This window comes from Macaca nemestrina, chromosome 15, assembly GCF_043159975.1.
Source record: "Macaca nemestrina isolate mMacNem1 chromosome 15, mMacNem.hap1, whole genome shotgun sequence".
In the NCBI taxonomy this organism is placed as follows: Eukaryota; Metazoa; Chordata; class Mammalia; order Primates; family Cercopithecidae; genus Macaca; species Macaca nemestrina.
Window position 1 is genome coordinate 108,312,213 of NC_092139.1, and position 70,872 is coordinate 108,383,084.

General features: G+C 48.9%; 1 protein-coding gene, 1 long non-coding RNA gene and 1 pseudogene across 2 annotated transcripts; 2 read left to right on the forward strand and 1 right to left on the reverse strand.

Annotated features, from left to right (window-relative positions):
* Positions 1 to 36,174: 36,174 nt before the first annotated feature.
* On the reverse strand, positions 36,175 to 37,186 carry LOC105464548 (glyceraldehyde-3-phosphate dehydrogenase pseudogene; annotated as a pseudogene).
* Positions 37,187 to 41,432: 4,246 nt separating this feature from the next.
* LOC105464399 (melanin concentrating hormone receptor 1) lies at positions 41,433 to 45,020 on the forward strand. The gene is made up of 2 exons (XM_011712244.3): positions 41,433 to 41,933; positions 43,138 to 45,020. Exons 1-2 carry the CDS (start codon positions 41,645 to 41,647, stop codon positions 44,115 to 44,117), a joined length of 1,269 nt encoding a protein of 422 aa, XP_011710546.2. The 5' UTR covers positions 41,433 to 41,644; the 3' UTR covers positions 44,118 to 45,020.
* An 11,946-nt stretch (positions 45,021 to 56,966) lies between these two features.
* On the forward strand, positions 56,967 to 61,368 carry LOC139358959 (uncharacterized). The gene is made up of 3 exons (XR_011614454.1): positions 56,967 to 57,254; positions 58,754 to 58,929; positions 60,454 to 61,368. It is a non-coding gene; the product is annotated as an uncharacterized lncRNA (long non-coding RNA).
* The last annotated feature ends 9,504 nt before the right edge of the window (positions 61,369 to 70,872 follow it).

The window sequence follows — 70,872 nt, forward strand, 5'->3', positions numbered from 1 at the left end:
TTTATTTATTTATGACTGAGTTTTCTTCTGTTGCCCAGGCTGGAGCGCAGTGGTGCAATCTTGGCTCACTGCAACGTCCGCCTCCCAGGTCCAAGTGATTCTCCTGCCTCAGCCTCCTGAGTAGCTGGGACTACAGGTATGCACCACCACACCTGGCTAATTTTTTTTGTATTTTTAGTAGATAACAGGATTTCACCATGTTGGCCAAACTGGTCTTGAACTCCTGACCTCCAGTGATCTGCCCACCTTGGCCTCCCAAAGTGTTGGGATTACAGGTATGAGCCACCGCGCCTGGCCTCATTTTATATTTGCATTGGCAGATACAGTGGCTGCACTGACCCTTTGGCTCAACCTGACTTTATAACGAATCCTTTCCACCCCTTCCCTCTAGAGCCTTTCCCACAAACTAATACTAAGCCAGATTCACTCTTGTATTTCTATAATTAATTTTTTTTTTTTTTTTTGAGACGGAGTCTCGCTTTTGTCGCTCAGGCTGGAGTGCAATGGCGGGATCTCGGCTCACTGCAACCTCCGCCTCTCCGATTCAAGCAATTCTCCTGCCTCTATAATTAATTATTTAACACAAATGTAAAACTTTAAGCCTAACTCTGCTAATCATGAGCAGCCAGTTGTCCTTTTGTCCATTTCCATCCTTCATTGCACCTTACTGAAAACATGTGCTGATTTCATTCTGTCACCTATCCACTGACCACCACTTCCGATTCTGCTGCCGCTGCTGAAAAGGGCAAAGTCAATGACAGGAACCTTCAGCAAACCACTAAAGACTGATTTTCCTCCTTCCAACCTGTTAATTCACACTCTGAGAAAAGTTACTCCCCCATCCTTTCCCTCTCTCTCTCTATTCGTGGAGAATCTCTCCAAAAGTATTTGCCAGGACTTGACCAACTCCATCTTCAGCACATCCTGTGCTTTCCTATTTCTTCTTAAATCTTTGTTCAAATTAGTCCTTTTGCCTAGAATGTCCTCTCTCATCTTCATCTATTCAAATCCCAGCTGACATCCCACTTCCTCCAGGAAGCCCTCCCGTATCCCATATTCCTCCAACATAGGTGGATCTTTTCTTTCTCCGACAATCTGTAGCTCCTATTATAACAAGCACAATGTGAAGCATTCCAAGTGCATTATCTTGTTTCAGATGAGGAAACTGAAGCTTAGAGAGGTTAAGTAACTTACTCAATATCACACAGCTTAAAACTAGCAAAGTTAGGATACAGATATTAAAATTAAGATCCTGGGGCCGGGCGCAGGGGCTCACGCCTGTAATCCCAGCACTTTGGGAGGCTGAGGCAGGTGGATCACTTGAAGTCAGGAGTTTGAGACCAGCCTGGCCAACACGGCGAAATCCCGTCTCTACTAAAAATACAAAAATTAGCTGGGTGTGGTGGTGCATGCCTGTAATCCAGCTACTCGGGAGGCTGAGGCAGGAGAATCGCTTGAACCTGGGAGATGGAGCCTGTTAGTAAGTCGAGATTGCACCACTGCACTCCAACCTGGGTGATGGAATAAGACTGTCTCAATAAATAAATAAATAAATAAATAAATAAATAAATAAATAAGATCCTGGGTGTAATTCAATAAACATTTGTTGGCTACATACAAGGAACTAGAGGAAATACTAAAAAGTGAAATAGATCAGCTCTGCCACAATCAAGAACAGGGTCCATGAAATGATGCTAACATGAACAATGCCGAAAGGACAGTAGAATGAGGTCTGGTCTAGGAAGGGAATGTTCCTGTCTCGTGGAGAACCCACTGAGGCCACACAAGAAAAAGCATAAGTTTGACAGGCAGTAATGAGGTGGGGCACTCCAACTTAGGAAACACTGTGAGTAATAACGCGGAGGAAGGAAAACAGAGGACATGTTTGAGCAAGGGAGTCGTCTGGTTTGTTTGAGAGATAAGGTTTGAAAGTTTGCTGAGGCCCTGTTGTAAAAAGAATGCCATGGTAAAAGAGGCATTACGTTCTGGAAAACAGAATCCAAACTGTCTTAAGATTCACCTGGTAGTTTGTCAGTTGGAATGGAAGGAGAGTGAAATGGGACTGTAAAGATAAATTAAACCACTACTGTTATCCAGCCAGGAGGAAATAAAGACTCACAAGAGGGGAACAATGGGCATGCATTTTTTTCCCCTCTACCCTGTAAACACTTTCCATATCTCTGTCCCCTAGACATTATAGCATCCTTGATAAGGAGCAATAATTAAAAAAAAAAAATGCCCATAACCTTTAAACTGCTAACAATTTCTTCAAATGTAGTAAGCACTCAGCAAATATCTTTGGAAGTGAATTGAACGTATATGTGGAGTTTTCAAATGTTAGTGCTCTGTGGCCAAGCACGGTGGCCCATACCTGTAATGCCAGCATTTTGAGATGGAGCCAGCATTACATACCTGTAATGCCAGCATTTTGGGAGGCCGAAGTGGGAGGATGGCTTGAACCCAGGAGTTCAAGACCAGCCTGGGCAACATAGCATGACCTCATCTCTATTATATTAAATTTTTTTTGAAATGCTAGGGCTCAGCCAGGTGCAGTGGCTCACACTTGTAATCTCAGCTCTTTGGGAGGCCAAGGTGGCAGATCACTTGAGGCCAGGAGTTGGAGACCAGCCTGGCCAACATGATGAAACCCTGTTTCTACTAAAAACACAAAAATTAGCCGAGCATGGTGGTGGGTGTCTGTAATCCCAGCTACTCGGGTAGATGAGGCAGGATACTCACTTGAACCCTGGAGGCAGAGGTTGCAGTGAGCTGAGATCGTGCCACTACACTCCAGCCTGGGTGACAGAGCGAGACTCCATCTCAAAAAAAAAAAAAAGAAAAAAAAGTTAGGGCTCTGTTTACATAGTTTTACTAGGTCATGCCTGGGATTGCAAACACCTACTGTATTACTTGATAACAAAACTGAGCTAGTTTTTATTCAGCACCTACTGTGTACATCATCATCTCATTGAATTCTTCCATGAACACTTCATAGAAGGTACTGGCCTTATGTCCATTTCACAGATAACGAAAACTGAGGGTCAAGCAGGTAGAGGGACCAACAGTCCAGTTTGCAGGAACTGAAGGGTCAAGATGCAGGACTTTTACTGACCAGGGGAAACTAGGAAATTTGGTCCCCCTACAAGAGACCTTGCCCTGCATCACACATGCCGAGCTTTAAACACAAGTCTGATTAACCCAAATCCCCATAGGATTTTATTCTGACTTTCTGATCACTGCAGCCAATATAAATGTCTTCTTTGGGTGCTTTTAGGATACAATCCAAACATAACCTCGAATCTGGCTCATGTAGTCGGGGCCTACTTGAGACTGAAGTACTTGACAGGCAGAGAATCTCAAAATGGATGGGTTTTCTTCAGCGAGGAAAGGAATCCAGGCTGGGGAATGTCATTCCTGGAGGACGTCCTCAGGAACGGTTCTATTATCAGTTGTTCTTTGGCGCCCCCTGGTGGTTGAGAGCTGTAACCCCGTTTTTGCCCCTGGAGTAGAGAAGAGGCCGCGCTGGTAAACAACCAAGAGGTGGAACTGAACTGGAAGTTCTTATTGCTTGTGGAACAAAAAGATTTTGCTTTAAAAACAAAAACTTGGCCGGGCGCGGTGGCTCACGCCTGTAATCCCATCACTTTGGGAGACCGAGACGGGCGGATCACGAGGTCAGGAGATCGAGACCATCCTGGCTAACACGGTGAAACCCCGTCTCTACTAAAAAATACAAAAAAGGCCGGGCGCGGTGGCTCAAGCCTGTAATCCCAGCACTTTGGGAGGCCGAGACGGGCGGATCACGAGGTCAGGAGATCGCGACCATCCTGGCTAACCGGGTGAAACCCCGTCTCTACTAAAAAAATACAAAAAACTAGCCGGGCGAGGTGGCAGACACCTGTAGTCCCAGCTACTCTGGAGGCTGAGGCAGGAGAATGGCGTAAACCCGGGAGGCGGAGCTTGCAGTGAGCTGAGATCTGGCCACTGCACTCCAGCCTGGGCGACAGAGTGAGACTCATCTCAAAATAAAAAAACAAAACTTACAAAGCCTTTTTTTTTTTTCCCTAAAATGAAAGCCTGCCATGATGTTATAGCCTAGGGTGAGGAGAATCAGACACAAAATTTAAGTGGATGCCAAAAAAACTTAGCAATTAAGAAAAATAATACAATATTTCAAAAAAATCAAAATTAGGCCAGGTGCGGTGGCTCACGCCTGTAAATCCCAGCACTTTGGGAGGATAAGGCGAGAGAATTGCTTGAACCTAGGAGTTCAAGACCAACCTGGACAACACAGTGAGATCTCATCCCTAAAAAAATAAAAAATAAATACAGAACAGGCAGGATCTGATCCTGCACCTGTCCTACGCTGCCTCACTCGCCTCACCCTAATTCTAATCCAGTGAGCACTGACACAGGAGCCGGGAAAGCCAGTCCTATCCCCAAATGCTCTGGGTGAGAACTCGAGGGTGGCAGCTCAAAACCTCACTATAGGGCCAGGCATGATGGCTCATGCCTGTAATCCCAGAGTCCTCTTCACACTCCAAGGAGGTCACATAGTCAAATTCTGACCAAAGTACCCCGTCTCCCAAACCAGGCCAATCAGGATGCCTCACCAGGACTTCTGTCAGAGTCAAACTCCTCCAACTTCCTAAGCGCTATAAAGACAAATGTAGGTGGCTGGGTACTGTGGCTCGCGCCTGTAATCCCAGCACTTTGAGAAGCTGAGGTGGGCGGATCGCCTGAAGTCAGGAGTTCGAGATCAGCCTTGCCAACATGGTGAAACCCCCTCTCTACTAAAAATACAAAAATTAGCTGGGTGTGGTGGCGAGTGCCCGTAATCCTAGCTACTCTGGAGGCTGAGGCATGAGAATCGCTTGAACTCGGGAGGTAGAGGTTGCAGTGAGCCGAGATCGGGCCAGTTGCACTCCACCCTGGGCAATAGAGTGAAACAGTCTCAAAAAAAAAAAAAAAAAAAAAAAAAGACAAATGTAGGCTTGGAGCTGCCGGTGGCCATCTAGCTGTCAGAAGGCAAGAACAGATTTGAAAACAAAGCCCAGGCCAAGCACGGTGGCTCATGCCTGTAATCCCAGCACTTTGAGAGACCGAGGCCGGCAGATAACCTGAGGCCAGGAGCTCGAGACCAGCCTGGCCGAGACCAGCCTGGCCAACATGGTGAAACCCCCCATCTCTACTAAAAATACAAAAATTAGCCAGGCATGGTAGCAGGCACCTGTGATCCCAGCTACTTGGAAGGCTGAGGCTGGAGAATTGCTCGAACCCGGGAGGCGGAGGTTGCAGTGGGCCGAGATCACACCACTGCACTCCAGCCTGGGCAACAAGAGTGAAACTCCCTCTCAAAAAAAAAAAAAAGAAAGAAAAGAAAAGAAAAAAGAAAGCCCAGTCTACAGCCGTACCACCCTGAACATGCCAGATCTCGTCTGAAAATGAAACCAAATAATAACAAGGAGCAATTAAGGGTATAGAAGAGACAGGGGCAGAGTCCCTGTGATATGATCCAAACCCCTGGATGGAGCCGTGCCTGAAGTCCTCAGCATATGGGGGCAAATCACAAAATTGGGTGGGGAGGTGATAAAGACTCCAGCAATTAGGTGGAACTCTGCGCTCTGAGTTGGTGGAACAAGTTATACTCGTTTCTCTCTTTACCAAAATGCTACCTGATTAGAACAGCGTTCTGAAGTTATTCTTTTTTTTTTTTTTCCTGTGGAGACGGAGTCTTGCTCTGTCACCCAGGCTGGAGTACAATGGTGTGATCTCAGCTCACCACAACCTCTGCCTCCTGGGTTCAAGCGATTCTCCTGCCTCAGCCTCCCGAGTAGCTGGGATTACAGGCATGCACCACCATGCTCGGCTAATTTTTGTATTTTTAGTAGAGACGGGGTTTCACCATGTTGATCCACCCGCCTCGGCCTTCCAAAGTGCTGGGATTACAGGTGTGAGCCACCGTGCCCGGCTGTGAAGTCATTTTTTTTACATGCCTGTTTGTGCTGCCGTCCTACCAACTCATTCTGAAGTGATTATTTTTTCTTGCCTGGACGGACAAGGAGACCCCACTGCACCTGAGTTTTGGAAAACTAGAGTGTGGCAAAAGCAGCAGCAGCTGCAGCAAAAACATTGATGAGAGTCAAACTGAATGATTATATTACACTAATGGTACCAGCTCCCCACAGGTGAATAAAATGTGCCTCATGATAGCAGTCATACAACAAATACCTTATAAGAAACTCACAGAGAAGAGGGGCAGAGCAACTCAGTGGAAAAGCAGGTGTAGTTTCAAAGCCTGGCTCTGCCCCGAGCCATGTGACCTTAGGAAACAGACTGTGTCCCTGAGTTTCAATCTTGTCATCTGTAAATTAGGAGTAACCATACTGATCACAAGTCAACACCTGCCCTTGCACTGCTGCGGGGCTCAGCAGTCTCTGACATGCAGTGAAAAAGTGGAAGTTCTAGCTGGGCGCAGTGGCTCATGCCTGTAATCCCAGCACTCTGGGAGATCGAGCTGGGCAGATCATGAGGTAAGGAGTTCGAGACCAGTCTGGCCAACATGGTGAAACGTCATCTCTACTAAAAATACAAAAATTAGCCAGGCATGTAGGCATGTGCCTGTAATCCTAGCTACTCAGGAGGCTGAGGCAGGAGAATCACTTGAACCCCAGGAGGTGGAGGTTGCAGTGAGCCGGGATCGCGCCATTGCACTCCAACCTGGGCAACAGAGCAAAACTCTGTCTCAAAAAAAAGTAGAAGTTCCTTTCCCGTCTATCTTGGGTCTTCACTGTCTACATGTGTCCCCTCACTCCCAGCTCCTTGGGGCCACGCTGTGCGTTGGTGTGGGTCAGTACCTGGACTCCTGGCCTGTCCCCTCAAGGTGTGCTGCTTCCTTCCCATAACACCAGGCCAGAGGTTCCTGCTTTCTTTTCTCATCTTGGGTGTCTATTTTCCCACACCGCACACTCTACAGAGTGTTGGGGTGAATACAGAGAATGACAACAGAGAACTTACAGCTGTGGCCTAAACCTCATGGTAATGAGATGGAGAAAATTGTGTTCACTGGAACTCCTTTCAGAGGAAGCACCGTTTATTTGTTCAGAAATTTAAAAAAAAAAAAAAAATTATTTGACCCAGTGCAGTGGCTCATACCTGTAAACCCAGCACTTTGGAAGCCCAAGGCGGGAGGATGGCTTGAGCCCAGGAGTTTGAGACCAGCCTGGGAAACATAACAAGACACCATCTCTACAAAAAACTTAAAAATTCGCTGAGCACGGTGGCGTGCACCTGTGGTCATAGGCACTTGGGTAGCTGAGGTCAGAGGATCGCCTGAGCCTGGGAAGCAGAGGCTGCAGTGAGCTGAGATTGCACCACTGCACTCCAGCCTGGATAACAGAGTGAGACCATGACTCAAAAAAAATAGAAAAAAAAAAAATCCTTGATAAACCCATGTTGGGGAGAAGTTGAGCGCCCTCCCCCCATTATTTAATAATAAATAAATAAATAAATAAGATACCTAGAGGAGGAAAAACTACAACCCAAGGCACAACCTATTGGCACTATTCAAACAGCACACATACAGATTTGTGGGGAGCAGGGGATCTCTCTTTAGGCCCAAGCTAGTGAACTGAAACAGTATGACAGCAAGTATCATTGAAGGCCAGGCCATTGTAACCACTTGATTCTACCTCCACTCAGCCAGTCTAGGCCAGAGTGCTTAGGAGCAGAGCAGGGATGTACCGATGTCCCCAGTTCTCCACTCCTCTTGACCAGTAGGAACCCAGTATGGATGAGATATAATGATTAGGTCCATAATGTTCAAACTCAGCTTGTGACTTTGAGCAAGTGAATTTTATTTTTTATTTTTTATTCTTTTGTGTGTGGGAGGCAGAGTCTCACTTCTCACTCTGTTGCCCAGGCTGGAGTGCAGTGGCACCATCTCCGATCATGGGAACCTCTGCTTCCAGGGTTCAAGTGATTCTCAAGCCTCAGCCTCCCGAATAGCTGGGATTACAGGTGTGCGCCACCATGCCTGGTTAATTTTTGTATTTTTAGTAGAGACAGAGTTTCACTGTGTTAGCCAGGCTGGTCTTGAACTCTTTTTTTTTTTTTTTTTTTTTTTTTTGAGACGGAGTCTCGCTCTGCCACCCAGGCTGGAGTGCAGTGGCCGGATCTCAGCTCACTGTAAGCTCCGCCTCCCGGGTTTACGCCATTCTCCTGCCTCAGCCTCCCGAGTAGCTGGGACTACAGGCGCCCGCCACCTCGCCCAGCTAAGTTTTTTTTTTTGTATTTTTTAGTAGAGACGGGGTTTCGCTGTGTTAGCCAGGATGGTCTCGATCTCCTGACCTCGTGATCCGCCCGTCTCGGCCTCCCAAAGTGCTGGGATTACAGGCTTGAGCCACCGCGCCCGGCCTGGTCTTGAACTCTTGACCTCAGGTGATCCACCCGTCTCAGCCTCCCAAAGTGCTGGGATTACAGGCATGAGCCACTGCGCCTGGTGCAAGTGACTTTAACAGCACTTTTGCAAAATGCGAGTGATAATGCATTCCGATGGTTATAGATGAAGGTTAAGTAATATAGCTGAGTTCAAACAGGCAGTAAATGGTAGAGCTGTGATTGGAACACAGACCATCTAGTGCCACAGTCCAGCCTTTTAGCTACAATGCCCTGCTTAGTTGTGGCTGGTCAGCTCTCTGTGGGTCCAGCAAGGGCTAACCTAAGAGAACACACCAGCAAAAGGGCTATGACAGCACAGTGTCTTAAAGGTGGCTCTACGCAAAGTCACAAATTAGTTACAGTAACTCATTGCTTTGTATTCCTCTCACCTGTTCTGTGAGATTCCACAATTTCTCCTGCCTTCAGTTGCATTGCTTGGTGTATGATACATAGTCAATCTTTTTATCCATATCTCAGGAACAAAATGTAACACAAATTCTACTTGTGGGTATCTTCCTGTATTTGGTTTTACAAAGCACTTGCATGTTGCTTTGTCAGGAAACAGCAGTTCTTTCTCCAAAGAGAAAAGTTGTTTCACTAATATTAACCTCATTCCCTATAGCTCAGTATCCTTGCCTTTCTCTCTACATAATCACTTTTTATCCAAATGCTGAGTCACTATATGCTTTTTTGAAGACATTTTAAATAGCACTCAATTCCGTACACGCAGCACCAACACTGCACCTAACTCAGTTGAAGTTAGGACAATATGAACAGCTATGTTTAATTTATCAAATTTGGAAGCAATGATGATTCCATTAAGATGAAAAAAAATCATGTTTTAGGATTAGTTAAATGTAGTAGCAAATGGTGGTACTGATTAAAATTCTTACAACTGCAAGTGACAAAAAAACAGACTAACTTAAGCAAAAGGGCTGCATTAAGCTAGGAAACTTCAAAAGTCCCTATATTATTCCAGCTTCAGGTATGGCTGGATTCAGGACTCCAGAATATAACCAGGACTCAGTTTCCTGCCATTTCTCTTTCTTTTCCGCATGGTTGGTGTCAGTGGCAGGTTTCACACGCTGGCAAGCTGGAGCCAGCAGCTCCAGCTCCAGCTCTAGGACCCCTGGAGTTGAGCCGAGCGAAAATAAGGAAGAGAGGCTTTGTCCCAGACATTTTAGCCTGAGTCTCAATGCCTCTTATTGGCTCCAACAGATCACATGCCCAGCCCTGAGCCAATCAATGTGGCCACATCCAGGACAGTTACTACTGCCCCCGTCCCCTGCCGAGGAGACCGGCTGGAAACCCGAGGGCTGTTGGGTCTTCCCCGGGAGATGGGGAGAGAGGATGCGGGGCAGCTGGCAACACGTACGTGCCTTACGGGTGGTCTGTGGGGACTTAGGAGGGCTTAGCACCCAGAGCATTAGCCCAGGGCCTGACCCCGGGTGGCCTCTCCTGGCCGCAGGCTGCTTGGCAGGGCTGGAGGGGAGGAGACCCACAGTTCCGGGCCTGAGTCACCTCCCTCCTGGCCGGGCTTAGGCGGCACTGACTCAGCGCCTGCGTGAGCTGGATGCTGCCTGGAAAGCTAATCAGCCTCCGAGGCGAGTCATGCCTCCTGTGACGTGGGCTTGTGCCGTGAGTGGGCGGGAATGAATGAAGAAGCGTGGGCTCACCATGGTTCCTAGAACGTTGATGAAGTGACGGGAGAGGGAGGCGGAAGTGAAGAGCAGCCCTTGGAAAAGGCTGCCAGCCCAGGCTGCGGTGCTGTCTGCAGGCCCGTGCAGCCTGGTCCGGGGTGGGCTCTCTGCACCCGGCCCGTGCAGCCTGTTCCCGGGGTGGGCACACAGCTGCCACCGCCCCAAACCCCAGCACCGGGGAGCGCCCCAGGTCTCTGCTGTGGTCTGCCCCGCGGCTAGCAGGCCCTCCTCCGGTTCTTCCCTGTGTTTCAAACCTAATTTCCATGAGGCAGGACGGGGTTGGTGGGGGCAGGCGGGAGGGCCGGGGATTGGAAGGTTGGCTAGCTCCACCTCCTGCCCTCCCCACCGCACCCTAAACTTAGTCTTGACAAATGGATCTCTGTGCCTTTAGGGGAGAGGAGAGGAGAAGAAATGGTAGTAGAGAAAGAAAGGCAAGGGGAGCTGTGCAGAACCACTCTAAAGCTGGAGCGTTCAATGCGGAGGACCTGCTCTGTGCCAGGCCCCCAACTGGGAGGTGTGGACAACGTTCCTGCCTTCCGGGTGCTCAGAGTCTAGTCTGGAGACAATAAGAAAAATGGTTAATCACCATGGAATGCGCTAGCGCCTTAGCCCGAAGCAGGGGTCTGGTTGTTGAGGTTTGTTGAAGGAAAATGCCTGTAAGGGCTGGGGGCTGGGCGCGGTGGCTCACGCCTGTAATCCCAGCACTTGGCAGGCCGAGGTGGGCGGATCATGAGGTCAGGAATTTGAGACCAGCCTGACCAACATGGTGAAACCCCGTCTCTCCTAAAAATACAAAAATTAGCCAGGGCATGGTGGCATGTGCCTGTAGTCCCAGCTACCCGGGAGGCTGAGGCAGGAGAATCGCTTGAACCCAGGAGGCGGAGGTTGCAGTGAGCTGAGATTGTACCACTGCACTCCAGCCTGGGTGACAGCGTGAAACTCTGTCTCAAAAAAAAAAAAAGGCCCGAAGGGTCAACATGTGCAGAAGTTACAGGGGCGCATAGCCCTTTCTAGAAACCTTAAGATGTTTAAGGGTAACACAGGGTATTGGGGGAAGCAGGAGAAGAGGCCTGACCCTGAAGTGTCCTCTGTGCTCAACAAAAACAGGAGTTCTTTTTTTTTTTTTTTTTTTTTTTTTGTTGTTGAGACAGAGTCTCGCTCTGCCGCCCAGGCTGGAGTGCAGTGGCCGGATCTCAGCTCACTGCAAGCTCCGCCTCCCGGGTTCACGCCATTCTCCTGCCTCAGCCTCCCGAGTAGCTGGGACTATAGGCGCCCGCCACCTCGCCCGGCTAGTTTTTTGTATTTTTAAAGTAGAGACGGGGTTTCACCATGTCAGCCAGGATGGTCTCGATCTCCTGACCTCGTGATCCGCCCGTCTCGGCCTCCCAAAGTGCTGGGATTACAGGCTTGAGCCACCGCGCCCGGCAAAAACAGGAGTTCTAAAAGAACCGGATTTTCCTTTCACCCCACCTCAGTCCTTTCTGCAAACATTTGCCCTGTGTCACAGGGCAAGCCAGCCCCTGTTCAGTTGCATGAAATCAAGACCCAGACGCTGCAGAACTGAAGTGGGACAGGACTGACCACCAGTTGGCAAAAGGCTGAAGAGGGTAGTCCAGAAAGGGGCTGTCTCTAAAGGCTAAAAATACAAGGGTGAGACCAACTGAAGTGTGGCAGTTTCCTTGACATTGGCATTTTGGTTTTGTTCTCCTTTTTTTAAGATAAGAGTTATATAGCTCAGTAACATCAGTATTTTGGAATTAGGATAGGAAGAAAGTCGCATCACAAGGGAGCCCCATGGAGAGGAATGAGCACAGAATTTGGAGTCAGAAGAGTGGAAGGCCTGGGCTTGGGGCCTGGCTGCACCGTGCCAGCTGGATGGTTCTGGGAAAACTGCCCAAATCTCTGCTCCGCAGTCCCCACATCTGTCAGTAGGGATCACATCTGCCTCACCGGATCAGCTGAGACAAGGCACGTGTGTAAAAGGCTGTACAAATGTTAGTTACTATAAGGTTGTCTCAAAAAAAATAAAACCCACAGCAAAGAGTATCCCAAGGCAGGCTCATTTTACTTCAGTTACCATTTGGCACCAAGCAGATCAGGGGACTTACTAGATGACACAGCAAGTCAGTGGCAGAGCCAAGGAGTGCACTCATCCAAGTTACTGATTCCGATGTTGTCAGCAAAACCAGCTGAAACCCATCTTCACACTGCAGTTCAGAGGGTGTCCTCAGGAAGCGCCTCTCTGCAAAGCATGTTCAAGGTGGTTCCCAGTGGCCTGCCAAATGGTCAGCAAGGTATAACTGGATGACGCTCCCAGGAAGCAGAGTGAAAAGAGACAAGGAGTAGGAAACTAATATCCAGAGTTGGCCATTTGTCCCAAGGACCAGAGTGGAGACTGCATTTCTAAGTGCTTCCTCTGTCCACAGCCCTCCTCCCCGATACCTTTTAAAAACAGATTTGCTGGCTGGGCACAGTGGCTCATGCCTGTAATCCCAGCACTTTGAGAGGCTGAGGCAGGTGAATTGCCTGAGCTCAGGAGTTCGAGACCAACCTGGGCAAAACCCTATCTTTACCAAAAAATACAAAAAGCTAGCCGGGCCTTATGGTGCATACCTGTGGTTCCAGCTATTGGGAAGGCTGAGGTGGGAGGATCACTTGAGCCTGGGAGGCGGAGGTTGGAATGAGCTGAGATCACACCACTGCACTCCAACCTGAGTGACAGACTGAGACCCCCATCTCACAAAAACAAAACACAGATTTGTTGGCTGGGCATAGTGGCACATGCCTGTAATCCCAGCACTTTGGGAGGCCGAAGTGGAAGGATCACTTGAGTCCAGGAGTTTGAGACCAGCCCAGGCAACACAGCAAGACTTTGTGTTCCCTTTAAAAAAAAAAAATTTAGCCGGGTTTGGTGGCATACACCTGTAGTCCTAGCTACTCTGGAGGCTGGGGTTCGAGGATCTCTTGCTCCCAGGGCTCGAGGCTGCAGTGAACTGATGATACCTCTGTACTCTGGCCTGGGCAACAGAGTGAGACCCTGTCTCAAAAAAACAAACAAACAAACAAACAAAAACCACATTTGTTGAAATATAATTCACATACAATAAAAATACATCGTTTTGCCGGGTGTGGTGGCTCACGCCTGTAATCCCAGCACTTTGGGAGGCCGAGGCGGGCGGATCACGAGGTCAGGAGATCGAGACCATCCTGGCTAACACAGTGAAACCCCATCTCTACTAAAAATGCAAAAAATTAGCCGGGCATGGTGGTGTGCGCCTGTAGTCCCAGCTACTCAGGAGGCTGAGGCAGGAGAATTGCTTGAACCAGGGAAGGGGAGCTTGCAGTGAGCCGAGATCGCGCCACTGCACTCCAGCCTGGGCAACAAAGCAAGACTCCATCTCAAAAAAACAAAAAAACAAAACAAACAAAAAATATATCATTTTAAAATGTACAATTCATGGTGATGTGCATCTGAAGTCCCAGCTACTTAGAAAGCTGAGATGAGAGGATCACTGTGAGTCAATGCAACCGCTTTGCTTTATAAATTACCCAGTCTCGGGTATTTCTTCATAACAGAGTGAGAATGGACTAATGCATCCTCCCACCTCGGCCTCCCGAAGTGTTGGGATTACAGGCATGAGCCACTGTACCCGGCTGTTTACACTCTCTTGATGGTGTCCTTTAAAGCACAAAAATTGGTGGGAAGCAGTGGCTGATGCCTATAATCCCAGCACTTTGGGAGGCCCAGATGGGAGGATTGCTTGAGGGTAGCTTGGGCAACATAGCGAGACCTCCATCTCTACAAAATTTTTAAAATTAGCTGGGTGTGGTCGTGCATGCCTGTAGTCCCAGGTACTCAGGAAGTCAAGACTGGAGGATCACTGCAGCCTTGAGTACGGGAGGTTGAGACTGCAGTGAGTTGTGATCGCACCACTGCACCCCAGTCTGACCAAAGAATGAGACCCTGTCTAAGAATGGCGTGAACCCGGGAGGCGGAGCTTGCAGTGAGCTAAGATCCGGCCACTGCACTCCAGCCTGGGAGACAGAGCGAGACTCCGTCTCAAAAAAAAAAAAAAAAAAAAAAAAAAGAATGAGACCCTGTCTGAAAAAAAAAAAAAAGGCCGGGCAGGGTGGCTCACGCCTGTAATCCCAGCACTTTGGGAGGCTGAGGTTGGTGGATCACGAGATCAGGAGATTAAGACCATCCTGGCTAACACAGTGAAACCCCACCTCTACAAAAAATACAAAAAATGAGCTGGGCGTGGTGGTGGGCGCCTGTAGTCCCAGCTACACGGGAGGATGAGGCAGGAGAATGGCGTGAACCCAGGAGGCGGAGCTTGCAGTGAGCCGAGATAGCACCACTGTATTCCAGCCTGGGCGAAAGAGTGAGACTCTGTCTCAAAAAAAAAAAAAAAAAAAAAAAAAAAGACAAAAAGCGGAAAAAAAAGCACAAAAGTTTTAAAATCATTATTAAGTCTAATTTATCTATTATTTTTTCTACTGTTGCTTGTGCTTTTGGTGTCAATCTAAGAAGTCTTTGCCATACCCAAGGTTTACTGCTGCATTTTCTTCTAAGAGTGTTATAGTTTAAGTTCTTACAGTTAGGTCTGTGATCCATTTTGAGTTAATTTTCTTTTTTTTTTTTTTTTTGAGATGGGGTTTTGCTCTTGTTGCCTAGGCTGGAGTGCAATGGCATGATCTCAGCTCACTGCAACCTCTGGCTCCTGAGTTCAAGTGATTCTCCTGTCTCAGCCTCCCGAATAGCTGGGATGACAGGGTGCATGCCACCACGCCTGGCTAATTTTGTATTTTTAGTAGAGATGGAGTTTCACTGTGTTGGCCAGACTGGTCTCAAACTCCTGACCTCACGTGATCCACCCGGCTTGGCCTCCCAATGTGCTGGGATTACAGGCATGCACCTCCATGCCCAGCTAATTTTGTAATTTTAGTAGAGACGGGCTTTTACCATGTTGGTCAGGCTGGTCTCGAACTCCCAACCTCAGGTGATCCACCTGCCTCGGCCTCCCAAAGTGCTGGGATTACAAGTGTGAGCTGTAGTGCCAGGGTGCTTTTTTTTGTTTTTTTTATGGCATGTGGATATCTGGCTCTTCCATATTCATTCCCCCAATGAATTGTCTTGGCATCTTTGTAAAAAAAAAAAAAAAAATCACATAGCTCCTTTTTAAAGAAAGTAGACCAGGCCAGGTACGGAGGCTCACGCCTGTAATCCCAGCACTTTGGGAGGCCGAGGCGGGTGGTTCACTTGAGGTTAGGAGTTCGAGACCAACCTGGCCAACATGGCGAAACCCTGTCTCTACTATATAAAAAATAGCCGGGCGTGGTGTCAGGTGCCTGTACTCCCTGCTATGTGGGAGGCTGAGGCAGGAGAATTACTTGAACCCCGGAGGTGGAGGTTGAAGTGAGCAGAGATCATGCCATTGCACTCTAACCTGGGCAGCAACAGTGAAACTCTGTCTCATAAATAAAAATAAATCAGTAAATAGACCATAAGCAGCTTGTGCAGCTCTTACAATTTCTGGCAAGTGAAACCAAGCCTTGGACACAGGCACTTCAGACCAGTGCCTATAGCCTGAGGTGACTGGTGCTTAATGTGGATTCCTAATACTTGATGGAGGGAAAAAAAAAATCTGATTCTGTCTCAGACATCACGGGAGCGTGGCGCCCACAGGGAAGGCGGATGACCTAGCTTGATCTGGTTCTTCCCACCTGCTACAGAAACCCTTAGCACCTCACTGGATCTGCAAGGCCTTTAGAATCAAGTAGCAGAGCTTTCTCTTCCTCAGGACTCCACTCAAAGCTGGTAGCTTTTTTTTTTTTGAGGCAGAGTCTCACTCTATTGCCCAGGCTGGAGCGCAGTGGCATGATCTCAGGTCATTGCAAGCTCCGCCTCCCGGGTTCACGCTATTCTCCTGCCTCAGCCTCCCGAGTAGCTGGGACTACAGGTACCCACCACCACGCCCAGCTAATCTTTTGTATTTTTAGTAGAGACGGGGTTTCACCATGTTAAACAGGATGGTCTCGATCTCCTGACCTCATGACCCGCCCACCTCAGCCTCCCAAAGTGCTGGGATTACAGGCATGAGCCACCGCGCCCGGCCAAAGCTGGTAGCTTTTAGGTCATCTAGTAAATGGGTTGGAACAGCAAATAGTATATAATGACTCCCAAATGCAAAGAGACACATGAAGTATCACTTCTCTCTCTCTCTTTTTAATTGTAAGAAATGGGATCTTACTATATGCCCAGGCTGGAGTACAGTGTGATTCACAGGCGTGATCATAGCACACTGAGGCCTTGAATTCCTGGGCTGGTGCCCAGGTGTGTGCCACTGCACCTGGCTAATCACACCTCTTTTGTGGTAGTGGGTATAAACTGTTCTTTACTGTTTTTTTTGGAGACAGAGTCTTGCTCTGTCATCCAAGCTGGAGTGCAGTGGCATGATCAGGACTCACTGCAGCCTCGACCTCCCAGGCTCAAACAGTCCTCCTTACCTCAGCCCTCTGAGTAACTGGGACCACAGGCATGCACCACCATTCCCAGCTAATTTTTTATTTTGTTTTTAGAGACAAGGTCTTACTATGTTGCCCAGGCTGGTCTTGAACTGCCAGGCTCAAGTGATCCTCTCGACTCAGCCTCCCAAAGATTTGGAATTACAGGCGTGAGCCACCACATCCCGCCTGTTCTTTTTTTTTTTTTGAGACGGAGTCTCACTCTGTAGCCCAGGCTGGAGTGCAGTGGCGTGATCTTGGCTCACTGCCATCTCCACCTCCAGGTTCACACCATTCTCCTGCCTCAGCCTCCCAAGTAGCTGGGACTATAGGTGCCGCCACCATGCCCGGCTAATTTTTTGTATTTTTTTAGTAGAGACGGGGTTTCACTAAGTTAGCCAGGATGGTCTTGATCTCTTGACCTCGTGATCCACCCACCTCGGCCTCCCAAAGTGCTGGGATTACAGACGTGAGCCACCGTGCCTGGCAAAAAAGTGTTCTTTACTTTGTAGAATAAAACAGGACGTGTTCAGAACACTGGACCCCAAAACCGTTACTGAGAAATTGGGCCTTTGTGTTTTCATGACATTTCTGTCACATTTAGGATACCTGTACTTTTCTGCTCCCCAGGCCCTAGGAGCATAATGTTGTCAGTGGAGTGGAATAGCATTGTGTCTTGTGTAACGAGGATGTGTCTAAAGTCTGAGATTTGGAGAATTGGCAGAAGAATTAATGGAGTCCCGAGGCAAGATGGTAAAGGTGTGTTGATGACCCTGATGCATGAAAGCAGGGTGTCTGACTTCTTCTTGAAATAGAAAAATAGAATTTGTCAGCTCAGTAACTGTATACCAGGTGTGGGAGACTGTGTTTATTTTCTCCAGCAATGAGAACATATCTGAAACAGCAGCTGCAGTTGGCGTTATCACATAATTAAGTTTATGGTAATTCACTGTCATTCTCTCAGAGACCCATCTGCCGTCTTCACTGGCCAAACTGAAGAATGAAGGGGAAATGTGATAAAATCACCACCCCAGAATCTTTCTAGGCCGTGATGATATTATTAATCTCTTCAGTTGCCCAGGAGTTTCAGTGTTGCTTTTGGTTTATGTGTTAGGCTGTTTTTATGTTGCTATTAAGGAATAACTGAGACTGGGTAATTTATAAAGAAAAGAGGTTTAATTGGCTCATGGTTCTGCAGGGTGTATGAGAAGTATGTTGCTGATATCTGCTTGGTTTCTGCTGAGGCCTCAGAAAGCTTGCAATCATGGCAGAAGGTGAAGGGGGAGCAGGCACATCACATGGCAAGAGTGGGAGCAAGAGAGAGGGAGGTCCCAGACTTTTTTTTTTTTTTTTTGGAGACAGAGTCACACTCTGTCGCCCAGGCTGGAGTGCAGTGATGCGATCTCGACTCACTGCAACCTCCGCCTCCTGGGTTCATGTGATTCTCCTGCCTTAGCCTCCCGAGTAGCTGGGACTACAGGTCTGTGTCATCACACCCAGCTAATTGTTTGTATTTTAATAGAGATGGGGTTGCACCATGTTGCCCAGGGTGGTCTTGAACTCTTGAGCTCAGGCAATATGCTGACCTCGTCTTCCCAAAATGCTAGTATTACAGGTGTGAGCCACCGCACCTAGCCAAGGTCCCAGACTGTTAAACAACCAGCTCTCATGTGAGGTTACTGAGTGAGAAGTCACTCATTATCAAGGGGATGCTGCTAAACCATTCACAAGGGATCTGCCGCCATGATCGAATCACCTCCCACCAGGCCCCACCTCCAAGATTGGGAATCACATTTCAGCATGAAATTTAGAGGGGCAGACTTCCAAACCATATCAGTTTATCCATTTGGTAAGGAGGGATTTCCATTTGACTTTTCTCATCATCATGTCTCTTACACTGCCAATCCAAGAACCAGTACAGTAATTGCTGCTAGTGGCTGGGGCGATCTATTCCGGGGATATAATTAGGGACATGGAAATAAATAGCTTTGGAGATCGATATGACCTATTGTGAAGTCATTCCTATCAAACAAACTCTATTTATTTTTATTTTATTTTATTTTTTGAGACAGGGTCTTGCTCTGTCACCCAGGCTGGAGTGCAATGGTGTGAGCACCACTCACTGCAGCCTTGGGGTCCCGGGCTCAAGTGATCCTCCCACTTCAGCCTCTGGAGTGGCTGGGACCACAGGCTCACAGCACCACTCATGGCTAATTAAAAACATTTTTTTTTTTTTTTTTTTTGTGGAGACAAGGTCTCGCTCTGTTGCCCAGGCTGGTCTCAAACTCCTGGGCTCAAGCGATCCTCCTGCCTCAGCCTCCCAAAGTGCTGGGATTACAGGTATGAGCGACTGCACCCAGCCCAAACTCCATGTATTATTTGATTTGCCTTTTTTTTGAGACAGAGTCTTGCTCTGTTGCCCAATCTGGAGTGCAGTGGCACAAGCTCTTCTCACTGCAGCCTCCACTTCCGAGGTTCAAGCAATTCTCCTGCCTCAGCCTCCCACGTAACTGGGATTACAGGTGCCTGCCACCACACTTGGCTAATTTTTGTATTTTTAGTAGAGATAGGGGGTTACACCATGTTGGCCAGGCTGGTCTTGAACTCCTGACTTCAAGTGATCAGCCCACCTTGGACTCCCAAAGTGCTGAGATTACAGGCATGAGCCACTGCACCTGGTCCAAACTCCATTTATTATTTGATCCATCATAAACACTACTCTGGAAGCCGGGCGCGGTGGCTCAAACCTGTAATCCCAGCACTTTGGGAGGCCGAGACGGGCGGATCACGAGGTCAGGAGATCGAGACCATCCTGGCTAACACAGTGAAACCCCGTCTCTACTAAAAAATACAAAAAACTAGCCGGGCGAGGTGGCGGGCGTCTGTAGTCCCAGCTACTTGGGAGGCTAAGGCAGGAGAATGGCGTGAACCCAGGAGGCGGAGCTTGCAGTGAGCTGAGATCCGGCCACTGCACTCCAGCCTGGGTGACAGAGTGAGACTCCGTCTCAAAAAAAAAAAAGAATTAAAAAGAAAAATAAAATAAAATAAAAAAATAAACACTACTCTGATTAGTAGATCCCAGTAGACTTCTGGATTCCCAGGAACTAATTGTTCGCCCAGATCTGTTGTCCAGTTATCACCCAAAGGTCTGGTATTGCCAGGCGTGGTGGCTCACGCCTGTAATCCCAGCACTTTGGGAGGCCGAGGCGGGCGGATCACTTGAGGTCAGCAGTTCGAGACCAGCCTGGCCAACATGGTGAAACCCCATCTCTACTAAAATACAAAAATTAGCCGGGCGTGGTAGCTCACACCTGTAATCCCAGCTACTCGGTAGGCTGAGGCAAGAGAATGGCTTGAACCTGGGAGGCGGAGGTTGCAGTAGGCCAAGATGGTGGTATTGTACTCCAGCCTGGGCGACAGAGCGAGACTCGATCTCAAAAAAAAAACAAAATTACCATACTATTCAGCCATCCCACTTCCAAGTATATATTTAAAGAAAATGAAACCAATATCTCAAAGAGACATCGGCACGCCCATGTTTATTGCAGCATTGTTTGCAATAGCCAAGTTATGTAATCAACGAAAGTGTCTATCAATGGATGAATGGATAAAGAAAATGTGGTATTTATACACAATGGAATGCTATTCAGCCTTAAAAAAAAAGAAAAAAGGGAAATCCTGTCATTTGCAACAACATGGATGAAACTGGAGGACATTATGCTAAGTGAAATAAATCAGGTTCTGAAAAACAAATACTGCCTGTTCTCACTTATATGTGGAAGCTAAAACAATCAAACTCATAGCAACAGAGAGCAGAAGCTGAGGGTGGGGGGAATGGGGAGATGTTAGCCAAAGAGTACAATGTTTCAGTTAGACAGGAAGAATAAATGATAAGCATTTGAGGTGATAGATATGTTAATTAGCTTGATTCAATCACTCCACATTATATATATATATAAAATATCACTTTGTACCGCATAAATATATACAATTATAATTCGTCAATATTCAATTAAAAACAAAAAAGGCGAGGCTGATCCTGAAGGGATTGCAGACTGTCAGCTTAATCACACCTCTTGTAGCTGAGCAGTGAGTCCTTTCTCAAAGGGGAATCTGAAAGGCACAGTTGCCATGTCAGCCACAGGGAGGTTCAGATAAATTAGTCGCAACCTGGTCTCATTCCAAAGTTAGTAGCTCTTTCCACCCACTTGGAAGGCCTGGATGGGACACTAAGAGGCAGTAGGAAGGTATTGGAGGCAGCATGCAAGGATAGGAGAGGAAGGACTGACAGCCCAACACAAGACGACTTTACGATGCGGCTGCGGCTCTTGCCTGCCAGCTTTGCACCTGCTATTGTGTGGAGGAATCAGGGCTATCAGCCCTCATTCCGCTTTCTTCATCAACACAAAGGGCTAATGACACATTTCAAAGGTTTGGGTAAATGTGCAAAGACTCTGGTAACAGCATGTTCCTGGCTTTGCAAAGGGATGTTTTGGGGCCAGTGTGGAGCATCCTCCTTTGCCATATGACCCTGGCTTTGAATTCACCTCATGCCCCTACACATTGAGCAGGGTGCAAGCAAGATAGTCCAGGCCATTTCCACCGGCCAGGCACTTGGCTTCAGAGCTTTACAGTTGATGTCACCAAAACCCCTGGACAAGGCCACCACCACCTGCAAACTCCCCCTGAAAGGAGAACATTTGACCTGCTCTCCTCCAAGCCATCTGGCTCTTGACCTGTTTTTCAGTTCTGCCCAGCCCTTTTCTGAAGATCAAGCCTAATTACAACAGTAAACCCTTTTTCCTGCCATCATGTGCCTCCCCCCACTCACCATCCCCTCCCTGGAGCACCCCAAGGGCTGAGTGTGTCTCTCGGCCTCCCCCAGCACTGATGTCTACCTGTCCTATAGTTCCCAGGACATGGCTGCTGTCTGCATGTTTCTAAGGCTCAGCGGGCTCACTGTATCAGATACCACTTGTTCCCCTCATTCCCACCTTCCTTTTCCAACACATTCCCACCAAATAGCAGGAGTAGTCTTGTTAAAATATACATTTCATAGGCCGGGCGCAGTGGCTCACGTCTGTAATCCCAGCACTTTGGGAGACCGAGGCGGGTGGATCACCTGAGGTCAGGAGTTTGAGACCAGCCTGGCCAACATGGAGAAACCCCGTCTTTTTTTTTTTTTTTTTTTTTTTTTGAGACAGAGTCTCGCTCTGTCGCCCAGGCTGGAGTGCAGTGGCGCGATCTCCACTCACTGCAAGCTCCGCCTCCCAGGTTCACGCCATTCTCCTGCCTCAGCCTCCCATGTAGCTGGGACTACAGGTGCCCGCCACCGCGCCCGGCTAATTTTTGTATTTTTTTTTTAGTAGAGACAGGGTTTCACCGTGTTAGCCAGGATGGTCTCGATCTCCTGACCTCGTGATCCACCCGTCTTGGCCTCCCAAAGTGCTGGGATTACAGGCGTGAGCCACCGCGCCTGGCCAGAAACCCTGTCTTTACTAAAAATACAAAATTAGCCAGGTGTGGTGGCACATGCCTGTAATCCCATTTACTTGGGAGGTTGAGGCAGGAGAATCACTTGAACCCAGAAGGTGAAGGTTGCGGTGAGCTCAGATTGCGCCATTGCACTCCAGCCTAGGTGACAAGTGAAACTCTGTCTCAAAAATAAATAAATAAAATAAAATATATATTTCACCATGCTACTCCACTGTTGAAAATACTTTAGTGACTAGGCACAGTGGCTCACGCATGTAATCCCAGCACACTGGGAGGCCAAGGCAGGTGGATCAAGGTGTTCGAGATCAGCCTGAACGATGTGGTGAAACCCTATCTCTACAAAAAAAAAATACAAAAATTAGCTGGGCATGGTGGCACACACCTGTAGTCCCAGCTACTAGGGGCGGGGAAGAGGGGTGGGACTGAGGCAGGAGAATCACTTGAACCTGGGAGGCAGACGTTGGAGTGAGCCAAGATTGTGCCACTGCACTCCATCCCGGGCAACAGAGAGAGACCCCATCTTAAAAAACACAAAAAACAAAAAACATTTTAGTGGCTCCCAGTTGCTTTCAAAATAAATAACCCCTTAACAGAGTGTAGTAAACATTGCATTTTTTTTTTTTTTTTTTTTTGGTTGCCCAGAAGTTGATCCCCCGGAAAACCAAGACTTTGAGAAATTCTCTGGGAAGGGAAATACCAGTGCTCTGAACAGCCCCTGGTGGGAGCTGCTGGTGAAAATGGCAGCAGCTGAAGTGGGCTTCCTCGTTTCACTGGGGATGTGTAGAGCCTGCAGTGATAGAAACCAAGTTGCAGCACTTACTTAATTTCTGGAGGAGAGCGAATGTGGTTATTGTAATAGGCAGGGCCACTGGAGTTACGCAGATGGTCTGATCTGCAGAGACTGATTTGGCTAATTGACCGTGGAGCCTGTAGAACCAAAACATATGAACAACTCATCCACTAAGTTGCTACTTGATGTGTGTATGTGAAAAACTTCAGGCTTGGTCAACAGAGGTCTGACTTTAGCCACCGTGATTGAGAGCCCAGTCTCTCACCCGATTTCCAAGCCTGAGTCAGTCCCTGTTCCAGAGATCCTGGAAGAAGTGAAAGCTGGATACCTGTAAGAAAGGACCCTACAGTTCCACAAGTACGAGCTGGGAATCTGCCTCCAGCCTTCCCCAGGGGGATCTGAGACCATCTACCAGGGAACTATACACAATGAAAAGATTAATACCAGACCTTTGATTTTTGTTTCCTCTTTTTGAGAGGGAGTCTTGCTCTGTTGCCCAGGGTAGAGTGCAGTGGTGCTATCGCGGCTCACTGCAACCTCTGCCTTCTGGATTCAATCAATTCTCCTGCCTCAGCTTCCTGAGTAGCTGGGATTACAAGTACCCACCACCACGCCCAGCTAATTTTTGTATTTTTAGTAGAGACAGGGTTTCACCATGGCCAGGCTGGTCTCAAACTCCTGACCTCAGGTGACCCTCCCACCTCAGCCTCCCAAAGTGCTGGGATTATAGATGTGAGCCACCACGCCCGGCCTAGTATGGTAATTCTATATTTAGTTTTTGGAGGAACCTTGCCTCAGCTCTTAAACTGGGATCACACTCCTCTTGGGGTGGCTCCCAGTCACTGACTAGACAGAGCTGTGGTACAGGGCCCAGCCATTTCTGCCTAATGTTGGGCTGCTTTCCTCTGAAGCTTCCCACTGGGCTGGCGCTTTGCTTGGAAGGAGAAATGGCCAGATGTGCGATTATATACTGATTCATGGGCTGTAGTCCATGGTTTGGCGGGTGGTCAGGGACTTGGAAGAAAGAAGATTGGAAAATTGGTGGCAAAGACATTTGGGAAAGAGGTATGTGGATAGACTGCTCGGAGTGGGCCAAAGATGTGAAGATATTTGCGTCCCATGTGAATGCTTCTTAAAGGGTGCCCTCAGCAGAGGAGAATTTTAATAATCAAGTGGATAGGATGAACCATTCTGTGGATACCAGTCAGCCCCTTTCCCCAGCTACCCCGTCATTCTCCAGCGGGCTCATGAACAAAGTGACCACGGTGGCAGGGACGGAGGTTAAGCATGGGCTCAGCAACATGGGCTTCCACTCACCAAGGTCGACCCGGCTATGGCCACCTCTCAGTGCCCAATCTGCCAGCAGCCAAGACCTACATGGAGCCCCCACCAGGGCGCCATTCCCCAGTGTGGTTGGCCAGCTACGTGGTGACAGGTTGATTACACTGGACCACTTCCATCATAGATGGAGTAGTGTTTTGTCCTTACTCTGAATAAGGACTTGCCCGCCCTGCACGCAATGCTTCTGCCAGAACTAGAGTGTGTGGGCTTGTGGAATGTCTTGCCCACCATTATGGTATTCCACACAGTGTTGCTTCTGACCAAGGAACCCACTTGATGGTCAAAGAAGTATGGCAGTGGGTCTACTTGGGTGGAACCCACTTCCTTGGGTCCATGAATCAAGGGGTAGAAATGGGAGTGGCACCACTCACCATTACCCCAGTGGACCCACTAGCAAACATTTTGCTTCCTGTTCCCTGGTGACATTATGTCCTGCTAGCCTGGAGGTCTTAGTTCCAGAGAAAGGAATGCTTCTACTAGGAGACATAACAGTGATTCCATTGAACTGCAAGTTGAGACCAATGCCCAGCCACTTGGGGCTCCTCATGCCTCTGAGTCAACAGACTAAGATTGTAGTTATGGTGTTGGTTGGGGTGATTGATTAAGAATGCCAAGGAAACTGGATGCCTGCTCCACAGTGGAGGTAAGGAAGAGTATGTCTGGAAAATACAGATTTTTTTAGTGCATCTCTTAGTATTACCACGCCCTGTGATTAAGGTCAGTGGGGAAACTATAATAACCCAATCCAGGCGGGACCGTGAATGACCCAGATCCTTCAGGAATGAAGGTTAGGGTCACCCCATGATATGGTTTGACTCTGTGTCCCCACTCAAATCTCATCTCGAATTGTATTTCACATGTGTCAAGGAAGGAAGGTGATTGGATCATGGGGCGGTTCCCCCACTCTGTTCTCACTAATAGTGAGTTCTTGCGAGATCTGATGGTTTTATAAGTGTTTGACAGTTCCTCCTTCACATGCTTTCTCTCTCCTGCCACCTTGTGAGGAAGGTGCCTGCCTCTGCCTCTGCCATGATTGGTTTCCTGAGGCCTCCCCAGCTGTGAGGAACTGAAAGTCAATTAAACCTCTTTCCTTTATAAATTACCCAGTCTCAGGGAAGTTCTTTATAGTGGTGTGAAAATGGACTAACACACCCTGTCAGGTAAAGAACCATGACCAATGCTGGGTGCGGTGGCTCACGCCTGTAATCCCGGCACTTTGGGAGGCTGAGGCAGGTGGATCACAAGGTCAATAGATCAAGACCATCCTGGCCAATGTGGTGAAACCCCGTCTCTACTAAAAATACAAAAATTACCTGAGTGTGGTGGTGTGCACCTGTAGTCCCATCTACTCAGGAGGCCGAGGCAGGAGAATCGTTTGAACCTGGGAGGCGGAGGTTGCAATGAGCCGAGATCACACCACTGCACTCCAGCCTGGGCAAAAGAGCGAAACTCTATCTCAAAAAAAAAAAAAAAAAAAAAAAAAAAATTGGCCAGGCGCAGTGGCTAACGCCTGTAATCCCAGCACTTTGGGAGACTGAAGCAGGTGGATCACCTGAAGTCAGTAGTTCGAGACCAGCCTGGCCAACATGATGAAACCCTGTCTTTACTAAAAATACAAAAATTAGCCAGGCATGGTGGCAGGCACCTGTAATCCAGTTACTCCAGAGGCTGAGGCAGGAGAATCACTTGAACCTGGAAGGCGGAGGCTGCAGTGAGCCAAGTTCGCACCACTGCATTCCAGCCTGGGTGACAGAGTGAGATTCCGTCTCAAAAAAAAAAAAAAAAAAAAAAACAATTGAAACGTATGGAGGGTTTTTTGGTTTGTTTTTGTTTTTGACACACAGCCTCACTCAGTTGCCCAGCTTGCAGTGCAGTGGCACGATCATGACTCATTGCAGCCCTGAACTCCTGGGCCCAAGGGATTCTCCTGCCTTAGCGTCTTAAGTAGCTGGGACTACAGGCACATACCACCATGCCTGGCTAATTTTTTTTTTTTTTTTTTTTTTTTTGAGACGGAGTCTTGCTCTGTCACCCAGGCTGGAGTGCAGTGGCCGGATCTCAGCTCACTGCAAGCTCCGCCTCCCGGGTTTACGCCATTCTCCTGCCTCAGCCTCCCGAGTAGCTGGGACTACAGGCGCCCGCCACCTCGCCCGGCTATTTTTTTGTATTTTTTAGTAGAGACGGGGTTTCACCGTGTTAGCCGGGATCGTCTCTCGATCTCCTGACCTCGTGATCCGCCCATCTCGGCCTCCCAAAGTGCTGGGATTACAGGCTTGAGCCACCGCACCCGGCGCTAATTTTTTAATTATTCTGTTGTAGAGACGGGGGTCTTACTATATTGCTCAGGCTGGTCTTGAACTCCTTGGCTCCAGTGAGCTTTCTGCCTCAGCCTCCCAGAGTGATGGGATTACAGGCATGAGCCACCAAGCCCAGCCTAAGAAGTGTTAATTTTACATCATACTATTCAAGTTATGGAATAATGAATAAACATCACTCAAGAACTTTACCTCCTCTTCTGGGGGATCGGTTTAGTGTGTTTTCAGTTGTGCACAGGGTAATTGTTTCATTTAGGCAGCATTATGACCTTGTTACTGTCTTTACTTTGGGAGATTAAGTATGGTTTAAGGAGATGTGTGTGGATGCCAAGTTGACAAGGAATGGACTTGCCATGGGTAATATTAGGTGTCAACTTGACTGGACTGAGGGATGCCTAGTTGGCTGGTGAAACATTGTTGCTGGGTGTGCCTGTGAGGGTGTTTTCAGAGGAGATTTTTTTTTTTTTTTCTTTTGAGACAGAGTCTCCCTCTGTTGCCAGGCTGGAGTACAATGGCATGATCTTGGCTCACTGCAACCTTTGCCTCCTGGATTCAAGTGATTCTCATGTCTCAACCTCCCAAGTAGCTGGGATTACAGGTGCCTGCTACCATGCCTGGCTAGTTTTTGTATTTTTAGTAAAAATAGGGTTTCACCATGTTGATCAGGCTGGTCTTGAACTCCTGATCCCAGGTGATCCAACCCCCTCGGCCTCCCAAAGTGCTGGATTACAGGCATGAGCCATGGCGTCCAGCCCAGAGGAGATTGATGTGTACTTCAGTGGACTGAGAGAGGAAGACCTGCCCTCAGTGTGGGTGTGCACCATCCAATCTGCTGCCCACCCCCAACCCCATCCCACCCCTAGGACAAAGCAGGCAGAAGAATGGGGATACTCAGCTCATGCTCTCCCTCCCTCGCTCCCTCCTGGAGCTGGCTGCCTCTGACTCCTCCTGCCCTTGGAAAACAGAAAACAAGACTCCAGGTTCTTCAGCTTTTGGAATCTGGAACTTGCACCAGCAGCCTCATGGGGGCTCTCAGGCCTTGGGTCTCAGACTGGAGGCTGCACTGTTGGCTTGGCTGGTTCCGAGTCTTTTAAATTTGGACCGAGCCTCACTACTGACTTCTCTGGTTCTCCAGCTTGCAGACAGCCCGTTGTGGGACTTTGCCTCTGTGATTGCGTGGCCCAGTTCCCTCTAATAAATCCCCTTTCATATATATCTTATTGCCTCTGTTCCTCTGGAGAAACCCTGACTAATACAGACACTTATGTTAACTCCATAACTTGGCTGTTGTGAGTAATGCTGCAATAAACATGGGATACAGATATCGTCTTGAGATACTGATTTCATTTTCTTTGGATATAGACTCAGAAGTGGGATCGCTGAATAACATGGTAGTTCTATTTTTGGTTTTTGGAGAAGCCGTGTCTCAGCTTCTGAGCTGGGATCACACGCTTCTTGGGGTGGTTCCCAGCCACCAACTAGGCAGGGCTGTGGTGCCAGGGCCCAGCCGCTTCTGCCTAACATTGGACTGCCTTGCTCTGGGGCTTCCCACTGGGCTGGCAGAGCCCTTGTCAGGTCAGCATCACAATCTCTGGACCCCTTCCCGATGTGCTTCCCTTCTTCCTTGGCTAGCGCTCACCCCACAGACACATTTGGTGCTCCTGTCTCCACCCCAGCATCTGCTCCCAGAAAACCCAACCTGTGGCACTTCACTTCTTCATCTGTTAAATGAGATGAGAAAGAAAAGCAACTTTTCAGCCGAGCACGGTGGCTCACACCTGTAATCCCAGCACTTTGGGAAGCTGAGGCGGGTGGATCATTTGAGGTCAGGAGTTTGAGACCAGCCTAGCCAATGTGATGAAACCCCGTCTCTACTAAAAATACAAACAATTAGCCGGGCATTGGCTGGGCGCAGTGGCTCATGTCTGTAATCCCAACACTTTGGGAGGCCAAGGCGGGTGGATTACCTGAGGTCAGGAGTTCGAGACCAGCCTGGCCAACATGGTGAAACCCTGTACTAAAAATACAAAAATTAGCCAGGCGTGGTGGCGCACGCCTGTAATCTCAACTACTTGGGAGGCTGAGGCAGGAGAATGGCTGAACCCAGAAGGAAGAGGTTGCAGTGAGCCGAGATCGCGACACTGTACTCCAGTCTGGGCAACAGAGCCAAATAAACAAATAAAAACCACACAATTAGCCGGGCATGGTGGTGGGTGCCTGTAGTACCAGCTTACATGGGAGGCTGGGGCAGGAGAATCACTTGAACCCGGGAAGCAGAAGTTGCAGTGAGGTGAGATCATGCCACTGCATTCCAACCTGGGCAACAGAGTGAGACCCTGTTTCCAAAAAAAAAAAAAAGAAAAGAAAAGCAACTTTTTATCCTTTTTTCTTTAAAAACTTGCGCCTCTCCTTGGTTCTCTGGAGCACTTCCCAGTGTTTTCCGAGCTGTGAGCTCTCTTTAAATTATCAGGCCCAGAAAGGGATGGAAATGTGACAGCAGTCATGTCTCACTCCCCCTCCAGCTAAGTAATCAGCTCTGGAAGCCACTTGCTGTGTGGGCTGTAGACTGACTGATGCCAAGTAGCCATAAAACACCATACGCTGGACACTGTAACTCACTCCCTATAGCTCAACAGTGTACAGCCAGTCACTAATCAGTGTTATTTCTGTAAACCAGAAAGCATCCTTGGAAACTCAACTCTGTAATCACCCCCTCTCCTGATTAATCCCCTTTAAAAACTCAAGCCTCTCTTTTGAGCACTTCTCAGTGTTTTCCAGGCTATAGTCCTCAACCGTGGCCCAAATCACTCTCTATATTAATTTTGCCTCAGTTTCCTTATCTGAATTGACAGAGGATAACAAAATACTTAGTTGTTGGCCAGGTGTGGTGGTTCATGCCTGTAATCCCAGCACTTTGGGAGGTCGAGGTGGGCAGATCACTTGAGGCTAGGAGTTCAAGACCAGCCTGACCAACATGATGAAACCCTGTCTGTACTAAAAATACAAAAATGAGCCGGGTGTGTTGGTGCACACTAGTAATCCCAGCTACTTGGGAGGCTGAGGCAGGAGAATTGCTTGAACCCAGGAGGCAGAGGTTACAGTGAGCTGAGATGGCGCCACAGCACTCCAGCCTGGGCAACAGAGTAAGACTCTGTTTCAAAAGAAAAATAATAATTAGTTATTTCAAGAATTACACAATGATATCAACTTGAACGTCTCCTCCTGTATCAGTGGGCTGATTTTCCATCTGCCCCTTCAAATTCACTTTTCTCCCTTTCCACCCTGCCCTGGGCCACAAGAGGTTGACCCTCAAGAACAGCATCTACAGACAGAGGTCAGAGGGCAAGAGGAGAGTGAGGTCAGATTATTCACTCCTTTGGACTGCTCCCTGCCAGGTTACTGCTGATTGGCCCCCTCACTTTTTTTTTTTTTTTTTTTTTTTTTTGAGACAGAGTCTCGCTGTGTTGCCCAGGCAGGAGTGCAGTGGCCGGATCTCAGCTCACTGCAAGCTCCGCCTCCCGGGTTTTTACGCCATTCTCCTGCCTCAGCCTCCCGAGTAGCTGGGACTACAGGCGCCCACCACCTCGCCCGGCTAGTTTTTTGTATTTTTTTTAGTAGACACGGGGTTTCACCGTGTTAGCCAGGATGGTCTCGAACTCCTGACCTCGTGATCCGCCCGTCTCAGCCTCCCAAAGTGCTGGGATTACAGGCTTGAGCCACCGCGCCCGGCTGGCCCCCTCACTTTTTAAAAAATTTTTATTTTTGAGACGGCAACTGAGTCTTGCTCTATTGCCCAGGCTGGAGTGCAGTGGCACAATCTTGGCTCATTGGAACCTCTGCCTCCCGAGTTCAAGAGATTCTTGTGCCTCAGCCGCCAAGAAGCTGGGATTATAGGCGCCAGCCACCATGCCTGGCTAATTTTTGTATTTTTTTTTAAACTTTTTTCTTTTTTTGAGTAGGAGTTTCACTTTTGTTACCCAGGCTGGAGTGCAATGGCACAATCTCGGCTCACGCAACTTCCGCCTCCCAAGTTCAAGTGATTCTCCTGCCTCAGCCTCCTGAGTAGCTAGGATTACAGGCGTGTGCCACCGCACCTGACTAATTTTGTATTTTTAATAGAGACAGGGTTTCTCCATGTTGGTCAGGCTGGTCTCGAACTCCCGACCTCAGGTGGTCCGCCCGCCTCAACCTCCCAAAGTGCTGGGGTTACAGGCGTGAGCCACCGTGCCGGGCTCCCTTGCTTTTTGACTGTTCTTTTTGGGTTCTGCTCACTTCTCCCCTTCCCTCAGCTCCCAGGCCTGGGAATGGCAGTGGCTCTCTGCTATTCACAGCCCCAGCGGGCTGGCCAGCATTCCTTGTTGGTTTCCCTTAGCTATGCCCAAACCCTGGCAAATAGGCCCTTTACTAAACTCTCCTGCATTTCCCCATTTGAGCTTGTTCTGTTTCCTTCCGACAACCAGATGGATCCCATCAATGAGGATACTTTCAACTGCTGCAAGTGTTCTCAACCGATGTGGTTTGGATTTCTGTCCCTGCCCAAATATCATGTCAAATTGTAATCCCCAATGTTGGAGGATTGCACCCCAGCCTGGGCAACAAAAGCAAAACTCCATCTCAAAAAGAAAAGAAAAGAAAAGAAAAGAAAAGAAAAGAAAAGAAAAGAAAAGAAAAAAAGGTATGTGGCACCTTCCCCTTCACTTGTTTCCTCTTGTTCCTGCCGTGTAAGATGACCCTGCTTCCTTTCCACCTTCCAACATGATTTTTAAGTTTCCTGAGACTTCCCCAGCCACACTTCCTGCACAGCCTGCAGAGCCGTGAGCCAATTAAACCTCTTTGCTTTATAAGTTACCCAGTCTCAGGGAGTTCTTTATAGCAGTGTAAGAACCGACTAATACACCAGTGTCATGTCCAGGCACAACAAAGTTCAAAGGGGGCAAAAGAGACAATCTCTGCTTGTATCTTCTTTGCAAGAACAAGGAAATCTTTACCAAATGCCTCTCACCACAACACTCCTCTCCTTTACTGTCACTGGTAAGAATAAATCACGTGCTGCTTTAGCCTCAGGTTCCCAGAAAACGGAGTCTGAGACAAAGGGGATGTGTTGGTATTTTACTGGGAAGTGCGATCCTAGGAACCAGGAAGGAGGGTAGAGGAGCAAAGCAGGGAAGCAGATAGTAAAAAGCAATGATTTCCAGTTGGCCAGGGCTAAAAGTGTTTGATTGCTCTAACCTACGGGACTGCTGGGAAGCTACATGAAATATGCCTCAGGATGGTATGTCCTGGGGGATTTTGGGGAAAGCATCTATCCATGGCTTCCACCCTACACTGGTCAAAGGTTCCTCTAAGGAGCATTAACTCTCCCTGCACTTCTGTTCATGCGAGGGCACTCCGTGGATTCCCAGATTCTAAGATGTAGCAGCCACAGAGAAGACCCAAGACAGAGGGTAAAAGGCACACAGCACTGTGAGGTCACAGCTATATCTGCACTTGTACCTGGACTTGGTCAGGGACTGTGCCAGAGCAGGTCGATGGATGAACTATGAGCTAGGTGTGGTGAAGAGGACCTGAAGAGATGCACACGGGTGTCCAGTAGACATGCTCACCCCGAAAACAGTCACCAGCAAGAGGAATGAGATTACTGTTGATTCACTGGTTTAAAGTAATCATTTGTAGTAGAATGGGTGTTGAGCATGCTACCTGAACTCTTCAAAGAGGATGTCCTTAATGCCCTCTCTAAAAGACCCCTTCACCCCCACTCTCATCACCCTATTCATTTCCTCAGTGACACTTACAACAGTCAGTAATCAGCCTGTGTAGCTGGCATTGTGGATTGCCTTGCTCAGTGTTCACTCCTCCCAACTTCACTCCTAGCATTTAAAGGCCAGAGAGATCACACCCACCCTTCTCTGCTTCCCTTGCTGCTCAGTCTTGGTTTAAACTCCTCTAACCAGGCTCGGTCATTTTGGTAGTGCAGATAATGGCAGGGATGGCCTAACTCCAGAGCCATGATCTTGTAACTACCTAAATCCCTTTGTGATTAAGTTACATGGATTTGTTTGGATTTGAACCCTGAAAAGGACACCTCGTTCACTTATTAGCTTGCTTGTCATTATTTGTCTCTTCCCACTTTAGTTTAAGCTCCCTAATACCAGGCACTTGCTCGTTTTTCTTCACTGTATCCACAGAGCCTAGTACAGTGCCTGGTATGTAGTATATGCTGTGTAATGATTTGTCTGATGGATGGATGAGTGAATGAAGATGGGAGGACTGTGGCATGTGGAAGAGGAGGAGATACTGGACAGTAATGCTCATTTTCCCAAACTGTAAACTTTGGAATGCCCAAGAGCTCAGTCCTCACAACACCTTTATTCACACTTACTCCCTAGGTAAGCTCATCCAGTCTGTTTAAATTTATATCTCTGTGAGCTTTTGAAATTGCTAAACAAAAAATAAAATAAATTTAAAAATTTATTTTATTTTTTTTTTTTTTGAGACGGAGTCTTGCTCTGTCACCCAGGCTGGAGTGCAGTGGCCGGATCTCAGCTCACTGCAAGCTCCTCCTCCCGGGTTCACGCCATTCTCCTGCCTCAGCCTCCCGAGTAGCTGGGACTACAGGCACCCGCCACTTCGCCCGGCTAGTTTTTGTATTTTTCAGTAGAGACGGGGTTTCACCGTATTAGTCAGGATGGTCTCGATCTCCTGACCTCATGATCCGCCCGTCTCGGCCTCCCAAAGTGCTGGGATTACAGGCTTGAGCCACCACGCCCGGCCAAATTTAAAAATTTATATCTTCAGGCACGACTTTTCCCCTGAACTTTTTTTTTTTTTTTTTTTTTTTTTTGAGACGGAGTCTCGCTCTGCTGCCCAGGCTGGAGTGCAGTGGCCGGATCTCAGCTCACTGCAAGCTCCGCCTCCCGGGTTCACGCCATTCTCCTGCCTCAGCCTCCCGAGTAGCTGGGACTACAGGCGCCGCCACCTCGCCTGGCTAGTTTTTTGTATTTTTTAAAGTAGAGACGGGGTTTCACCGTGTCAGCCAGGATGGTCTCGATCTCCTGACCTCGTGATCTGCCCGTCTCGGCCTCCCAAAGTGCTGGGATTACAGGCTTGAGCCACCGCGCCCAGCCGAACTTTTTTTTTTTGAGACAGAGCCTCGCTCTGTCGCCTAGGCTGGAGTGCAATGGCGCAATCTTGGCTCACGGCAACCTCCGTCTCCCAGGTTCAAACGATTCTCCTGACTCAGCCTCTTGAGTGGCTGGGATTACAGGCATGCACCACCACGCCCGGCTAAAACTTCTGACTCTTATATCCAACTACTAACCACCACTTCCCTTAGGAAGTGAATAGGCATCTTAAATGTAGCATGTCTAAAGGAGAACTTTTTTTTTTTTTTTTGAGATGGAGTCTCACTCTGTTGCCCAGGCTGGAGTGCAGTGGTGCGATCTCAGCTCACTGCAAGCTCTGCCTCCCGGGTTCATGCCATTCTCCTGCCTCAGCCCCCTGAGTAGCTGGGACTACAGGCGCTTATCTCCACACCCGGCTAGTTTTTTGTATTTTTTTTAGTAGAGACAAGGTTTCACTGTGTTAGCCAGGATGGTCTCGATCTCCTGACCTAGTGATCCACCCGCCTTGGCCTCCCAAAGTGGTGGGATTACAGGTGTGAGCCACTGTGTCTGGCCTAAAACGGAACTTTTTTGTTGTTGTTGAGACAGAGTCTTGCTCTGTTGCCCAGGCTGGAATGCAGTGGCACCTTTCTGGCTCACTGCAACCTCTGCCTCCTAGAGGTGGTTCTCATGCCTCAGCTACCCAAGAAAGAGGGAGAAGGTCCCAGACTTTCTTCTTTTTTTTTTAAGAGACAGAGTCTCACTCTGTTGCCCAGGCTGGAGTGCAGTGGTGCGATCTCGGCTCACTGCAAGCTCTGCCTCCTGGGTTCATGCCATTCTTCTGCCTCAGCCTCTGGAGTGGCTGGACTACAGGCGCACACTGCTACATCTGGCAAATTTTTTGTATTTTAGTAGACACAGGTTTCACCGTGTTGCCTAGGCTGGTCTGGAATTCCTGAGCTCAGGCAATCCACCCACCTCGGCCTCCAAAATGCTAGGATTACAGGTGTGAGCCACTGTGCCCAGTTGAGAGACATTCTTGAACTTCCTAGGAGGGCCTGGACAAATTGAGCCCCCATTGCCCACAGCAGCAAACTTGGCAACGTACCCTTATCCTGGCTTTTCCTTCTTCCCTGACTCACTCTGTTCCCTGACACCTGCTCCTTAAAATCACATCTAAAATAAACTACTGCACACAAGTCCTTGTTTCAAGCACTGCTTTTAGAGAAAACCAAATTAAGGAAATTAGTACCAGGAGTGACAGTAGAAAGAAGGGGACCTCCCCCACAACTCCATCCAGTTGAGTTTCTGGAATATATCAATTACCAGTCAGACGCCAACAAGGATTCCATTGCTGGTGGTAAATGGGGGGCTCAACAACCCTGGCCTGGTGTGTGCAGTAGCATCACATTGACACTCGTACCTGTGGTTGGTTGAAATGAGGTATAAGTGGAAGAGGAAACATTGAACTATGCAGTAGCTCTAGATGTGAACAGTGTGGAAACTGTGGTCATTATAAGGACTATGGAGTTAGCTGGTTTTTGTTAACTGCTTTGGAAGCCTTGAAGAAAAAATGGCAGACTCTGCGTGCAGTGGCTCACACCTGTAATCTCAGCACTTTGGGAGGCCAAGATGGGCAGATCACTTGAGGCCAGAAGTTCAAGACCAGCCTGGCCAACATGGTGAAACACTGTCTCTACTAAAAATGCAAAAATTAGCTGGGTATCTGGCACGTGCCTGTAATCCCAGCTACTCAGGAGGCTGAGGCACAAAAATCACTTGAGCCTGGGAGGTGGAGGTTGCAGTGAGCTAAGATCGGGCCACTGCTGCACTCCAGCCTGGGTGACAGAGGGAGACTCTGTCTCAAAAAAAAAAAAAAAAAAAAAAAAAAAAAAAAAAAAGAACAGATAAGAGAAAAAAAAAAAAAAAGGCAGAGTCAGATAGCCAACTGTCAATTCAGGACATACAACAAAAGCCAGAAGGCCTTCAAAGCAACAATTGCAGACCCTCATCTTCTGCAGCAATAAGGCAGACATTGCTGAGAATAAGACCCAGATTCTAATTGTAAGAGTTGCAGAGTTGCAAGAAAGATGGAATATGGGCAGCCCTAACGCATCACCAATGCCAAAGTAAAGCCTCTCATAGGAAAGGATTGGAACCCTAATGCCTAGGAGGGGACATCTGGGTGTACTTGAGAACATTGAACCCCCAGATTTCTCTGAACCCCCTGAACATTTCAGGCCAGCAAAAGTAACCCTCTCTTCCTTGCTAGAGGAGAGCAGCCTGCCCTTGTCTGGAAGTCATGCTAGGATTCAACTGACTTGCAAGAGGATATTTATCCTCAGATATGCTCCTTATTTCCTCTCGTTGCTTCTTCTCCTGACTCTTAACAGTCAGAAGTACAGGGGACTTTTTTTTTGGGGGGGCAATGTATAGGGGACTTTATTGATGGCACATGATAAGGTGGGTCTCCGTAGGCCCCACCCGCTTCAGGGGTCTGACATGGAAACTGTGTTGAGGGGAGATGCTCAGTATGGTGGGGGCTGAGTGCAGCAGGGCTCCCCAGCAGCTCAGGGCCCCTCTCTTCCTCTTGTGCTCTCACTGGGATTGGTGGCCTGGGGCTCTTACTCCTTGGAGGTCATGTGGACCATGAGGTTCACCACCCTGTTGCTGTAGCCAAATTCACTGTCATACCAGGAAATGAGCTTGACGAAGTTGTTGTTGAGGGCAATGCCAGGCCCACCATTGAAGGTGGAAGAATGGGTGTCACTGTCAAAGTCAGAGGAGACAACCTGGTGCTCAGTATAGCCCAGGATGCCCTTGAGGAGCCCCCTCAATGCCTGCTTCACCATCATCTTGATGTCACTGTATTTGGCAGGTTTCTCCAGATGGCAGGTCAGGTCCATGACCAACATGGTGGTGGTGGGGACATGGAGGGCCATGCCAGTGAGCTTCCCATTCAGCTTGGGGATGACTTTGCCCACAGGCTTGGCAAGAATGATGTTCTAGAGAGCACTGCAGCCATCACACTACAATTTCCCAGAGGTACCATCGGGAGTCTTCTAGGTGTCAGTGAAGGCATGAACGGCGGTCATGAGTCCTTCCACGGTGCCAAAGTTGTCATGGATGACCTTGGCCAGGGGGGGTTAAGCAACTGGTGGTGCAGGAGGCATTGCTGATAATCTTGAGGCTGTCTCCATACTTCTCATGGTTCATGCCCATCACAAACATGGGGGCATCAGAAGGGGCAGAGATGGTGACTCTTTTGGCTCCCCCATCTAAGCAAGTCCCAGCCTTCTCCATGGTAGTGAAGATGCTGGTGAGTCCGTAACATAATCAGCACCAGCATCATCCCCTTTGATTTTGGTGGGATCTCATTCCTGGAAGATGGTGATGGGATTTCCATTGGTGACAAGCTTCCCGTTTTCAGCCTGATGGTGCTGTGGAACTTGCCATGGATGGAATCATACTCAAATATGATTTGAAAAAAAAAGGAGTCATTGATGGCAACAATATCCATTTTGCTAGAGTTAAAAGCAGCCCTGGTGACCAGGCACCCAATATGTCCAAATCTGTTTACTCCAGCCTTCACTTTTACCTTGGTGCCTCAGGGACACAATTGGCACTGCATGAGAACATGCAGCTGTCAGTCGAACAGAAGGAGCAGAGAGCCTGTCATTGCTTCAGACTCAATAACTGGGGTCAGATCTCAGTGTTGTAGCTTGGGATGGGAAATACAGCTTCTGCTTTTGGATAAAATAGTCCAACCATGAGGACCAGGACCAGCTAATAAGGACTGGGAGAAATAAAGGGACTATGTGTGGGAGTGGATTTTTGTTTTTGTTTTTGTTTTTGTTTTTGTTTTGAGACAGGGCCTTGCTTTGTCACCCATGCTGAAGTGCCATGGTGCAAACACTTCTCTCTACAGCCTCAATCTCCTGGGTTCAAGCAATCCTCCTGCCTCAGACTCCCAAGTAGCTGGAACTATAGTCGCACGCCACTATGCCTGGCTAATTTTTAATTTTTTGTAGAGAGGGCCTCGCTGTGTTGCCCAGACTGGTCTTGAACTCCTAGGCTCAAGTGATTCTCTGGCCTCCACCTCCCACAGTGCTGGGTTACAGGTGAGAGCCACCCCACCCGGCCAGAAGTGGATCTTGAGGGTGCTAGACCATGATGCAAATATAAGGTTGAAAGGAGATAGTTTTGGCCAGACGTGGTGGCTTATGCTTGTAATACCAGCACCTCAAGAGGCCGAGGCAGTAGGATCCCTTGAGCTCAGGAGTTCAAGACCAGCTTGGGCAACATAGCGACACCTCATCTCTACAAAAAATTTTAAAAAACAAAATTAGTTGGGCGTCATGGCTTGTGCCTATAGTACCAGCTACTAGGGAGGCTGAGGTAGGAGGATCACTTGAACCAGGGAGTCAGAAGTTGCAGTGAGCTGAAATCTCACCACTGCACTCCAGCCTGGATGACAGAGTGAGCCCCTGTCTCAAATAAAGTGAGTAGGCGAGGTATGGTGGCTCACGCCTGTAATACCAGTATTTTGGGAGGCTGAGGCGGGTGGATCACTGGAGGCCAGGAGTTTAAGACCAGCCTAGGCAACATAGTGAGACTCTATTTCTAGTAAAATTAGCTGGGCATGGTGCAACATGCTTGTAATCCCAGCTACTCTGGAGGCTGAAGCCAGAGAATCACTTGAACCAGGAGGTGGAGGTTGCAGTGAGCTGAGATCACACCACTGCACTCCAGCCTGGGTGACAGAGCCAGACTCTGTCTCGAATCAAAAAAAAAATAAATTAATAAATTAATTTAAAAAGAAAGGAGATAGTTTATTGACAGGGGAGCACTCTTCTGTAATGCAGGATGTAGCTGGAGCCAGTTCTAACATGCTTCTGGGATAGCTGCACGAAATGGTCTATGATAATAAGGTGGGGATGCTGGGATGGCCATTGCAGAGTTTTGGGATTTTTTGTGCAGGATAAAATATACATAAAATTTGCCTCTTCACTTTATATATTGTGGTACAATATACATAACATAAAATTTACCATTTTAACCACTTTTAAGTGTCCAGTTTAGCGGCATTAAGTACTTTCACCATGTTGTGCAGACTGTTCATTTCTAGAACTTTTTTTTTTTTAAAGACGGATTTTCTCTATTGTTGCCCAGGCTGGAGTGCAACGGCGCGATCTCGGCTCACTGCAACCTCCGCCTCCTGGGTTCAAGCGATTCTCCTGCCTCAGCCTCATGAGTAGCTGGGACTATAGGTGCGTGCCACCATGTCTGGCTAATTTTTGTATCTTTAGTAGAGACGGGGATTCACCATGCCAGCCAGGCTTGTTTCGAACTCCTGACCTCAGGTGATCCGCCTGCCTCGGCCTCTCAAAGTGCTGGGATTGTAGGCACAAGCCACCACACCTGGCCAGCTATACACTTTTCAACAACAAGATCTCATGACCACTCTCTCATTATCACAAAAACAGCAAGGGAGAAATCTGCTCCCAAGATCCAATCACCTCCCGCCAAACACGCTTCCTCACTTCCTTCAGGACTTTTCTGGAAGTACTTCTCAGTGAGGCCTTCCTTGACCGCAAAGAGCTTCTTTTTTTTTTTTTTTTTTCCTGAGACAGAGTCTTGTTCTGTCACCCAGGCTGGAGTACAATGGCACAATCTCAGCTCACTGCAACCTCTGCCTCCTGGGTTCAAGCAGTTCTCATGCCTCAGCCTCCCAAGTAGCTGGGATTACAGGTGCCTGCCACCACGCCTGGCTAATTTGTGTATATTTAGTAGAGACAGGGTTTCACCATGTTGGCCAGGCTGGTCTCGAACTCCTGACCTCAGTCAATCCTCCCGTCTCAGCCTCCCAAAGTGCTGGGATTACAGGCATGAGCCACTACACCTGGCCCAGACTGATCAAAACATGTCTGATCATGTCTTTTCTCAACTGAAAACCCCCTGGTGACTCCCGTTTCCCCTAAAGGAAAAGCCAAAGTGCTTACACTGGCTGGCAAGCCTGGCAGAATCTTCCCTGCCTGCTCCTTCCTCTCTGATGTCAGCTCCTGCTAATCTCTACTATAGCCACAGTGCTCTCCAGAGTCACCCTGCAGACTCCTGCCACGGGGCCTCTGCACTGGCAATTTCCATGGCCGGGAATGCTGGTCCTCCAGAATATTTCTAAGCATGCTTCCTCACTTCCTTCAGGACTTTTCTCAGAGAGGCCTTCCTTGATGATCAATCCTCTACCAGAGTAACCACTACCTCTCCTGGTATTCGCAGGCCCGCTCACTCTGCTTTAAGTTTTTTACAGCAATTGCCAATATCATAAGTTATCTTTATGTGAAGTATATTTTCTTTTTCCTGAGACAGGGTCTTTCTGTGTCACCCAGGCTGGAGTGCAGTGGCCCAATTTCAGCTCACTGCAATCTCTGCCTCCTGGTTTCAAGCGATTCTCCTGCTTCAGCTGCTTAAGTAGCTGTAATTACAGGCACCTGCCACCATGCTTGGCTAATTTTTGTAGAGACAGAGTTTCACAATGTTGTCCAGGCTGGTCTTGAACTCCTGAGCTCAAGCAATCCGCCTGCCTTGGCCTCACAAAGTGCTGGGATCACAGGTGGAGTCACTGCACCTGGCCCGATGCTGTTCTCCAGAGTCACCCTGCACGCTCCTGCCACACAGCCTTTGCATTGGCGATTTCCACAGCCAGGAATACTGGTCCTCTAGAATATTTCTAAGCATAGTTCCTGACTTCCTTCAGGACTTTTCTGGAATTGCTTCTCAGTGAGGCCTTCCTTGATGATCAATCCTGTATAAAATAGCAACCTCCATCTCCGCTGGTATTCAGGGGCCGGCTCACCCTGCTTTAAGTTTTTCATAGTAATCGCCAATATCATGAATCGTCTTTGAGGGATTTTTCTGTCTCCCCCCAACTTGAACGCAATCTTCATGAGGACAGGGACTTTATCACCCACCCCCCGTTTTTTTTTCACTGCAAAACCTAGAACAGTGCTTGGCGGGTAGTAAGGACTCAATAAATGTTTGTTGGATGAATCCAATAAGTAAACAAGACAGAGGACACATGTAGGGATCCGTCTGTGAACCCTGAGCCCCTGGCTCCTGAGTCCGGCAGTGGGTGCAGTGGCGGCTCCTGTCTGTGAGGGCCCCAGAGGCCGGCAACAGGATGCCTCCTTGGAAAATTCACTCAACGGCTTTGCCGCCGAGGCTGTTCCTCTGGGATGATCTCTTTGGGGGATCATGCTTGGATATTTGTCTCAAAGAGTCCCAGGCCAAACCTCAGGGGCCTCAGAGCATTTAGAAAATTAACACCTCTGCGAGCCTGGTCCAGACAGATCCCGTGCAGATGGGAGTTTGTCCCCTTCCGGCCCCCGAGGTCCTGGCTATGGCCAGCATGGAGTGACCTGCGTGACCTCTGAGTGCCAGGCAAAGGTTCAGCAGCCAACTCCTCAACTACTTCTGCAGGACGCTGGCAGCATAGCCAGCGAGATGGTCGGAAGCCGTCAGGGCACAGAGAAGGGGCCGAGGGTGCCCTGAGTGTGCGTGGGGGGCAGCCCTGCTGCAGTCCAAGCCTTTGATTCCCAAGCTCTGTGCAGTTCCCCCCGGACCCTGCCATGTGGCCCAGCCACCCATACCTGGGATAGGGGCTAAGCCAAGCTACTGTCTCCTCCACAGGGAGGCAGCCTGTTTGCTCTGTCCGTTTGCCTTTGCAGAGACCTCGATCCTCATGCAAGACAAGCAGCAGCCCCTGTAAGCACACGAGACAATCCCAAGTGTCAGTGGGAAGGAGATCCCTTTCCTGATGGGGCTGCCTCTGCCCAGTCCCTCCCAGCTTCCCCAGGGCCCTGGGGCTCTGCAGGCATTCAGAAGTGGAAGCCAGCCACAGCCCGGGACTGAAGAGGTTAATGTGCAGCTGCCTCCGAATGTTAATGTGTCTAGGTGATGTCAGTGAGAGCCGCGAAGGAGGGAGTAGGGAGGGCAGTTGGGCTTGGAGGCGGCAACGGCTGCCAGGCTGCCGAGGAAGACCCCCTTCCCGACTGCGGGGCTTGCGCTCCTGGACAAGGTGGCAGGCGCTGGAGGCTGCCGCAGCCTGCGTGGGTGGAGGGGAGCTCAGCTTGGTTGTGGGAGCCGGCGACCAGCACTGGCTGGATGGACCTGGAAGCCTCGCTGCTGCCCACTGGTCCCAACACCAGCAACACCTCTGATGGCCCCGATAACCTCACCTCGGCAGGTGAGTTGACTGGGAGTCCTCCCTCCTCTGGGCTGTGGGTGGAAAATGGGAAGGTTTCACCCCTGAGCCAAACTGCTTGGGAAACTTTATCACAGTTCTTGGGGACAAGATCTGTGGTCTACTTTGCTCAGAGGGGCAGGGGAGAAGGGGGCAAGGGTCCGCAGGGGCAGACGGGTAGGAGCAGAGCAGGGGACGAAGGCATGTTCAGAATGGCAAGGAAGTGGGGCCAGCCGCGAGGCAGCAGGGGAAGGCTCGCGGCTGGGTTCCAAAGAGGCTTGGCAGAAAAAATTCCAGGCTGGAAAAGCAAGCGAGAGAAGCTGGAGGGTGGTATGTGGGAGACAGCTGGGGGCTCACTCCTGCACTGTTAGCCTCAGCCTTTTACTCGCACTTGGGTGATGAGGTCTGAGACATCCTCACTGCCACCTGGGAGAGGCCCTGGGAAGGGAAGACTTCACGGAGCCATGAGGGGATTAACTTTTCTGGTGAATTAAGCTTCCTGATATTTCCAGAGCTGCGGTGCCCTGGGATTCCAGCTTTGAAGGAGAAGGGAAGGAAGGAAAAGAGGAAAGGCTTATGTGGATAATTTTTTCAGGCTGCTGAGCTGCAACACACAGCTTCTGTCTCTGCTTCACTCAAGAAGCCCAGGCTCAGAAGATACCAAGCAAGGAAATCCCTGCTAGGAAGACTGGGGTAGGGAGGGCTGCTGACTTGACCAGGGCACAGCCGGCAAAAGCCTCTACAAGACAGTCGCTCAGAGATGTCCAAGAATCAGTACACCGTTTCCAACCAGAGAGCTCCAAAATGAAGCACTCAGGGCTACACATAGGAAAAGCATGTGCACACACACATACACACACACTTACTTTTTTGTCCTTCTGGCTATTTTGATGAGGTTTCCTGGTGAAGCCCGGGGCGCACAGAGTAATCTCTGCAGACAGCTGTGGTTCTTGCCTCTGGTGCCTGCAGGAGGCAGGCTTCTTGTGTCCTTGCAAGACGGGTGGCTCAGGGGACTCTGGTAGGATTCACCAGGAAATCCATGGAGGAGGGAAAAGGGACAAGATTAGCAACGGTGAAGGGAGGGAGAATGGTGGGAGAGGATTCCAGATGAACGGTGGGTCGCTGGAGGCTGAGCATGCCAGCAGGATGTCAGTTCTCAGAGCAGAGCCCATGTCAAACGGCCAACGCTTGCTCCTTCTGTCCCCAGGATCACCTCCTCGCTCAGGGAGCGTCTCCTACATCAACATCATCATGCCTTCGGTGTTCGGCACCATCTGCCTCCTGGGCATCATCGGGAACTCCATGGTCATCTTCGCGGTCGTGAAGAAGTCCAAGCTGCACTGGTGCAACAATGTCCCCGACATCTTCATCATCAACCTCTCGGTGGTGGATCTCCTCTTTCTCCTGGGCATGCCCTTCATGATCCACCAGCTCATGGGCAATGGGGTGTGGCACTTTGGGGAGACCATGTGCACCCTCATCACGGCCATGGATGCCAATAGTCAGTTCACCAGCACCTACATCCTGACCGCCATGGCCATTGACCGCTACCTGGCCACCGTCCACCCCATCTCTTCCACAAAGTTCCGGAAGCCCTCTGTGGCCACCCTGGTGATCTGCCTCCTGTGGGCCCTCTCCTTCATCAGCATCACCCCCGTGTGGTTGTATGCCAGACTCATCCCCTTCCCAGGAGGTGCAGTGGGCTGCGGCATCCGCTTGCCCAACCCGGACACTGACCTTTACTGGTTCACCCTGTACCAGTTTTTCCTGGCCTTTGCCCTGCCCTTCGTGGTCATCACGGCCGCATACGTGAGGATCCTGCAGCGCATGACGTCCTCAGTGGCCCCTGCCTCCCAGCGCAGCATCCGGCTGCGGACAAAGAGGGTGACCCGCACAGCCATCGCCATCTGCCTGGTCTTCTTTGTGTGCTGGGCACCCTACTATGTGCTACAGCTGACCCAGTTGTCCATCAGCCGCCCGACCCTCACCTTTGTCTACCTGTACAATGCGGCCATCAGCTTGGGCTACGCCAACAGCTGCCTCAACCCCTTTGTGTACATTGTGCTCTGCGAGACGTTCCGCAAACGCTTGGTCCTTTCGGTGAAGCCTGCAGCCCAGGGGCAGCTTCGCGCTGTCAGCAACGCTCAGACGGCTGACGAGGAGAGGACAGAAAGCAAAGGTACCTGACACTTCCCCTGCCACCCTGGACACCTCCAAGTCAGAACACCACAGCAAGCCGTGGGGAGAGATGCCGAGAGAAACCCAAGACTGCTCTGGGGGAATGCAGGAAGATTAGGTAGTGAGGGGTCGTTGCAATGAAATAAATACGTTCCATGGGGCCCACACATTGCTGGGGAGGCCTGGAGTCAGGTTTGGGGGTTTCAGACCTCAGAAATCCCCTTGGGGGAGCAGGATTAGACCTTTGGATAGAACAGAAGCTGAGCAAGAGAAGATGTTGGTTTGGATCATCGGTTGCCCTATATCTGCGAGCTCTCAAATGTCTTCTTCTCAAGGCAAGAGGTGGAAGGCTACTGACTCGGTTTGTTTCAAGTCAGGCAGGGCTGGAGTGTGAGCAGCCAGGGACATGTTGCACAAGGCCTGAGAGACGGGAAAGGGCCCGATAGCTCTTTCCCCGCTCTCACTGGTGTGATGGAAGGTGGCCTTTCTCCCAAGCTGGTGGATAATGAAAAATGAAGCATCCCATCTCTCGGCATTCCAGCATTCTGTCAATTTCCCTTTTGCTCTAGAGGATGCATGTTTATTTGAGGGGATGTGGCACTGAGCCCACAGGAGTAAAAGCCCAGTTTCCTAGGAGGTCTGCTTACTAAGAATGACAGGGAGATCTGGGGTGGGTGTGGTTGGGGGTCTTAAAACTAATAAAAGTTGGCGGCGGGGGGCTTTTGCAGCTTTGGTGACATTCTCTCCACGGGGCACATTTGCTCAGTCGCTAATCCAGCGTGAGTGTCCGTGTGTTCTGCATGTGCAGGGGCCATTCTAGTGCCCGGTGTGTTGGCATCATCTTTTTGCTCTAGCCCTTCCTCTCCAAAATAAAAACAAATAAAGGAAAATCTCCACCCACATCACTCTGTTCTTGTGGACTTGGGGGTGGGTGTGGGGTCGGGGGGAAGGTGGGTAGCAGAAAAGAGAAGGGTCACTTCATTGTGGAATTTAGACCTTGGTTCGCACTGCATTTTTAGGACGCACGAAGCAGGGATCTGTGTTTCTGAACCCACAGGGAGGATTCAGTGGCATGAATGGAATTACCGGGGATTCATTCGATTGCAGTTCCACTGCTAGGCTTGTTCTTGGGACTCAGCTTCCTGTCTTCTGCACAAAATCCCCTGGACTTTGTTGTCACCAGTGCTGGCCCCTCAGACCCCAAGTCCCAACCCCCACTTCCCCCCAACCCCCACCCCCGCTGAGTCACCAGCCGCAGAACCAGCTCTTAGGGCAGCTGAAGCCTGTCTGCTTTCTACAGCCGAGATCTGGTGTGGGCACCTTGAACAGAAGATTACAGCCGGGGCCGCTGGGAGGCAGCCGCGACTGCTGCTTGGCTGCTGCTTCTTGACGTCTTCACTGAGAGGGGACTGGGAGCTGTCAGTGCAGTGCTCAGCAGACCTTACTGAGATAGCAGGAGAAAGCTACAAGCATCCTTAAAGCAGGGGCACCAGCACAGCCTGTTCCTCTTCAAAGTTGCAGCAGGGGAGCCTCTTTTTTTTTTTTTTTTTTTTTTTCTTGAGACGGAGTCTCGCTCTGTCACCCAGGCTGGAGTGCAGTGGCCAGATCTCAGCTCACTGCAAGCTCCGCCTCCCGGGTTCACGCCATTCTCCTGCCTCAGCCTCCCGAGTAGCTGGGACTACAGGCGCCCGCCACCTCGCCCGGCTAGTTTTTTGTATTTTTTAGTAGAGACGGGGTTTCACCGTGTTAACCAGGATGGTCTCGATCTCCCGACCTCGTGATCCGCCCGTCTCGGCCTCCCAAAGTGCTGGGATTACAGGCTTGAGCCACCGCGCCCGGCCTGGGAGCCTCTTTAGAAAACTTCTGGGCAGCTTCCTTGGGTCCTGGGGACTTTTTTTTTTTTTTTTTTTTTTGTGACACAGGGCCTTGCCATGTTGCCCAGACTGGTCTCAAACTCCTGGGCTCAAGCAGTCCTCCCACCTTGGCCTCCTGAAAGTTGGGATTATAGGCTTGAGCTGCCACATCCAGCCCCTGGGGAGCTCTTTATCCCCATCATTAGTATTTCCTGGCCTGTGTTCCTCTCAGCCGAGCACCTGCGGGGTAAAGAAGCCGATGGTTATTTTCCTTACTCACTAACAGTAGGGTCTCCAGCTGCCACCGGTAACTTGAAATCTCTTTTAGACACACAATAAAAGAAAGAAGATTCTGGCCAGGCACGATGGCTCACACCTGTAATCCCAGCACTTTGGGATGCCGAGGTGGGCGGATCACTTGAGGTCAGGAGTTCGAGACCAGCCTGGCCAACATGGTGAAACCCTGTCTCTACTAAAAATACAAAAATTAGCTGGGCGTGGTGGGCGCCTGTCATCCCAGCTACGTGGGAGGCTGAGGCAGGAGAATCACTTGAACCCGGGAGGCAGAGGTTGCAGTGAGCCGAGAGTGCACCATTGCCCTCCAGCCTGGGTAACAAGAGCGAAAACTCCATCTCAAAAAAAAAAAAAAAGGAAAGAAAAGAAAAAAGGATTCTGGGGCCGGGCGCGGTGGCTCAAGCCTGTAATCCCAGCACTTTGGGAGGCCGAGATGGGCGGATTACGAGGTCAGGAGATCGAGACCATCCTGGCGAACACGGTGAAACCCCGTCTCTACTAAAAAAACACAAAAAATGAGCCCGGCGTGGTGGCGGGCGCCTGTAGTCCCAGCTACTCGGGAGGCTGAGGCAGGAGAATGGCGTGAACCCGGGAAGCGGAGCTTGCAGTGAGCTGAGATCCGTCCACTGCACTCTAGCCTGGGCGACAGAGCGAGACTCCGTCTCAAAAAAAAAAAAAAAAAAAGAAAAAAAAAAAAGAAAAAAGGATTCTTAGGGAAGCCTTGAGGCAAATCCAAGAAGCCCCAACTCCTAGCCACAAACGTGATAAAAGGAGGTCTTCCTACATCAGGGTTATCTACTGGAAGGCTTTCCTGGGTGTCCATCAGCCCCAGCCCCTGCCTGCTCGTCACTCCCTCTCACCTTCCAGCACTCCAAGGAGGAATCTCAGAGAGGAAACAAGGGAGACGGCCTCTCCCAGAGAATGCTCATCACCAGATCAACAGCTCACAGTGGCTGGGTGGGCACACGCCCAGCGAAAGCCCCAGCAGCTCCCAGGGAAGGGGGCATCCTGTCCTTCAGCTCTTAACCCCACGCTGAAACAACTAAAATGGAAGCAGAGTGGGTGGAGTCATGAAAGTGGGTGGATAGCAATGTAAACCTCGCAGAGGGGAGAGGCGGAGGAGAGAGATGAGTTAGGGAGAACAGGCGGTCGAGGGGAGAAGTGGGGCAGGGAGGCTTGAAGGGTGGGGGATTACGATGGGAGCTGCCACCAGCACACCTCTCCCCAGCCTGATCCCGCAGTAATCTGGACACACTCGCGATGTGGATGAGGGTAAGACCAGGCAGAGGTGAGCGCTGGGCGCTGGGTTGGCATTTTCCTGACATCACTGGTGGGAATGGTGGACTGAGTGCAGGGCTGGGATCTGAGGCATGAGGGGAACTTTCTTTTCCTCTTCCTTAAGCCTAGGGATGTGGCCAGAACCTTGGAGAGCCGTGGGGGCCACTGTGAGCTGCAGACAGAGTCCAAGAAGGGGGTGAAGGCCCTGCGGTCCATCTCTTTGCTCCTTTCCCCCTTCCCACATTTAACAGTTTCTCCCACGGGGGCCCCATCAGGTCATCTCCTCAAACCCGGCCAGTGCTTCATCCACTGCTGCCTTATCTTTTCCCCAGAAAATACTTCCTCTCCAACTGTGAGGATTATGCTCCGAAACTGCCCCCCAGCACCCGGCAGAATTTCACAGCTGAGAGACGTTGACCTCAAAATTTAGGTTGCAAGTGAGTCCGCAGAACCACTTCCGCACATTGCTGTTCACAAGAGAAGCAAGCAGAGCACCAAACACGGCGACTGGCATTGGGTTTGTGTTTGTTTGTTCCTTTCTGAATCATCAGTTTTCATTTAATTAATTAACTTATTTTTATTTATCTATTTATTTTGAGACAAGGTGGGGCTCTGTTGCCCAGGCTGGAGTACAGTGGTACGATCTCAGCTTACTGCAGCCTTGACCTCCTGAACTCAAGCAATCCTTCCCCCACTTCGGCCTTCCGAGTAGCTGGGGCTACAGGAGCATGTCACCATGCCCAGCTATTTTTTGTTTTGTTTTGGTGGAGACGGAGTTCCACCATGTTGCCCAGGCTGGTCTTGAACTCCTGGGCTCAAGTGATCTGCCTGTCAGGCCTCTGAGCCCAAGCCAAGTCATTGCATCCCCTGGTACTTGCACGTATACGCCCAGATGGTCTGAAGTAACTGAAGAATCACAAAAGAAGTGCAAATGCCCTGCCTCACCTTAACTGATGACATTCCACCACAAAAGAAGTGAAAATGGCCAGTCCTTGCCTTAAGCGATGATATTATCTTGTGAAATTCCTTTTCCTGGCTCATCCTGGCTCAAAAAGCTCCCCCACTGAGCACCTTGTGACCCCCACTCCTGCCCGCCAGAGAACAACCCCCCTTTGACTGTAATTTTCCTTTACCTACCCAAATCCTATAAAACGATCCCGCCCTTATCTCCCTTCGCTGACTCTCTTTTCAGACTCAGCCTGCCTGCACCCAGGTGAAATAAACAGCCATGTTGCTCACACAAAGCCTGTTTGGTGGTCTCTTCACATGGATGCGCATGACACTGCCCACCTCAGACTCCCAAAGGGCTGGGATTACAGGTGTGACCTACTGTACCTGGCCTTATTTATTTATTTATTTATTTATTTATTTATTTATTTTTGAGACAGAGTCTCACTCTGACACCCACGCTGGAGTGCAGTGGTGCGATTTCGCCTCACTGCAATCTCCGCCTCCAGGGTTCAAGTGATTCTCTTGCCTCAGCCTCCTGAGTAGCTGGGACTACAGGCATGCGACACCACGCCCAGCTAATTTTTGTATTTTTAGTAGATACAGGGTTTCACCATGTTGGCCAGGCTGGTCTCAAACTCCTGACCTCAGGTGATCCGCCCACCTCGGCATTCCAAAGTGCTGGGATTACAGGCAAGAGCCACCACGCCTAGCCTCTTTTTTATTGTAAAATACACATAACATAAAATTTACTCTTTTAATAATTTCAAGTGGGCCGGGCGCGGTGGCTCAAGCCTGTAATCCCAGCACTTTGGGAGGCCGAGGTGGGCGGATCACAAGGTCAGGAGATCGAGACCACAGTGAAACCCCGTCTCTACTAAAAATACAAAAAATTAGCCGGGCGCGGTGGCGGGCGCCTGTAGTCCCAGCTACTCAGGAGGCTGAGGCAGGAGAATGGCGTGAACCCAGGAGGCGGAGCTTGCAGTGAGCCGAGATCGCGCCACTGCACTCCAGCCTGGGCAACAGCGTGAGACTCCGTCTCAAAAAAAAAAATAATAATAATAATAATTTCAAGTGTAGAATGCAGTGGCATGAAATACATTCACATTATTGTGCAGCCCTCACCACCATCTATCTCCAGAAATTTTCCATCTTCCCAAACTGAAACTCCATACCAATTAAACACCAATTATTCCTCCGTCCCCATAACTCCTGACAACCACCGGATTACGTTCTGTCTCTGTGGATTTGACTGCTCTAGGAACCTCGTATAAGTAGAATCACACATATTTTGTTCTTGCGTTGAGGGAAGAGTGAGACCCTCTATATTGTTTTATGTTGTTTTATACTCAGAAAAGAAAAGAGAAGCGAAACTAAAGGCAGGTAGCCCAGCACCCAGGAACCAGACCCGAAACCAGGCCTGGGCGCCTGCCTGACCTAAGCATGGTAGTTAAAATTCGACCCCTGACCTAGCAACTGTTGTTATGTACAGATTCCAGACATTGTATGGAAGGACACTGTGAAACCTCCCATTCTATTCTGTTTCACTCTGACCACCGGTGCTTGCAGGCCCTGTCAGGTAACCCCTGGCTCGCTCAATCAATCACGACCCTCTCACGCGGACCCCCTTAGAGTTGTGAGCCCTTGAAAGGGACAGAAGTTGAGTCAGCGGACCCCCTTAGAGTTGTGAGCCCTTGAAAGGGACAGAAGTTGAGCACCTGATGAGCTCGGATTTTAAGACGCTAGCCTACTGATGCTCCCAGCTGATTAAAGCCACTCCCTTCACTATCTCAATGTCTGAGGGGTTTTGTCCTGCTACATCATGACTGGCTTATTTCACTTAGCATAATGCCCTCAAGGTTCATCCACGTTGTCATATGTGTCAGAATCGTCCTCCTTTTAAAGGATGAATGATATTGCATTGTATGTGTATACCACATTTTGTTTAACCATTCATCTGTTGTTTCTACCTTTTGGCTATTATGAACCTGAGTGCACAAATATCTGTTGGAGTCAGTGCTTTCCATTCTTTTTGGCATATACCCATAAGAATTGCCAGATCAGGCTGGGCGCTGTGGCTCACGCCTGTAATCCCAGCACTTTGGGAGGCTGAGGTGGGTGGATCACGTAATCAGGAGATCGAGACCATCCTGGCTAACATGGTGAAACCACGTCTCTACTAAAAAATACAAAAAATTAGCCGGGCGCAGTGGCGGGTGCCTGTAGTCCCAGCTACTTGGGAGATTGAGTCAGGAGAATGGTGTGAACCTGGGAGGCGGAGGTTGCAGTGAGCCCAGATTGCGCCACCGCACTCCAGCCTGGGTGACAGAGTGAGACTCCATCTCAAAAAAAAAAAAAAATGAATTGCCAGATCAGGCTGGGTGCGGTGGCTAAAAATACAAAAATTAGTCACGTGTGGTGGTGTGCACCTGTGGTCCCAGCTACTTGGGAGGCTGCGGCAGGAGAATCACTTGAATCCAGGAGGCGGAGGTTGCAGTGAGCCAAGATTGCGCCATTGCACTCCACCCTGGGCAACAGAGTGAGACTCCATCTCAAAAAAAAAAAAAAAAAAAAAAAGGCCAGATCAGAAGCCGGACACAGTGGCTTATGCCTGTAATCCCAGCACTTTGGGAGGCCAAAGCGGGAGGATCACCTAAGCTCAGGGGTTCCAGACCAGCCTGGCCAACATGGTGAAACCTCATCTCTACTAAAAATACAAAAATTAGCCAGGCATGGAGGCACATGCGATCCCAGCTACTTCGGAGGCTGAGGCAGGAGAATCACTTGAATCTGGGAGGTGGAGTTTGCAGTAAACAGAGATCACACCACTGCATACTAGCCTGGGCCACAGAGTGAGACTCTATCTCAAAAAAAAAAAAAAAAGAAGAAGAAAAAAAGGAAAAAAAATTGCCATATCATATGGTAGTTCTATTTTTAATTTTTTGAGAAACTGCCATAGTGGCTGTACCATGTTACATTCTCACCAGCAATGTGCAAGTGTTTCCATTTCTCCACGTCCTCATCAACACTTATTTTCTTTTTCTTTTTAAAATAAAAGACATTCTAATGCGCCTAAAGTGGTTTCATTGTGATTTTGATTTACATTTCCCTAATAATAAGCAATGTTGAGCATCTCGTCATGTACTTCCTATTTGTATTTCTTCTTTGGAGAAATGTCTATTCAAGTCTTGTGCCCATTTTTAAAATTGGGTTGTTCTTTTGTTATTGTTAGCAACTATATTTTCCTCAATTCAAACTAGTAATAATTGGTTCTGCATGACTTGTTACTAAGAAAAAAAACAAATGTTAAAAAATTAAGCTCCTTCTCCTCTGCAGTTCAATAAAATACTTTTTTTTTTTCTAATTGAGCGCTGGGATGGAGAACCACTTGTTCCTCAAACCTCTTCCTCCTTGCATGCCTGTGATCTGTAATAAGTCAAACTGACCCAGTAGCTTGAGCTGAGGAGATCAGAAAAAAGCAAGGCAGCAAAACAGTGATGGACGACTGTTCCCGGACCAAACTAAGGGTCAGGCTGCTTATTCTTGCGGCCCAGTAACGAGATGGGGATGAAATGGGAAAGAAGGAAGTTTTTATTTCTGTAACCAGTTTTAGGGAGAGGCCTGAAAAATATTGCCAGACCAACTCTAAATTACAAAGCTTTCCAGAGCCTATGTACCTTCTAAGCTATATGTCTACGTGTAAGTGTGCATTCATCTACAAACATATAGAGTGATTAACTTTTTTTTTTTTTTTGAGACGGAGTTTCGCTCTTGTCTCCCAGGCTGGAGTGCAGTGGTGAGATTTCAGCTCACTGCAACCTCCACCTCCTGGGTTCAAGCAGTTTTCCTGCCTCAGCCTCCTGAGTAGCTGGGATTACAAGCATGTGGCACCATGCCCGGCCTTTTTTTTTTTTTTTTTTTTTTTGTATTTTTACTGGAGACAGGGTTTCACCGTGTTGATCAGGCTGGTCTTGAACTCCTGACCTCATGATTCGCTCGCCTCGGCCTCCCAAAGTGCTGGCATTGCAGGCGTGAACCACCATGCCCGGCCCTGATTAACTGCTTTTAATCTATAACTAAGGTCTGAGTCCTGAAGACCTTCCTCTGCAGCCTCAGTAAATTTACTTAATCTAAATGGGTCCAGCTGTGAGGTGATTACCCTTATCTTGTCTCCTGCTAAATCATGGAGGTTTGGGGTGTTCCTTCAGACTCCCAGTAAGAAGCCTGGGGTGTTTCTTCAGACCTGCAATAAAATTTGTTTAATCCTAAATGGGTCCTGTTAAGAATTCCTTCGTTATTTTGTCATGCTTTAAGGCCCAGGGAAGGCCTGGGCAAAACTCTTGAACTTTTGTTACATTCCAGCCTTTGTATAAGCACACTGGCTCTTTCAGCCTTTTTTTTTTTTTTTTTTTTTTTTTTTTTTTTTGAGACAGAAGCGTGCTCTGTCACCCACAGCTGGAGTGCAATGGTAAGGAGATCTTGGTTCACTGCAATCGCTGCCTCCCAGGTTCAAGAGATTCTCCTGCCTCAGCCTCTGGAGTAGCTGAGATTACAGGTGCACATCACCACGCCCAGCTAATTTTTATATTTTTAATAGAGACAGGGTTTCACTATGTTGGCCAGGCTAGTCTTGAACTCCTGACCTCAGGTGATCCACCCGCCTTGGCCTCCCAAAGTGCTGGGATTGCAGGTGTGAGCTACTGCGCCCGGCCAGCTTTTAATATTTAACTTAACCACTCAGTCAATACTGAAGCAGTTGTTATGGAGGCCTGCATGAGTAAGACCTGGCCTGCCACACCACCTCACCGGGGTACACCAACCTCAGATCTAATCCTGAGGACAGTCGAGGGAGGAACTTTCCAGATGGTCAGAGATGGGATGGATAAGCCACTCACTTAATTCTCTGCAAAGCTGTCTCCTCCATTTGTGATGAATCACGGCGATCTCAGACTACACAGAAGGGCAACACCTGAAAGAAAATAGTCACTGCTGCCTTTTGAATCCGTCAAAGCAGATTGGGCTTCCATCCCTCGGCTGCCTCTCTTTGAAGCTTCCTCTTCTCAGGGCTCTCCCCATCAGAGATCCTGTGCCCCTTCTCTCCCCCAGAAGGGCAGGGAAATCCCTAGTCTTGCACCTCCATATCACCTAGCTCCGGGGGTAAAATCAGGATGATTAAATGAGATGTTGCAAATGCAACCCAAGTGCTCCCCAGGGACACCTTAACAGGGGAACTAACATTCATATAAACCCACTGAAGTCTCCATCCTGCGAGGCGGTGGGCCAGCAAGTGCCTTCCCAAATATCTCTGTGTGGTCACCTGCTGCCTCCGGCTCAGGGCATTGCTCAGTTGGTCACTACCTCTCCAGGCTGCTTTACCTCCCTGCAGGTGGCTTCACCCCGAGGCAGCCAGTGCTAGCGCAAGCCTGAGGCTGGGGCTCAGGGATTGTCAAAGCAGAGAAGGAGGGAGTGGGTGAGAGTCCAGAATAGGACTGGAGTTGGCTGGGAGTCCTCACAATCCCTGCAGTCTGCCTGTTGCATTCTGTCATTGTGGGGAGAAGCCTTCCTGCCCTCCCAAGCCTGGCCTGCTGTCCCACATCTGAGCCACAGACACTGGGCGAGACCCCTTTTCCCATTTCCCATTTCCTCTCTCCTCCCAGTTCCAGGATCTCCAAATCTCCCCTCTTCTGGCTAACCTGGAGAAATCCACAATTCAGTGTAAAAGGCAAAATAGTTTATGCCAAGGAAGACGCCCCTTCACTCTTATGCAGGGCAGCTTATTCCTCTGTGCCTCCGTCTCTTTCACTGGGGAAAGGGGGAGAAGAGACGCTTCATCTTTGCACACCACCCTCAAAAAAACCTGTTAAATGCTTGTCAAACAAAAGTATTAGTAATTTTTCTGGCTGAGCATAGTGGCTCACTCCTGTAATCCCGGCACTTTGGGAGGCTGAGATGGGTGGATTACAGAAGTTCAGGAGTTCAAGATCAGTCTGGGCAACATGGCAAAAACCCCGTCTCTACAAAAAATACAAAAATTAGTTAGGCATGGTGGGAGCATGCCTGTAGACCCAGCTACTTGGGAGGCTGAAGTCAGGGGAGGATCACTTGAACCCAGGAGATAAAGGCTGCAGTGAGCTGAGATTGCACCGCCGCATTCCAGCCTAGGCAACAGAGTGAGAGCCTGTATCAAACAAAAATATATATATATTAGTAATCTTCTAACAGAAGTTCTGTCCAGGATCTTTAGAGTATAGCGTAGAATCCAACATTTGGCTGCTGAGAAGCTCATCCGACCCACAGATGTGGTGTTTTGTTTTTCTCTTGCATGGTATAAAAAAGATTGTGAATTAGTTGCCAGCTTTTGAATCCATTGCTTTACTTAAAAATCTGGGTGACCAGCTTCTCTTGAAATATCAGAAGATCTGGCTATAGGGTCTACCTTCCCATGTGCCAACAGTCTGCTGGATGCATGAAGGTACACTCTTAGGCAGTCACGCACTCCCCAGTTTGCCACAGTCTCCACTCCTCCCTATCGTCCCCTTGACTCAGCCAGCTTCATTTATTTAAGTCACTTGCCTGCACCATACTGACATTTAATTTCATATCCCTGGGCCCAGCTCATCAAATAGAGCTTTGTGAACCACACCAATGATTTTGGATTTTATACCAAAGCCAAGAGAAATCATCAAAAGGCTTTTAACAGGAATGATATTGTTACTGGATAGAAGGTCTTGACTGTGAATTGTCCAGGTTCCTGGCACATTGAACAAAGAATTAAACAAAACACACAAAGCAATGAAAGAATGAAGCAACAAAAGAAGAAATAAGCAAAGAAAGCACAGATTTATTGAAGTGAAAGTACAGAGCGGGAGCCGGCTCAAGCGTCCCGATTACAATTTTCTTTCAGGTTTTTATTAAGCTAAAGAATTTGGTGGCTGGGCGCAGTGGCTCACTCCTGTAATCCCAGCACTTTGGGAGGCCAAGGTGGGTGGATCACCTGAGGTTGGGAGTTCAAGACCAGCCTGGCCAACATGGCGAAACCTGGTCTCTACTAAAAACACAAAATTAGCTGGGCCTAGTGTTGCATGCCTATAATCCCAGCTACTTGGTAGGCTGAGGCAGGAGAATTGCTTGAACCCTGGAGGCAGAAGTTGTGGTGAGCCAAGATGTCGCCACTGCACTCCAGCCTGGGCAACAAGAGCGAAACTCCATCTCAAAAAAAAAAAAAAAAAGCCGGGCGCGGTGGCTCAAGCCTGTAATCCCAGCACTTTGGGAGGCCAAGACGGGCGGATCACGAGGTCAGGAGATCAAGACCATCCTGGCGAACACGGTGAAACCCCGTCTCTACTAAAAAATACAAAAAAAAAAAAAAACTAGCCAGGTGAGGCGGCGGGCGCCTGTAGTCCCAGCTACTCGGGAGGCTGAGGCAGGAGAATGGCGTGAACCCGGGAGGCGGAGCTTGCAGTGAACTGAGATCCGGCCACTGCACTCCAGCCTGGGCGACAGAGCAAGACTCCGTCTCAAAAACAAAACAAAAACAAAAAAAACAAAAAACAAAAAACAGAAAAGAAAAAAAGAATTTGGTAACACCCCTAGGTGCCCTTTAGAGGCATCCAATTGGCTACACCCTATGAAGGATTGGCCCACGACCAATCAGAGGCTGAAATGGAAACTTCTGTCTTGTTATCATAGGAGTGAGGGTATGGCCTGTGTGCAGCCCAGTCTTGCCTAGAACTGGCTGCACCTGCTGTTCTTTTGCTTATGCCTTAACCCATGGTTACTCTAATTCCCTATCATCCTGCCTCAATATGATTAGATTTTCATCCTTAAATCATCATTATAGATTCTGTGTAGAGAATGGGATAGAAGCAGGTGGAAAATGAAAGCAAGGAGACCCAGCGACCCTGGAGACCAGGCGACCCTGCACAGCATCAATGGTAATGGCCTGGATGAGGGTGGTGGTAGTGGAGGCGGCAAGAGGTGGACACACATGAGATGTCTTTGTAAAGCAGAAGCCACAGCCATTGGGAGGAGCTGGATGTGGAGGGTGAAGGGGAATGTGTTGATGGCACGTGTGATGGAGGATGGAGACGCCATTGATTGAAGTAGGGAAACTGAAGGGGAATCAGATTTGTGGGAGGAGTTTTTTTTTTTTTTTTTGAGACAAAGTCTCACTCTTGTCCCCAAGGCTAGAGTGCAATGGCACAATCTCTGCTCACTGCAACCTCTGCCTCCCAGGTTCAAGTGATTGTCCTGCCTCAGCCTCGCAAGTGGCTAGGATTACAGGCATGCGCTACCAGGCCCAGCTAATTTTGTTATTTTTAGTAGAGACGAGGTTTCACCATGTTGGCCAGGTTGTCCTCGAACTCCTGACCTCGGGTGATCCGCCTGCCTCGGCCTCCCAAAGTGGTGGGATTTCAGGAGTGAGCCACCGGGCCCGGCCGAAGAGATTTTAAAAAGTCCATTTGGGGTTCGTTTATATGTGAGATACTCAAGTATCCTCCAGGCTTCAGACAAACCAGGCTGAAATAGAAATGTGGGAGTCATCAGCCTACAGAGAGATGAGATGGCCTAGGAAGAGAGTGAGTGCAGGGTCACATGACAAGAGGGCTTGAGCCCTGGAAAGTTCCACCACTCAAAGGCTGAACGGGAGAAGAACAGTTAGTAAAGCAAACTGTAAAAGAATGCCCAGAGAGGCAGAAGGAAAACCAGTAAAGTGTGGCATCCTGGAAGCAAGAAAAGAGACTGGTTCCAGGAGGGGAAGTCTGCCTAGGAGGTCAGGTCGGCAAGACAGGGAAGCATTCATTGGATTTAAGATCACAGTGGTCAGTGGGGACACAACTGGTTGGATGGAGGAGCAACTGCCTCTTTTAGGGGAAGCAAATGCTCCCTAGTTTGCCACAGTCCCCACTACTCCCTATGGTAACACTTGGCCTGAATCACTCCCTTATCCTTGTCTAACATTTATACTTGCGATTTTGGCCTGGAGCAATGAGTACTATTTTGTAGCATGATTTTAAAAGGGTGATTTTTTCTCTCCCTACTAAACATGGACAGCACTTAACACTATACCAAGCACTTAATAAATGTTAGCTTTTTATGTTTATCTGTGCTTTGTTTTGGTTTTTCGTTTTTTTTTTTTTTTTTTTTTTTTTTTGAGATGGAGTCTTGCTCTGTCACCCAGGCTAGAATGCAATGGCTCGATCTCAGATCACTGCAACCTCTGCCTCCTGGGTTCAAGTGATTCTTCTGCCTCAGCTTCCTGAGTAGCTGCTATTACAGTCACCTGCCACCGAGCCCGGCTAATTTTTGTATTTTTAGTAGAGACAGGGTTTTGCCATGTTGGCCAGGCTGGTCTCGAATTTCTGACCTCAAGTGATCCTCCCACTTCGGCCTCCCAAAGTGCTGGGATTACAGGTGTGAGCCACTGCGCCTGGCCTAAATGCTAGTTTTTAATTGTATCTCTCTTTCCAGGCCTGTCCTCCATTAACCTCCATGGGATGTTCTGGAATCTTTTCCTTCTTCTCTGGTTGATTGTAAATAACTTAAAAGCCCTGTCCCTACCCTGCGGTTTTTTTCCACCTGACTTGGCTTCCACTCTGCTGGCCTCCTTGAGTCCTCCCCACCCTTCCACTCCAGCTTGGTTCTCTGCCTCTCCATGAAGCCCTCCCAGTCTCATCTATCCTAGTCTCTGCTAACTCCATCGTGAGCTTGTGGTTAGGGAGGTATATTTCTTCATATCTCAGCAGCTTTCACACATTGCTTTGAACATGGAAGGTACTCACTACATAGTGGTTGATGATACCTTGTTCACACCTCCTTAGAACTGGACACCTGGCCGGGCACAGTGGCTCAAGCCTGTAATCCCAGCACTTTGGGAGGCCGAGACGGGTGGATCACGCGGTCAGGAGATCGAGACCATCCTGGCTAACATGGTGAAACCCCGTCTCTACTAAAAAAAAAAAAATACAAAAAACTAGCCGGGCGAGGCGGCGGGCGCCTGTAGTCCCAGCTATTCGGGAGGCTGAGGCAGGAGAATGGCGTGAACCCGGGAGGCGGAGCTTGCAGTGAGCTGAGGTCCAGCTACTGCACTCCAGCCTGGGCGACACAGCGAGACTCCGTCTCAAAAAAAAAAAAAAAAAAAAAGAACTGGACACCTATTGTCTTGCCTGCCAAGCCCTTCTTCCTGCTCTGGAAGCTGTTCCCTGTCTCTCCACCCCGCCCTCCCCCATGCTCATTATGACGACGGAAGCCTTACTTCTCTACCGTGGACAGCCCCCGCCCTGCCATGCACATCTCAGCTCCAGAGTGGAAGCTACAGTGTCTCACGGAGCTCTTGGAAGAGAGCAGCAGTTATAGCCCACATTTATTGAACATGTGCCAGAGACTGTTCCAGATGGTGCATAAACTCTTCATTCAAGCTCATTAAACCCTGACAAGATCCCTATAAGGTAGGCAATATTTTTATCCCCGTTTTACAGAGGAGGACACCAAGGCAGAGGCCTCCTGGCTGCTGCGTCTCCCATGCAGTACATAGGCTTATCACACTCCAGTTTCTCTCTTGTTCTGTCACTATCAAATCCCCACTTTATTCTCCTCCCAGCCACTGCCACAGCACAGTCCAGATTGTTTCCCAGCTCCGTGGCTTTCCTTGAGCAGTTCCACTCGCCTGGAAACACTATGCCCGTTTTTACTGGCTTGAGTGACTCCTACTTAATCTTTAAGACTTAGCTCAGGTGTTGTCTCTTCCAGGAAGCCCTCCTTGAACAACCTCTTGCCTCTCAGGTGGGGGAATCGATACCATCTCTCCATCACACTTTATTATTTTTTCTTTCTTTTTTTGTTTTTGAAATGGAGTCTCGCCCTGTCACCCAGCTTGGAGTGCAGCAGTGTGATCTCGGCTCACTGCAACCTCCGCCTCCAGAGTTCAAATGATTCTCCTCCTTCAGCCTCCCGAGTAGCTGAGTCTACAGGCGCCCACCACCATGCCAAGCTAATTTTTGTATTTTTAGTAGAGACGGGGTTTCACCATGTTGGCAAGGCTGGTCTCGAACTCCTGACCTCGTGATCCACCTGTCTTGGCCTCCCAAAGTATTGGGATTACAGACGTGAGCCACCGCGTGCGGGCTATTTATTATTTATTTATTTTTGAGACAGTCTTGCTCTGTCATTCAGGCTGGAGTGCAGTGGCATGATCTCAGCTCACTGCAACCTCCACCTTCCGGGTTCAAGCAATTCTCCTGCCTCAGGTGTGCACCACCATGCCTGGCTTTTTGTTTTGTTCTGTTTTGTTTTTTCAGTAGAGGCAGGGTTTCACCATGTTCGCCAGGTTGATCTCCGACTGACCTCAGGTGATCTGCCCGCTTCAGACTCCCAAAGTGCTGGGATTACAGGCGTGAGTCACCACGCCCAGACCCGTTTTTTTTTTTTTTTTTTTTTTTTTTTTTTGAGACGGAGTCTCGCTCTGTCGCCCAGGCTGGAGTGCAGTGGCGCGATCTCGGCTCACTGCAAGCCCCGCCTCCCGGGTTCACGCCATTCTCCTGCCTCAGCCTCCCGAGTAGCTGGGACTACAGGCGCCCACAACCGCGCCCGGCTAATTTTTTGTATTTTTAGTAGAGACGGGGTTTCACCGTGGTCTCGATCTCCTGACCTTGTGATCCGCCCGCCTCGGCCTCCCAAAGTGCTGGGATTACAGGCGTGAGCCACCGCGCCCGGCCGTTTTTTTTTGTTTTGTTTTGGTTTGGTTTTGGTTTTTGTTTTTGTGATGGAATCTCACTCTGTCTCCCAGGCTGGAGTGCAGTGGCATGATCTTGTCTCACCGCAACCTGGGCCTCCCAAAGTGCTGGGATTACAGGCATGAGCCACATGTAATCCCAACCCATCACACTTTAATGATAATGCCCTGGGCTTCCCTCTGGAGTCCTGCTCACCGCATTGCAATTGAACACTTTGTTGACTTATTTGTGCCCCCATAGACTCCAGGCTCCATGAAGACATGGACTTCAGGGCTCAGCCCCCAGCCTGATGCATAGGAAGCTCAGAGTCCTTCCAAAATCCAGTGTCCCAGCTGATGCTGCCAGTGGAGAAACCATGCCTCTTATGCCAGCCTCAAAAAACCTCAGGGAAGCCAGAGCCCTAGAGAGCTTCCATCCAACAAACCAAATACCGATGAGGCACACAGTCACTGGTAGAAAAGGGGCAGCATTGGACAGGCAACGGCAAGTGTTGTCAGGAATGTGCAGAAATTGGAACCCTCCGACAGTGCTCATGGAAATGTCAAATAGCGCGGCCACTGTAGAAAACAGTTCAGCAGTTTCAAAATGTTAAATATAGAGCTACCACCGAATGCAGCACTTCCACTCCTAGATATATACCCGAGAGAACTGAAAATATATCCACAAACACAAAGGTTTATAGAAGCATTATTCATAATAACCAAAAGGTGGAGATGGCCGGGCACAGTGGCTCACGCCTGTAATCCCAGCACTTTGGGAGGCCAAGGCAGGCGGATCACGAGGTCAGGAGTTCGAGACCAGCCTGGCCAACATGGTGAAACCCCGTCTCTACCAAAAATACAAAAATTAGCTGGGTGTGGTGGTGCATGCCTGTAATCCCAGCTACTCGGGAGGATGAGGCACGAGAGTCACTTGAACCGAGGAGGCAGAGGTTGCAGTGAGCCGAGATCACATCACTGCACTCAAGCCTAGTGACAGAGCAAGACTGTCTCAAAAAAAAAAAAAAAGGTGGAGGCATCTACAAGTCCCTCAACTAATTAACAAATAAAATGCAGTCAATCTATGCAATGGAATTATTCAGCCACAAAATAGAATAAAGTACTGATACATGCTGCAACACGCATGAACCTTGAAAATATGCTAAATAAAAGTCAGTTACAAAAGATCTCATATTGTGTAATTACATGTACATAAAATGTCCAGAACAGGCTGGGCATGGTGGCTCATGCCTGTAATATCAGAAGTTTGGGAGGCTGAGGTGGGAGGATCACTTCTGGCCAGGAGTTTGAGACCAGCTCGGGCAACATAGCAAAACCCCATGCCTACAAAAAAATGTAAAAATTAGCCAGGTGTGGTGGTGCACACTTGTAGTCCCAACTCCTTGGGAGGCTGGAGCACAGAGGATCGCTGGAATCCTGGAGTTTGAGGCTGCAGTGAGCTATGATCATACCACTGCACTTCCATCCCGGGTGACAGAGCAAGACCCAGTCTCTCTTTAAAAAAATAAACAAAAACACAAAAGTCCAGAATAAGCAAATCCATACAGACATCAAGTAGGTTAGTGGTTGCCAGAAGCTGAGGGGAGGGAGAGATGGGGAGCAACTGCTAACAGGTACAGGATTTCTTGCGGGGGTGATAAAAATGTTCTGGAATGAGATAGTGGTGATGGTTGTACATCTTTGTGAATATACCAAAAATCACTGAATCATACACTTTAAAAGGTATGTGAATAAAGAATTCACATACTTTACGGTATGTGAATTTTATCGCCATTTTAAAAAGTGTCAGAGCATGCAGAGTTGAGGAAGGCAGAGACTGTGAGGGAGGCGATGGGGCGAGGAGAGCAGTAATGACCATAATAACCAGGATGGCTAACAGTCAGCAAGCGCTGGCTATACATCAGGCACCAGGCTAAGTAGTTTACACAAATTATCCTACTTAATCCCCACAACAACTCTCTGAGGCAGGATCTAATATTACCCTCATTTTATAGATGGGGAAATTGAGACCCTAGAGAGAGTAAGTGACCTATCAAAGGTGCACCTGCAAAGTGGCTGAACCAAAGGTGGTCTATGCCCAAAGCTGCGCCACAGCACAACGCTGCCTCGTGCAAATGACCACACACAGGACAGAATGTAAAAGCCAGAGTCAAGGTTACAAGGTGCTGGGAGAGGCGGAAGCAGTCTTCATATCCCACTGGGGATCCAGGACATTGGAAAAGGATTTGGAAGGGTAGATAGGACTTGGACAAGCAGAGATAGAGAAGAGCAAGTTTTAGACAAGTGGCAATAACTTGAGCAAGTAGGTAAAAGTGGGAAGGTTGGGTATATTTATACCAGGTGCCATGGCTCATGCTTGTAATCTCAGCACTTTGGGAGGCCAAGGTGGGCAGATCACCTAAGCCCAAGAGTTTGAGACCCGCCCGGGCAACAAAGCAAGATCCAGATCCAGTTTCTACAAAAGAAAAAAAGTAAAATTTAACCAGGTGTGGTGGCACAGGCCTGTGGTCCCAGCTACTTTGGAGGCTGAGGCAGAAGGATTGCTTGAGCCTGGGAGGTGGAGGCTGCAGCGAGCTGTGATTGTAACATTGCACTCCAGCCTGGGTGACAGAGTGAGACCTTATGGTCAAAAAACAAAAAACAAAACAAAAAACAAACAAACAAAAAACACATTTTTTTTTCACCAAAAATTGTAGGACATTATGGGTGGCCACCTAACACGCATGCCCCCTTTCTCTTGACTACCAGAACCCCCAGGTGATGGACCATGAGTAGTCTAAGCCCTATCTGGACAATCTGGCTTCCAGGGTTCCCTGCCTTCATTGCAACTAAGAGTGATCCACAGTACCTAAGCAGAGAACTACTGTGGGAACTTCTGAAAAAAGGTTTTCTTTTTTCTTTTTTTTTTTTTTTTTGAGATGGAGTTTCGCTCTTGTTGCCCAGGCTGGAGTGCAATGGCATGATTTCGGCTCACTGCAACCTCCACCTTCCAGGTTCAAGTGATTCTCCTGCCTCAGCCTCCCAAATAGCTGGGATTACAGGCATGCGCCACCACACCTGGCTAATTTTTTTTGTATTTTTAGTAGATACAGGGTTTCACCATGTTGGCCAGACTGGTCTTGAACTTTTTTTTTTTTTTTTTTTTTTTTTTTTTTGAGATGGAGTCTCGCGCTGTCACCCAGGCTGGAGTGCAGTGGCCGGATCTCAGCTCACTGCAAGCTCCGCCTCCCGGGTTCACGCCATTCTCCTGCCTCAGCCTCCCGAGTAGCTGGGACTACAGGCGCCCGCCACCTCGCCCGGCTAGTTTTTTTTGTATTTCTTAATAGAGACGGGGTTTCACCGTGTTAGCCAGGATGGTCTCGATCTCCTGACCTCGTGATCCGCCCGTCTCGGCCTCCCAAAGTGCTGGGATTACAGGCTTGAGCCACCGCGCCCGGCGGTCTTGAACTCTTGACCTCAGGTGATCCGCCTACCTCGGCCTCCCAGAGTGCTGGGATTACAGGCATGAGCCACTGTGCCTGTCCCAGAAAAAGGTTTTCTTTCTTCATAAAAGAAAACAGGTAAGGTTGGTACTAGCTGGGCTCTTCTTCCCTTCTTCCTGTCTTGAATGCAGATGCAGTGTCTGAAACCGCACACACTGTCTTGGGACCCTAAGAATACAAACCAAAATGCTAAGGTTGATAAGGCAACAAGGCAAAGAACAGGGGCACTGGCCAGGGACGGTGGCTCACACCTGTAATCCCAGCACTTTGGGAGGCCAAGGCGGGTGGATCACGAGGTCAGGAGTTTGAGACCAGCCTAGCCAACATCGTGAAACCCTGTCTCTACTAAAAATACAAAAATTAGCTGGGCAACGTGGCTTACGCCTGTAATCCCAGCTATTCCGGAGGCTGAGGCAGGAGAACCACTTGAACCCAGCAGGCAGAGGTTGCAGTGAGCTGAGATCACGCCACTGTACTCCAGCCTGGGCAACAGAGTGAGACTCTGTCTCAAAAGAAAAAGAAAACGGTGGAGAAAATGTGGTTTCAGAAAGGGTGAGCCGACCTGTCTCTTCCTGCATGCAGCGAGCCATAAAGATTCCTCTGGGAGGGATACACTCCCCTTATCAGGGGGGTGAAAATACCCCTTATCACCAGAGACTGGAAATTGGGGGCTGCAGTGCAGTGGACCTGAACAACTGTACTTCCCGAAGCAACCTTTCTCAGCCAGGCTGGAGTGTAATGACACAATCTCGGCTCACTGCAACCTCCACCTCCTGCGTTCAAGTTCTCCTGCCTCAGTCTCCCGCATAGCTGGGATTACAGCTATGCACAAACAGGCCTGGCTAATTTTTGTACTTTTAGTAGAGACGGGGTTTCACCATGTGGGCCAGGCTGGTCTTGAACTGCTGACCTCAGGTGATCTGCACGCTTTGACCTGCCAAAGTGCTGGGATTACAGGTGTGAGCCACTGCGCCTGGCCCCCAAAGTGACCCTTCTATTCTGCTACTTGTATACCCTCCTGGTGACTCCCTTAGAAATTTACTGCCCATAACCAGATCACTTTTGTCCTGTTATTTCTTCTCAAATGTATTGTTCTTTGTCTAAAAAGTACAAAAGCATCTTACTTTGGCCACTTCTTCAGACTTCACTTTCTTATGAAGATCCCTGTGTACACAGAAAACTGATAAAGCTTATATGCTTTTATCTTGCTACTCTGGCTTGTGTCAATTTGGTCTCTAGATATAGCTGAGAGCCTACATAAGAGGTGTGTGAGGTTGGAGGTGATCTCTCACTCTGCTGCAAAACAAAGCCCTAACCCCCAAATGTGTTAGTATTTGGAGACGGGGCCTTTGGGAAGTGATCCGGTTTAGATGAAGTCTTGAGGGTGTGGCCCTTATAAGAAGAGACATCAGAAGGCTTGCTTCGCCTCTGCCGCTCTCCACCTGCACACACGGAGGAAAGGCCGTGTGAGGACACAGAAAGCAGATGGCTGCAAGCCAGAAAGAGTCAGTCAGTTATTTATTATTTATTTATTTATTTATTTATGGGATGGAGTCTCACTCTGTCACCCAGGCTGGAGTGCAGTGGCACAATTCAGCTCACTATACTTTCTGAAGTAACCTTTTTTTTTTTTTTTGAGACAGAATCTCACTCTTTTGCCCAGGCTGGAGGGCGATGGCGCAATCTTGGCTTACTGCAGCCTCCACCTCCCAGGTTCAAGCAATTCTCCTGCCTTGGCCACCTGAGTAGCTGGGATTACAGGTGCGCACCACCAAGCCTGGCTAAATTTTTTATTTTTAGTAGAGATGGGGTTTCACCATATTGGCCAGGCTGGTCTTGAACTCCTGACCTCAGGTGATCCATCCACCTCGGCCCCCCAAAGTGTTGGGATTACAGGCGTGAGCCGTCAAATCCAGCCAAGTCTGGCCAGGAAGAGAATCCTCACCAGGAACACAACTGGCTGGCACCTTGATCTGGGACTTCCCAGACTCCAGAATCACCAGAAATAAATGCCTGTTGTCTAAGCCACCCAGGATTTTACTGTATCAGCCTGAGCTAAGATGATTTGTGAGAGCTTTTTGTTGTTGTTGTAAATGTTAGAAATTTAACTCTAATTTGAGCAAAAAGGGGGAATGTATTGGCTTATTAAATGGAAACGCTGAGGACTAGATCTGGCTTTAAGTCATGACTGGATCCAAGGGCTCCAGGCCATCGGGACAGACATTCCTTTTCTCTCTTCCTCACATTTAATTTAATTAATTAATTTACTTATTTATTTTTTGAGACGGAGTCTCGCTCGGTCACCCAGGCTGGAGAGCAGTGGTGCAATCTCAGCTCACTGCAACCTCCACCTCCAGGGTTCAAGCAATTCTCTACCCCAGCATCCCGAGTAGTTGGGATTACAGGCCCTCGCCACCACGCCCGGCTAATTTTCTTGTGTGTGTTTTTAGTAGAGACAGGGTTTCACCATCTTGGCCAGGCTGGTCTTGAACTCCTGACCTTGTGATCCACCCACCTCGGCCTCCCAAAGTGCTGAGATTACAGACATGAGCCACCGCGCCTGGCCTCTTCCTCACATTTTATCTTTCCTCACTGTCTGGCTCAGTTTTCCTCTCTGTTGGCTTCCTTTTCATAGGGGATGTTCTCCCATGGGGTAGCAAAGATGGTGTCCAGCAAGCATGTAAACTTGCCTTGTTCCTACTGGCAGCAGCTCCAGGAATTAGCATATCTTCTTTCCTGCTACCCGGTACTCCTTGCCACCTTTCTCCCCAGTGTCTGTTTCAGACCCTGAAAAAGCCTCTGATTGGTCCTGTATGAGTTACATATCTTCCCCCTTCCACCCAACCAAGCATGAAAACCAGGGAAGTGGGACACACTTATTGGCTAGTGTCAGTCACATGGTATCCCCCACTGTGTCCTTGTCTGTGTCTCAGCTTGATGCATTCTGTGTTCTCACATCCTCCTGGGGTCTGTTTTGCAACATGTGACAAGAAAGTAATCTGGGCTTGTTGCAGTGGCTCACGCCTGTAACGTCAACACTTTGTGAGGCCAAGGCAGGAGGATCACTTGAGCCCAGGAGTTTGAGACCAGTCTGGACAACATAGGAAGACCCCATCTCTATTAGAAAGAAAAAAAGTTTAAAATAGATTTAGAGGTTCGAAAAAAAAAAAAAAGAAGAAAGAAAGTAATCTGGTTGCAATTACGTTGTTGTAACAGCAGCCTGGAGACAAACCAATTCATTGCAAAAGTTAAAAACGAGAGTTCAGTTCATAGCAGTTCTGCTGTCTCTCTATCCTAGTCAGTCCTGGGTCTCACCAGAGAAAACGGCCCAAAAGCTAAATGTCGGCAACATTACCAACACTGGACAAAACTGACCCGCCAGACAAATGGACTTTGGGCACATGCTGCCTGGCACCTCTGCCTTGCATGGTGTCCCCTCAGGCCAGCCCACCCTCCCTGCACTAACCATCTGAGACCAGCTGACTGGCACGGCAGGCCCACCCGAGCCTAGAGAGTGGCTGCCCCGCCTCAGCCCGGCCGCCCGCCAGTAAGAGCTTTGCCAGAGCTTATATATTTCTGGTGGCCTCCCCAACTCTCTTTCCTTCCTTCCTTGGGAAATGGAGTAAAGAGCAAGAAACCAGAAATTAAGAAAAATCTTCTGAAGGAAACGGGGAAGGGAATCTTAAATGCCATCCATCTTTTAAGTAAAGCACTCCTAAAAGTGAACAGTCCCCTGCTGTCTCCATCTCCTTGACTACTCAGTCGACCACTCTCTACATTGATTGATTGATTGATTGATTGATTGATTGAGACAGAGTCTCACTCTGTTGCCCAGGCTGGAGTGCAGTGCCACAATCTTGGCTCACTGCAACCTCCACCTCTCTGGTTCAAGCAATTCTCCTGCTTCAGCCTCCCAAGTAGCTGGGACCACAGGCACGTATCACCACACCTGGCATATATATATATATATATATATATATATATATATATATGTGTGTGTGTGTGTGTGTGTGTGTGTGTGTGTGTGTATATATATATATATATATTTTTTTTTTAGTAGAGACAGAGTTTCACCATATTGGCCAGGCTGGCCTCAAACTCCTGGCCTCAAGTGATCCTCCCCCCTTGGCCTCCCAAAGTGCCAAGATTACAGACATAAGCCATCTCTTTACTGATGCCACTCAAATCCTTATCTCCCTTTCCGACCCTCCGGTTCAATATTTCCATCTGTTCACATGACATCTCTATCATCCCCGACTCAATAAAGTGAAACTATTTTCCATTATCTTTCTACCACTTACCATCCACACTAATTTCTCTCTAAAATTCCCCATTTCTGCCGGGCGCGGTGGCTCAAGCCTGTAATCCCAGCACTTTGGGAGGCCGAGGCGGGCGGATCACGAGGTCAGGAGATCGAGGCCATCCTGGCTAACACGGTGAAACCCCGTCTCTACTAAAAAAATACAAAAAACTAGCCGGGCGAGGTGGCGGCGCCTGTAGTCCCAGCTACTCGGGAGGCTGAGGCAGGAGAATGGCGTAAACCCAGGAGGCGGAGCTTGCAGTGAGCTGAGATCCGGCCACCGCACTCCAGCCTGGGCGACAGAGCCAGACTCCGTCTCAAAAAAATTTAAAAAAAAAAAAAAAAAAAAATTAAAATTCCCCATTTCTAGGCCGAGAGCAGTGGCTCATACCTGTAATCCCAGCGCTTTGGGAGGCCGAAGCAAGCAGATTGCTTTGAGCTCAGGAGTTGGAGACCAGCCTGGCCAATATAGCAAAACCCCATCTCCACAAAAAAACAAAAATTAGCTGGGCATTGGTGGCTTGTGCCTGTAGACCCAGCTACTTGGGAGGCTGAGGCTGGAGAATCACTTGAGCCTGGGAAGTGGAGGTTGCAGTGAGTTGAGATCACACCACTGTACTCCAGCCGGGGTGACAGAGTGAGACTCTGTCTCAAAAGAATAAAATTAAAAACAAAAAAAATCCCCCATTTCCATTCAGGACATTGTGTCCCTTGCTCCTCATTCCTAAAACGAACTAACTATTCTGCTCTACACACTCACTGCAGTTTCTCTACCACACTTTGCTTCTGACACCAAATTTGTAAGAAGTTCTCCCACATCAAAAAATGCTCCAATTATCTGAGGATGCTGACCAGGTGTCTTACAATAAACTTGATTCTGACACTAAGCGCCTGGAGTTAGTGGAGACCCCACAGGTGAATCGCTTGAACCTGGGAGGCAGAGGTTGCGGTGAGCCGAGATCGTGCCATTGCACTCCAGCCTGGGTGACAGAGCAAGACTCCATCTTTAACAAAACAAAACAAAACAAAACAACAGAGTATTGAGTCTACAGAGACTTGAGTCGTCGAGAGGCTATCTAAACCGAGAGAAGCTGCAGTGCGGTGATCAGGTTTCTTTCCACTTCCCCGCAGCGGCTCACGGCTCAGCAGATCAGCTGCAGGAAACAGAGAAACATCATCTCTTCGTGCACCTTTCCTTGTATATTAATCTGTGATCCTGCTACACATGCCACTGTCACCCAGGCCGTGCTACGAAGCCTGGGGAGAACAGGGCAAGGTTTCCGAGGCCTGGCTGGAGGCAACAGGCACGTAGAAAAGACGTATGGGGTCCGGAAGGTGAAGAGTAAATGTGTGAGTGGGGCGAGACTCCCCTAGGAATGACTCGAGGCACAGTTGCCTCTAGGATGGGATGTAGAGAAATCAAATTCAAGGGTACAGTATCTTTATATACCCTGGGGGCGACAGAAGGAAGCTTTTTGTAGGAGAACCCAGAAAAGAGAGCTCAGAAGGAGAAAAGCCTCCTAAGCTTCTGGGTAGAGACGGCTGTTTGAGGTTTTTTTTTTTTTCTTTCTTTTTTTAATTATTATTATTATTATACTTTAAGTTCTAGGGTACATGTGCATAACGTGCAGGTTTGTTACATATGTATACTTGTGCCATGTTGGTGTGCTGCACCCATCAACTCGTCATTTACATCAGGTGTAACTCCCAATGCAATCCCTCCCCCCTCCCGAGGTTTTTTTTTTTTTTTGAGACAGAGTCTTGCTCTATCACCCAGGCTGGAGTGCAGTGGCACGATCTCTGCTCACTGCAATTTCTGCCTCCTGGGTTCAAGTGATTCTCCTGCCTCAGCCTCCCGAGTAGCTATAATTACAGGAGTTTGCTGCCACGCCCAGCTAATTTTTTTGTACTTTTAGTAGCGATGGGGTTTCACCACAATGGCCAGGCTAGTCTCGAACTCCTGACCTCAAGTGATCCTTCCACCCCGGCCTCCCAAAGTGCAGGAATTACAGGTGTGAGCCACTGCGCCTGGCCTGGGCTAGTTGAATTTAATATAAACCACAAGGATCCTTCTCCTCAGTTCACTTAGTCCTCCCCACAGCCCTCGGCGTTCTTTCTCTTTTTTTTTTTTTCAGTCGAGGTCTTGCTCTGTCGCCCAGGCTGGACTGGAGAACAGTGTTGCCATCATGGTTCACTACCTCCCTGGCTCAAGTGAACCTCCCACCTCAGCCTCCAGAGTAGCTGGGACCACAGGCACATGCTACCATGTCTGGCTAATTTTGTTTATTGTTTTGTAGAGATGTGGTCTTGCCATGTTGCCCAGGCTGGCCTCGAACTCCTGGGCTCAAGGAGTTCCACCCACCTCAGTCTCCCAAAGTACTGGGATTATGGGCATGAGCCACCGCCCCTGGCAGTCCTCAGCATTCTTCAAACAAAACAAGGGCTGGGCATGGTGGCTCATGCCTGTAATCCCAGTTCCTTGGGAGGCTGAGGTGGGAGGATCACTTGAGCCCAGGAGTTTGATTAGCCTCAGCAACATAGTGAGACCCTGTCTTTACAAGAACAAAACAAAACAACAGAGTTGCTGTTTTCCTGCAATTCTATAGCAAGGACGAAATCAGGGTGTCCACAGTGCTCATGGATTTAAATCTAGGTCTATCTGGCTCCACACTATGCTTTTCCTGCTATACCCCACTGCCTGGTTGAAGGAGGGAGGTAGGAGTTCTGAGGACAGGGGGACCTTCAGGTGAGGCTGGAGGTCCACTCCCTAAAGCCTTCCTTGCTTAGGGGGAGATTTAATGATTGGCCGCCATCATGTCAAGAGAAGAGACGATCCCTCTCCTGCCTGCTTTGCTTGACCAAACGACCTCACTGTGGC

Excerpts from the sequence above, each read along its gene's own strand:
- LOC105464399 (XM_011712244.3), top strand. The coding sequence starts at position 41,645 with ATGTCAGTGAGAGCCGCGAAGGAGGGAGTAGGGAGGGCAGTTGGGCTT. Across the intron at positions 41,934-43,137 it reads CGATAACCTCACCTCGGCAG|GATCACCTCCTCGCTCAGGG; the intron begins GTGAGTTGACTG and ends TTCTGTCCCCAG.